The 71,538-nt window shown below is 41.4% G+C and overlaps 5 protein-coding genes and 1 long non-coding RNA gene across 7 annotated transcripts; 3 read left to right on the top strand and 3 right to left on the bottom strand.

Annotated features, from left to right (window-relative positions):
• The first annotated feature begins 29,384 nt into the window (after positions 1-29,384).
• Positions 29,385-29,967, top strand: LOC121404478. Its single transcript, XM_041594014.1, has 2 exons — positions 29,385-29,866; positions 29,949-29,967. The coding sequence occupies exons 1-2, from the start codon at positions 29,385-29,387 to the stop codon at positions 29,965-29,967; spliced, it is 501 nt and encodes a 166-aa protein (XP_041449948.1).
• An 89-nt stretch (positions 29,968-30,056) lies between these two features.
• LOC111078344 lies at positions 30,057-34,597 on the top strand. The gene is made up of 3 exons (XM_041594013.1): positions 30,057-30,172; positions 32,809-33,095; positions 33,471-34,597. The coding sequence occupies exons 1-3, from the start codon at positions 30,057-30,059 to the stop codon at positions 34,595-34,597; spliced, it is 1,530 nt and encodes a 509-aa protein (XP_041449947.1).
• Positions 34,598-41,068: 6,471 nt separating this feature from the next.
• On the top strand, positions 41,069-42,106 carry LOC111081986. Its single transcript, XM_022378157.2, has 3 exons — positions 41,069-41,356; positions 41,412-41,758; positions 41,822-42,106. The coding sequence occupies exons 1-3, from the start codon at positions 41,134-41,136 to the stop codon at positions 42,053-42,055; spliced, it is 804 nt and encodes a 267-aa protein (XP_022233849.2). The 5' UTR covers positions 41,069-41,133; the 3' UTR covers positions 42,056-42,106.
• Positions 42,107-46,003: 3,897 nt separating this feature from the next.
• On the bottom strand, positions 46,004-48,250 carry LOC121404474. Of its 2 annotated transcripts, none has more exons than XM_041594009.1 (3): positions 47,617-48,250; positions 46,944-47,442; positions 46,004-46,779 (listed from the first exon to the last, which is right to left on the bottom strand). In XM_041594009.1, exons 1-3 carry the CDS (start codon positions 47,671-47,673, stop codon positions 46,220-46,222), a joined length of 1,116 nt encoding a protein of 371 aa, XP_041449943.1. In that variant the 5' UTR covers positions 47,674-48,250; the 3' UTR covers positions 46,004-46,219. The 2 variants fall into 2 exon arrangements, with proteins under 2 accessions (XP_041449943.1, XP_041449944.1); XM_041594010.1 differs by lacking the exon at positions 47,617-48,250 and adding an exon at positions 47,500-47,581.
• Positions 48,251-48,295: 45 nt separating this feature from the next.
• Positions 48,296-50,258, bottom strand: LOC121404477. The gene is made up of 3 exons (XM_041594012.1): positions 50,157-50,258; positions 49,499-49,997; positions 48,296-49,323 (listed from the first exon to the last, which is right to left on the bottom strand). Exons 1-3 carry the CDS (start codon positions 50,211-50,213, stop codon positions 48,296-48,298), a joined length of 1,584 nt encoding a protein of 527 aa, XP_041449946.1. The 5' UTR covers positions 50,214-50,258.
• A 12,552-nt stretch (positions 50,259-62,810) lies between these two features.
• On the bottom strand, positions 62,811-70,389 carry LOC121404476. Its single transcript, XR_005968026.1, has 3 exons — positions 70,340-70,389; positions 64,059-64,557; positions 62,811-63,894 (listed from the first exon to the last, which is right to left on the bottom strand). It is a non-coding gene; the product is annotated as an uncharacterized LOC121404476 (long non-coding RNA).
• Positions 70,390-71,538: the final 1,149 nt, after the last annotated feature.

The following is a 71,538-nucleotide window of genomic DNA, read 5'->3' as shown; positions in this document are numbered from 1 at the left end:
ATGCAGGAAAGATAGGTGTTAGACTAAAATTCGAGGAAAATTAGAGCTAAACACAACTCAAAGAGCTAAACATGCAAAGATAGCTAAGAAAAATAACTAATTACGGGAAAGATATGTTAGTAATTGTGAGGATCCTATTTCAGGCTGAGGTAAGCATCAGTCTGTCCAGGGTCCGCTACAAGACAATTTGTAGTTTGTAGGTGACTTCAGGTGTCGGGCTGGCTCGTAAAAGGATGTAGTAGGCAGCGAGAAATGATGAAGCGACGGTTTTGTTGGATTGGAGAAATCGTGGTTGGTTGTTTTTGTTGGTGTTCTTTGCGTTGTTCTTTTATTATTTAATTCTTGTTTGTTTACAATGACTTAACTCGCGGATCTAGTTACTTGGCCTTGGAGCCGGTGGACTGCGTTGTGCAGTGTCTTGTGTTTGGGCTGAGGGACTGCCTAGTGCAGTGTCTTGGGTGTGTGACTGAGGGACTGCGTAGTACAGTGTCTTGGGTGTGTGACTGATGGACTGCCTTGTGCAGTGTCTTGTGTTTGGGCTGATGGACTGCCTGTGTCTTGTATTCGTGTTTGGGGCTAATGGACTGCCTACTCTTTCAGCCGATCTTGGACCTTTTATGCAGCTGGCGATCGCACCTGAGACCCGGAAATAATTAATTCTTGCTAACTTATGATTACGACAATAAATGTGGGGCTAGTAAGTGGGTCAAAGCTGGGTGCTTCGTTGACAATTGTTCGTGGGGCAGTGTGTTTTTGCTGAGGCTGCATCCCGGAAGGTGCAGTTGCAGTTGGGAATTGGGTATTTGGTTTCAAAAGAAATGAGCTTTTGCTAACTCTGCATCGCGGAAGTAAATCGAAATTGCCTTACTGTTCCCACATTTCAATGATTCCGAAGAAGATAGACGCTTCCGGAAGACAGAAGTACAGGTTAGTCGTGGACTATAGAGGTCTCAACGAGATAACCATAAAGGATTAGTTTCCAACTCCAAGAATGGATGAAATCCTAGACAAATTAGGAAAGTGCCAATATTTCACCACAATCGATTTGGCAAAAGGTTTCCATCAAATCCCAATGGAAACTAATTCGATCGCGAAAACAGCTTTCTCTACCAAACATGGTCATTACGAGTATACTCGAATGCCATTTGTGCTAACCAACGCCCCCGCCACATTCCAAAGATGCATGAACGATCTTTTGGAAGACTTAATTTTCACAGACTGTTTGGTGTACTTAGATGACATAATAATTTTCTCCACTTCATTGGACGAACACCTTCTGTCACTAAGAAAAGTCTCTGGCAAGCTGAGAGACGCAAACCTCAAGCTACAAATGGATAAGTGTGAGTTTCTGAAGAAAGAATCTGAGTTCCTAGGTCGAAACCACGAAACAAATCAAGTCATTCTTAGAACTATGCAGATTTTATAGGAAGTTCATTCCTAATTTCGCTAACATAGCCAAGCCTATGACGCTCAAACTAAAGAAACGAGCAATAATAGATCCTAAAGAAGAGAAATATGTCGAGGCATTCGAGAGACTAAAAGTACTCATCACCTCAGACCCAATTCTCGTGTATTCAGACTGTTGAGCTACTGAGCTTCTTCAGTAGCGTTGTATTGCGATATTATTAAAAAGGCGATGATTGTTCAGTTAATGTATTCACAGTTTATTGTACTTAAGTTAATATATATGTTTTATCCAAAACTAGCGAAAGGTGTGCGGATTTGATAACGAGAGTTAACGATGGGTCGATTGAAGACGCGGGGGCCGGTTCAAGACTGTTGAAGTTGTTAGATTTATGTAAGGTTTAGTTTAGAACTATGTGGCAGGCAGGTCACTGTGCCAAACAGCAAAACGTTTAACTACGGAGATGATCGAATCTGAAGTGTCTTCTGCTTTCTCTGACGAGCCTCCACCACAGCGGCTGTCGAACGCCGACAGAGAGCAAAGCACCAGACAGAGCATAAGCAAAGCAAACAAAACAGTAATAAAGAGAGACGTTACTTTTAAGAGATGTTACATATGGTCTCTTTGCTCATTGTGCTGCCATGGGCCGGCGCTTAGCCGAACATACTCCCCCCGTTGAAGAGCGCGGATCTTTAACGTCCTTATTTTGCAGCACTGTTGTTGTCTTCAGCACCGTCTTCAGTACCGCTACTCCGGACTTTATTTCTGACCCTATGCTGGGTCGAGCGAGGGGCCACTTCAGATGAGCTACCTGAAAATAGAGAAGCAAAAAGTGGAGCTGCCTTGAGAGACGGAGAAACCTCTCCTGCAACTATCCATCCCAGTTTGGTCTCCTGAAGACGTGGCAGTCCAGTTCCCAACTTGATATTGCCAGGGCATAGAAGCTCGAAGAACAGAGCCGCTCCAATCAGAATATCAACTGGCTGGGGCTGGTGAAACTTCTGATCCGCCAGAGGTATGTTGGAGGGCATGTTCCAGCGATTAATGTCGTGGATACCGTTGGGTTGGTTACCCGTAATGGTTGGAGCAATAAGTGCCGTAATGGTCGCGGCATAGTTGGACGCGTATGATTCCAGTTGGATATCGACGCAGCATCCTTCGGATATGGCACACGAATCGCCTAGACCAGAAACGGAAACTTCCGACTCTTTCTTCTGTAGCTGCAACTGTTGAGCCAGACGAGAAGTGACGAAATGCACCTGCGATCCAGAATCGAGCAGGGCACGGCAAGGAATCAACATCCCGGAGCGACTCCTTACGCTGATTATGGCAGTGGGCAAAATCACAGCGTCCCGTCGATGACTCTGGGCCAAGAGCGACGTGGCTGACGATGTTACGGCATGTTCAGCGACAGAGGGTATCGCGGGAATTCGTAGAGTCGATGTTGATTTGACGAGTTGAGGCAGAATGGCTTGAGAAGTGTAGGACGAAGACTCGGAATGAAGTAGTGTGTTATGCTTAGCACCACATACTCGGCAGGATCGTGACCGACATTCACCTTGCTGATGGCCTGATCGGAGGCAGTTGGTGCATAGGGATAGCTTATTAGCTTCCTGGAGCCGAAGTCGAGGAGAAAGGTTGCTGAATTGAGAACATCGATATATCGAATGTCCGGTGTCGCCGCAGAGCGCGCAGGCAATCGGCTTGAAGGTAGTTGCAACTAGGCAGTGTTTCCGATTGCTATTAGTGTACATTTCCTTAGCGTGCTCCTGAGTCTCCAACCTCTGGCATCTCTGCTCCAGAAAAGCGGTAAATTGCTGGCTTGTGGGTATGCTATCCATTGACGAGCATTCCTCCCACTTGGCTTGTGTGGCGCTGTCCACTTTCTGTAGCAGGATATGTATCAGAATGCAGTCAGCTATCTGGTCCTTTGTCCCCATACTCTGCAAGGCCCGCAGATTGGCATTTACAGTATCTGACAATGACCGGAGCTGGGACACAGACGAGGTCTCAATACGCTGCACACCCAAAATGTCGGTGACATGTGCCTGAAATATTAAACGCTTGTTATTGAATCGTTTATTAAGAAGGTCTAGGGCGATGGGATAGCTGGCGTGGCTGAATTCTAGCGAAGAGATTGTGTCTAGAGCAGGTCCTTTCAGGCAGGATCGTAGGTGCTGCAGCTTCTCCACATTCGTTAGGTCAGAATCCTTGTCAATTATGGAGGCAAACATGCCCCAAAACGCAGCATATTTCGCGTAGCCCCCGCTGAATTCGGGAAGCTTTAATTCCGGCAGGCGAGGCCGACTCTGCACTATGACTGTAGCTGGGGCCTCTCCAACATGATCCGTCCGCATTGTTGAGCATGGGAGCATTGTGGGCTGCCGCTTGTTCAACTCGCGCTTCATACGAATTTCCAGCATGACCACGCATTCGTCAAACTCCTCCCTCAAGGGACTGCCAATCTCATCGAGATCAATCCTCTCCAGGGCATTATGGTGCTCGTTGAACGAAGCGACCAGATCCGCTAGCAACTTTAGTCGCACATTTAACTCCTCCTCACTGAGTTCCCCAATCCTCTCCTTGCCGACGGCAGTTTCCATCCTCCGTGCTGCTCCTACCATGGATTGCACCTTGCGCTTGTTGAATGCAGCTTCCGAATCGACGAACAAAGGTGAGGGGGGAGAGATTGAAGGGGTGCTATTAGAAGCCATCGTGTATGCTCAGTAGAAAGCTGGGTTTAGAGTCACTGAGCGAGTGTAGAGGTTAACAGCCGGTGAATAACCTCGAGCAGTTTTACATGAACTGTACAATCGATCGCAGCGCTCAAAACACACGGTCTTGCAGTTTTACAGATCAGCAGCGTGAGCTAACAGTTTGAAACGCACTAAACTTGTGCATCCGACAACAACAAAGGCATGCACACTGAGAGCACGAAACCGAAACGAAACAGCAGCAAGCAAGCAGACCGCAAAGCAGATGACGCGAGAACCGTTTCTGTTGCTTGTGCACATACGACAAACCGAAAAAACCGTGGTTCAAAGCCAATTTATCCAACGAAAATGTTATGTTTTTTGTGATAAAATTTAACAAGTTTATGTTTCTATCACGTCGGGGTCACCAAATGTTGAGCTACTGAGCTTCTTCAGTAGCGTTGTATTGCGATATTATTAAAAAGGCGATGATTGTTCAGTTAATGTATTCACAGTTTATTGTACTTAAGTTAATATATATGTTTTATCCAAAACTAGCGAAAGGTGTGCGGATTTGATAACGAGAGTTAACGATGGGTCGATTGAAGACGCGGGGGCCGGTTCAAGACTGTTGAAGTTGTTAGATTTATGTAAGGTTTAGTTTAGAACTATGTGGCAGGCAGGTCACTGTGCCAAACAGCAAAACGTTTAACTACGGAGATGATCGAATCTGAAGTGTCTTCTGCTTTCTCTGACGAGCCTCCACCACAGCGGCTGTCGAACGCCGACAGAGAGCAAAGCACCAGACAGAGCATAAGCAAAGCAAACAAAACAGTAATAAAGAGAGACGTTACTTTTAAGAGATGTTACATATGGTCTCTTTGCTCATTGTGCTGCCATGGGCCGGCGCTTAGCCGAACACAGACTTTAACAAAATGGTTTCTGTTACTACCGACGCTAGTAACATGCCTATAGGTGCAGTCCTATCGCAAGACCATAAACCGATCTGCTACGCCAGCCGAACGCTGAACGAACATGAGATCAATTATTCCGCTATCGAGAAAGAATTGTTAGCAATTGTTTGGGCTACTAAGTATTTTTTTTTTTTATATGTCTGGACGTTGATATGCAATGACTGCACCATCAAGTGGCCCATGCGACACCAAGCCGAAGCCTGTTACGCGCGGAACCCAGGCAGAAACGCAGCCCTCCTCCCGCCCAACCGACCGAGGGGCGCTGCCGCATGACGCGTGTTACCGAACCGACCGCGAGCATGCAGGAAAGATAGGTGTTAGACTAAAATTCGAGGAAAATTAGAGCTAAACACAACTCAAAGAGCTAAACATGCAAAGATAGCTAAGAAATATAACTAATTACGGGAAAGATATGTTAGTAATTGTGAGGATCCTATTTCAGGCTGAGGTAAGCATCAGTCTGTCCAGGGTCCGCTACAAGACAATTTGTAGTTTGTAGGTGACTTCAGGTGTCGGGCTGGCTCGTAAAAGGATGTAGTAGGCAGCGAGAAATGATGAGGCGACGGTTTTGTTGGATTGGAGAAATCGTGGTTGGTTGTTTTTGTTGGTGTTCTTTGCGTTGTTCTTTTATTATTTAATTCTTGTTTGTTTACAATGACATAACTCGCGGATCTTGGCCTTGGAGCCGGTGGACTGCGTTGTGCAGTGTCTTGTGTTTGGGCTGAGGGACTGCCTAGTGCAGTGTCTTGGGTATGTGACTGAGGGACTGCGAAGTACAGTGTCTTGGGTGTGTGACTGAGGGACTGCCTTTTGCAGTGTCTTGGGTGTGTGACTGAGGGACTGCGTAGTACAGTGTCTTGGGTGTGTGACTGATGGACTGCCTTGTGCAGTGTCTTGTGTTTGGGCTGATGGACTGCCTGTGTCTTGTATTCGTGTTTGGGGCTGATGGACTGCCTACTCTTTCAGCCGATCTTGGCCCTTTTATGCAGCTGGCGATCGCACCTGAGACCCGGAAATAATTAATTCTTGCTAACTTATGATTACGACAATAAATGTGGGGCTAGTAAGTGGGTCGAAGCTGGGTGCTTCGTTGACAATTGTTCGTGGGGCAGTGTGTTTTTGCTGAGGCTGCATCCCGGAAGGTGCAGTTGCAGTTGGGAATTGGGTATTTGGTTTCAAAAGAAATGAGCTTTTGCTAACTCTGCATCGCGGAAGTTGAGTGGTAAGTCGATAATTTTATGCTGGCTTGACTTATTGTGAAATAAGTCGATTGCGAAATGTCCCAAGAGGTGGGGTGTTGTTGATCGAGAGTTCTTAATTAATTGTGTGCTTAAGACTATTTTATTTCCTGGGTGCTGACACACCGCTATTTGTGGAAAACCGTGGCTAGAGCCATGGTTCGCTAGCTCGGTGTATATCAGTTTGGTTATTGTCTTCCGCCAGCGTGGATGCGTTGACCCTTCGCCGTTTGTGACGAGCCATGGCTAGAACCATGGTTCGTTACACCCGCCCCCTTTCTACCGGGTGGGCGATGGAGAGATTAGTGGCGTCGCTTGGCGGGTGCTGAGGTTCGCCTTTTTCCTGTCCTTTGGCTTGTGCCGAGTCTCCGGATTCGTCGCTTTTAATCTCGTCACTTTAGCGTGGCGTCGGTAACGTTATATTTTCTACTGCTGCTGTGATCGTGGCCTTTCTGCTGTTCTGGGTGCTTTGTAGTTGGTGTCTGCTTGGTGGGTCGATTATCCCATATGACGATGGTTTTCTCGGCGGTTTTCTTCGGTCGTTCTTTGTCCAGGCGTTCTTGAATCGGCGGTGCTATGTCGGGTGGCCAAGGATCCGTCGGTAGTTCTGGGTCGTCTTCGGTGGGTTCGATGGCTCCGGGGTCAAACGTTTGATTCGGGTTTTCGGTAGGATGGGTCTGTCGAATGTAAATGCTTGGATCTGCGGGGCCAAGTCCGGCGGCCACGGCTCCGAGACTGGTTCGGGCTCATGTTCGGTCGGATCGGCGGTTTCGGAGTCGGGTGGCTGGCTGGGGTCTTCGGGTAAGAGGGTTGTATCGAAGGCGCTGGGCGGTTCGATCCTCCGTTGGTAGTCGCTTATGTGGGCGACGATGGGTGTGGTGTCGACCATGGGTATGATGTTTTGGTACGCCGGGTGTAGTACTCGTGTTATACTACAGCCAGACTGGTACGTGAACAGCTGCGTCGCGATGACCCCTCTGGTATCGCAGCAACGACTTGTGTGGGCGACGAAGATCTCGGACAAGGCTCTAGGCATGGCTCGCTGCATGGCGTTAGGAATCATGTCAGTACGCGGAAGGTACTCCATTGTGTTGGCGAGGATCGGTGTGGCGTCGGCCGTGGGTTGGACAGGACGGCTGTCTGGGCATCGTGGGGGCATCGTCCTGGTTTCCGGGCCATCGTTGAGGGGCTCTGTGGAGATCAGTTCGATTATGGGCCCCGTCCAGCGTGGGGTTAGCGTGGCTGTTTCCCGTGTGGCTGGGCTGTCGGATGGTGGTGGCCGTTGTCCTTTTTCGCTGCTGGCGGTCGATTTTGAGGGTGTCCGTGCGTTCCCTGCTTCCGATACGGTTTCTCTGCGTGCTTGCTCTGTTGCTTGTCTTGGACCTGGGCTTCCTGTGTCGAGCGCCGGGTTCAAGTGTGTTTGTCTCGTGTGTGAGATCCTCGTGGTTTGTTTGGGGTATGTGTCCCCTGTGGTTGGCCTAGGACGCGGTTGCTCCGTAGTGACCGTGGGACTCGTTTTCCTGATTGCTTGATTGCGGTTTGCTGGTGTTGACCTTGGATTCGTGTTCTCCGTAGTATGCCGTTGCTTCGTATTTGTTGCGATTGGTTTGGGTGTTAAGTGCTGCGTTGCGTTATTGGGTGCCGTGTGCGTTGTGGTAGATCGTGGGCGTAGGTTCGTTGCGATTCGTTGGGGTTTCCGTCATCGGGGTTCGGCGTCTTGTACGTGGATGGTAGTAAGCACGGGTTCAGTGGGCAGTGGTGTGACGGTCTCGTAGCTGTAGCAGCGTGGAACCGCATTGGATCGTCGTTTCGGTGGCACCTAGGAAGTCCATGCCAACAATAACTTGTCCCAACATGTTTGGCAGGACCAGGAGCGGGATTTGAACCTCTCGTTGATCCAGCTTGATGTGCGCCAGTAGAACTTGTGAGATCTCTCTGACCGAGCCATCGGCCAGGCGTATGCGGACGCATGCATCTTGCAGGTTGGTGTTGTTGTCTAGTTGTCGGGCGAGGTTTGCGCTGATGAAGCTTCTGGATGCCCCGGTGTCGATTGTGGCTTCCGTTGCGTTTCCTCCTATGGTCACCATCGCCACTATCCGGCCGTTGCTTACGTGTAGAGAGTTATTTAGTCGCGGGTTGGAGGAGGCGTCGTTCCCGGCTGATCCCGTGTCCGCATGTCGTTTCCCGACGTGTTTTGGCGGCAGCAATTTACGGTCCGTGTGCCGCGTTTGCCACATTCCCAGCAGAATAGGATGGAGGGATTATGGCAGTCGTATGCCGCATGCTCCGCTTCACCACACCGGCGACAGGCTGCGCGCGGGTTGATGATGGGGGTCGTGATCATGTGATGGGCTACTTCGGGATTCGCCGTACTGTTTGGATGAGCTGGTGGTCTCCCTGGTGTGTCTGTCGATTCCCAATGGGGACTCAGAAATGGCGTCTGGTGCGAGTCGCAATTCCTCTGCTCTGTGGCCGGCCTTGCGTATCTTGGCGTGTTACGCGGGGGTGCGAAAGTGGTCGGTATGGTCCGCTCTTGGATGCTCTCGAACTCGGTGGCCAACATTGTGAGCTGTGCTAAGCTCTGTAGTTCGTGTCGCCGCACGTACATCTGGTATGCTGGCAGGGCGTTATCGTAGATCCTGTTTAGTTCCTTGGCTGCGTCGTACCTGGCGTGGTGCATGAGTAGACGTATCTCGATGAGGTAATCCTTGAACAATTCTCCTACCGCTTGCTTGCGGGCTCGGACCTGGTCTTCCAATTGTTCAAAATACCGTGGCGGCAAGAAGAAAGTCAAGAATTCTTGGCGGAAATATGCCCATGAGCTGCCTTGTAGTTGGCTGGTGCGGTACCAGCGACTGGCCCGATCGGTGAGAAGTTTGGTCATGGCTCGAGGTAGCTGATTTGTGTCCACCCCATATGAGAGAGCACGTTCCTCGAGTAGTTCCAGAAACGCGAGTGGATCGTCCTGTCCGTCGAACCTGATCCCCCATTTCCGAATCTGTTCCGCGATGTGGGCGGTGGAAGAGTCCATGGCTGGCACGATCCTCTGGGTGGGCGAGCGGCTGGTCTCCGTAACTGGAGATCTGGGCAGATCGGCTGGCGTTACGATGCGTGGTGGGCAGGGTGTGCTGTATTCGGCCGCTGTGGGGACTTGTAACCCGGCTTTTGGGTCGGTTTTCCGCTGGTCAGACGGCCCAGGAGTGGTGGGCATGGGCGACTTGGAGCGTCCTGCTGGTCTTGCGTATTGCCGTTCGAGGTCGGCTAGTCGAACCCAGGCATCCTGCGAGAGTGTTCCGGCGACTAGTGCGGCGAATCTCTTTCTTCGTTCCTCGACTGTTCCGTCGTTTCCGAATCCGAATTCCTCGGCCAGGACTTCCAGCTCATCCCGCCGGAGTTTGTAGATCCAGCCGGTGGTGACTCCTGGATTGGTATGGTGTCCCTCCGGGCAAAATTCGTCGGGTTGACCGGCTCCGTGGGCTTCCATGGTGTGTTTCTGTGGTTAGTAGCACTGACTTACGTGTTGTTGGTGGTATTTCTGCTTGCGACCGGATTTTGCGTTTTGTGCTTGACGGTTATTGATCCTTGCTAGCCTAGTCTCTTTCAGTGGCCGTGGGTCTTTACTCCACAAAGCTTCGTATTAAGGTGTTAGTCTCCTTAAAGTCACCAAAAAGTCCCTGCTCGGGCGCCACTTGTGAGGATCCTATTTCAGGCTGAGGTAAGCATCAGTCTGTCCAGGGTCCGCTACAAGACAATTTGTAGTTTGTAGGTGACTTCAGGTGTCGGGCTGGCTCGTAAAAGGATGTAGTAGGCAGCGAGAAATGATGAGGCGACGGTTTTGTTGGATTGGAGAAATCGTGGTTGGTTGTTTTTGTTGGTGTTCTTTGCGTTGTTCTTTTATTATTTAATTCTTGTTTGTTTACAATGACTTAACTCGCGGATCTAGTTACTTGGCCTTGGAGCCGGTGGACTGCATTGTGCAGTGTCTTGTGTTTGGGCTGAGGGACTGCCTAGTGCAGTGTCTTGGGTGTGTGACTGAGGGACTGCCTTGTGCAGTGTCTTGGGTGTGTGACTGAGGGACTGCGTAGTACAGTGTCTTGGGTGTGTGACTGAGGGACTGCCTTGTGCAGTGTCTTGTGTTTGGGCTGATGGACTGCCTGTGTCTTGTATTCGTGTTTGGGGCTGATTGACTGCCTACTCTTTCAGCCGATCTTGGCCCTTTTATGCAGCTGGCGATCGCACCTGAGACCCGGAAATAATTAATTCTTGCTAACTTATGATTACGACAATAAATGTGGGGCTAGTAAGTGGGTCGAAGCTGGGTGCTTCGTTGACAATTGTTCGTGGGCAGTGTTTTTTTCTGAGGCTGCATCCCGGAAGGTGCAGTTGCAGTTGGGAATTGGGTATTTGGTTTCAAAAGAAATGAGCTTTTGCTAACTCTGCATCGCGGAAGTTGAGTGGTAAGTCGATAATTTTATGCTGGCTTGACTTATTGTGAAATAAGTCGATTGCGAAATGTCCCAAGAGGTGGGGTGTTGTTGATCGAGAGTTCTTAATTAATTGTGTGCTTAAGACTATTTTATTTCCTGGGTGCTGACACACCACTGTTTGTGGAGAACCGTGGCTAGAGCCATGGTTCGGTAGCTCGGTGTATATCAGTTTGGTTATTGTCTCCCGCCAGCGTGGATGCGTTGACCCTTCGCCGTTTGTGACGAGCCATGGCTAGAACCATGGTTCGTTACATAATGTTAATGTTAGTTTAAGAAGATTAAGGGAATTAGTAGTTGATATTATGTGGTAGAGGGAATTGAAGTCCGAGCAAAGTACCCTAAATGGTTCGTGCAAGGAATAATTCGATCTACAAAGCGGAAGGAACAAAGGAATGAAGTGCGTCCAAATAGCGATTCAAAGAGAGTATGGTATGGTTGTTGTATTTGTTATGTGGTGTTATATATGTATGTGCACTAATAAATTAAATGCATGCAAATCAAACTCTACTATATCATACGTCTGTGCCAAGAATTGAGAATTGAGCGAGGTGCTATTTTTCCAGCACAAAACAATTTAAATATGTATTTATGAATGTCTTCGGCTGTAGCTTTCAATTTTTGCACAAATACCTCAGGCTCTGCGTTTGGATCTTTAAGTCCAGCTGCCACTTTCCTCTTGCAGTCCGTGCAATCACAAGGGGCCATTCGTCTTCTAGGTTGCAGCAACGGGGTCTGTTCGGGAAGCAGCAGGTAACCAGTAACCAGCAACGGTGAAGCAGCAAGTATATCGGCAGGGTAGCAGCAACGATCAGCAACAGGCGGTGAGGGTATTGCTCGGCCGACACGATGGTTTTGGCAAGGCTTTTATATTTGGATACACAAACACGACACTTTTATTCTATAATAGAATAAACTAGTTATATTTATTATAACTTTCTTTATGCAAACTGTGTCACTGTCACTTTTATTTGTTGCCTTTTTTTTTAATTTATTCTTAAAGTCCACCCGGGGGCGCCATGAAAATTTAGAATAGTTTTTCCAAATGCGAAGACCAAAAGACTTGGGTGGCGTAAAGTTTATTAAAAAATGCGGGACTAACGAAATTCTCGTGCGCTCGATCGAATTCAATTTCAACGATTTTACGAAAGGCTTCATCATACTCGGTCGGTGAGACCGTTTTTTCAAACGTCATGCTTGGGTTCTTACATTTTCTTATAAAGCGGAACATATAACCAAACACTCTAAGCAGCTTGAGGTGTGACGAGAATCTCTCTATGACATCTACTAAATCCGAAACTTCCACGGCAGCGGTCAGCCCGACCGCGTTCTTCCTCTTCTCCAGTTCAACATCTTCTGAAGGCTCGAAATGAGGGTTTTTAGGCCAGTTTTAGGCCTTCATCCTTTAGAAATGCGGGTCCTTCAAACCAGATTGACTGGACGATTTCCTTGACGTCACAACCTCTTGACACAATATCTGCAGGGTTTGTTTTTTAGGGACATGCCGCCACGTAGCTTCATCTGACCACTCCTGAATCTCAGCCACCCTATTCGAAACGAACGTCGACAACGAAGATAGATGCGACCGAATCCAGTGAAGAGTTACTTCAGAGTCTGACCAATACACAGCTCGTTCGATAGGAACCTGTAATATGGGCTTGATTCTGTGACAGAGATCCGCGAGAAGGTGAGCGGCACATAACTCAAGCCGTGGGAGCGTTTTGGTCTTGAGCGGCGCTACTTTGGACTTTGAAGTCAACATTGATATTTTTAAATCTTCATTTATCTGGACCGGTGACATCGGATCGGAATACACAAACCGAGGTATGGAGATCTCTTCCAATTGAGACAGTGTATTTTTCAACATATTCCATGCTGTTTCCAAATGCATCGGAATCGACTCATCCCAATCTAGTTTGTTAAGCCAGAGTTCCTGCAATAGGATCTTGCCCTTTATAACGAGATGACTTAACAATCCAAGGGGGTCGAACAACTTCGATGTCACCGACAGTATGTTCCGTTTTGTCGCTCGGGGACCCATGTTTTCATTGTCAATTTTAAACTGAAAGGCATCTTCCTTAGGCAACCATGAGATTCCTAACGCCTTAGTCGAATCTGAATCCGAGATCGTTATGGGCTTTGCTGAGCTCTCAGATGCGGTGATCTCAGGTGAGTTCGAGAACCATTTCGCTAACTCAAACCCTGCGGTCTGAAGAATCTGAGATACTTCGGACTTAATTGCCCTTAGCTCCTCTACGCATGCAGCACCAGTCAACATGTCATCAACGTAAAAGTCGGACCCAATAACGTGAGCAGCTTTAGGGAATGATAGTTTCACAGTCTCACTCAACCTTTTTAAACATCGGATAGCCAAAAAGGGGTCTGGTCCAGTCCCATACGTCACGGTGTTAAGCTTGTATAATCTCAAGGACTCAGATGGGTCTCTTCTCCACACTATCATCTGAAACTGCCTATCCGCTTCATTCACCATCACTTGGCGATACATCTTTTTTACACCGGCAGTCAGGGCGAACCTGTGCAGACGGAAGCGGAGAAGCATTGAGTATAATTCCTCTTGAATGGTCGGTCCGACCATCAGAATCACATTCAAGGCCACCTGAGAGGACGTCTTCGACGACGCATCGAACACGACGCGAAGCTTGGTGGACGTACTTTGGCGCCGAAGGACACACTGATGTGGAATTACGTAGTGTGGAGTAGAAGGAACCGTATTGTCAGTCGGCGACATATGACCTAAGGAGAGGTACTCTTCCATGAATTCCAAGTACATTTTCTTCAACTCAGGGTCACGAGACAATCTTCTTTCGAGTGACAAAAACTGCCGTTTAGCAACCTCAAAGGAGTTGCCCAGACAATTTGGATCTGATTTAAACGGCAGTCTTATTTCAAACCGACCTGATGGCAATACTTGAGTATTCTTCTGAAAGTGCTTTTCACATAACGTGTGCTCAGACGAAATAATTTGCTTTGGAGATGGCATTTCTTCCAGTGACCAGAATTTTTGCAAGGTCCTATCAATGGAAACTAACAACTTTTCACTGCAACTAAAACTGCTTGCAGTTTGGGGGGTAGAACTTTTGGAAACATATTTTCCCGAAACAACCCAGCCAAGATGGGTCTTCTGAAGAGTTGGAATGTCAGGACCTTGCTTGATTTGACCAACAGCTAATAACTCAAAGAATGATTCAGCTCCAATCAGCATGTCTATTCTTTGTGGCTTGTAGAAATAGGGCTCTGCCAGTGGTAGGTTCTCTAGGATTTTCCAATCAGTTATGTACATTAACTGACTGGTCAGGGTGATAACCTGAAATTGATTTCAGGATCCAAAAATCAAAGGAGAACTCACTACCATCTATGCGCGACTTCACCACAGTGTGTATTTTATTCTTAACTTGAGAATTGGATTCACCAATACCAAGCAAGGTAATACACGACTCCTCTCCACGGATCTGTAAGCGGTGGGCGGGGTCTTCCGTGATGAAGTTTGTTTGGGATCCAGAGTCCAGGAGAGCTCTGGCCAAAATATGTTCACCGTTTTTTGTTCTGACGCTTACGATCGACGTAGCCAAAATCACCCTGTCCAACGAAGTCGCATGCAGAGCATGAGAGGTGGAAGGTCGATCCTGATTTAAAGGAGGAGACGAACTTTCTGGGGGTGGCGGCAACGAGAGACTATTATCAGTCACTGTGTCTCGATGCAACAATGTGTGATGTGAGCGGCCACAAACTCGACATTTGGCGACCTTGCATCTTACTACAGTGTGACCCTTTTGCAGACAATTAATACATAAAGACGCAGACGAAGACTTGGTGAACTTGAACCTTTGCATAACCGAGAGACGTGAAAATGGCGTGCAGTTGGCCACTACATGGTCTCCCGAATTGCAATAGCTGCATGTTCGCTGAGCTCTACTGTTGGGGGGAGTGGAAGGACAAGCAAATGAGCTGCGATTGTGCGACTTGCTTGGCATGACCTTTTCGTGCCTTGGCTTTGTCGACTCTTCCGCAGACAAATGCTGGTATCGACGATTTAAAACTTTTTCAAAGTCGGACCAAAGCGGCAACTTTTCGAAGTCAAGTCTCATTCATCTCGTTTTGAACAGAGTCGACCCAGTAACTAGAAATTAAATGATTACATTTTTCAATCACCGGTATACTATCATCATTATGAACAAGAGTCTCAAAACGGCTAATCAAATTTTTAAACTCCGAATATTTAACACTAAATTTTGGTAGGGACAATTTCGGAAATCGAGCACGAGTTGGGGCCGTAGAAGCTGATACCGAGGGCTGCGTATCGCTTGTTATCTTCAATGCATCGATAAGCGACATTATCTTTGCCTTGGTTACAATGGCCATTTCTTCCAGCTCGGCTCCAAATTCATCTTTGCTATCAATTTCTTCCATTTGCTCTTGCAATAGGTTGGCCTTGTTAATAGCAGTATTCAGAACATCGAGTCTGCATTGTTGCTCTGTCAATTGCAATGGAATTGACCCACCCTTTAATCGATCCTCTAAGCGGCGAATGCTTTTGACTCGGTTTTTAAGCTTACTTTTTAAGTCATCGAGAACAGACTTATTTTCTTGTGCCATTTTACTATGTATAATATACGCGACGACAACCAATATGTTTTAGTAGATAAATAAATAATAAATGTTCAACAAGAACGAAAATAATTGAATGTCGAGGTACGAGGTTTAAGTTGGTTGCAAGTGACAGCCAAAAACGATATACCCTACCACTGTAGGGTAGCGCGTCACTTTCCAAGTGAGAGCCGTCACTTGGCGCTCCGTTTTGATCAAGCGCGGCAACGAAAATTCTCCCACCAAATACACAGCAAGCAACGGCGGATAAGCGAAGCGAGAGACGAAAAGAATGTACCGGTGCAGCTGCTTGTATGTGTGAATATGTGTATGGAAGTAAGTGTTATACACCGCGTCTTGGGTTAACGAACCAACTTTTTGGCGAATTTCAAACAACGAAACTGGAAAGAGGGGGGGCGACAGTGATTGCGGTAAACGATATATAATTGTCGGTTCAAAAACGGTTCAAATAGAGTATGGTATGGTTGTTGTATGTGTTATGTGGTGTTATATATGTATGTGCACTAATAAATTAAATGCATGCAAATCAAACTCTACTATATCATACGTCTGTGCCAAGAATTGAAAGCGAGGTGCTATTTTTCCAGCACAAAACAATTTATATATGTATTTATGTAAGTCTTCGGCTGTAGCTTTCAATTTTTTGCACAAATACCTCAGGCTCTGCGTTTGGATCTTTAAGTCCAGCTGCCACTTTCCTCTTGCAGTCCGTGCAATCACAAGGGGCCATTCGTCTTCTAGGTTGCACGGGGTCTGTTCGGGAAGCAGCAGGTAACCAGTAACCAGCAACGGTGAAGCAGCAAGTATATCGGCAGGGTAGCAGCAACGATCAGCAACAGGCGGTGAGGGTATTGCTCGGCCGACACGATGGTTTTGGCAAGGCTTTTATATTTGGATACACAAACACGACACTTTTATTCTATAATAGAATAAACTAGTTATATTTATTATAACTTTCTTTATGCAAACTGTGTCACTGTCACTTTTATTTGTTGCCTTTTTATACCCGTATTTAAAAAAGAGTTAAGGGGTATATTAGATTTGTGGTAAAAGTGGATGTGTGTAACGCAGAGAAGGAAACGTTTCCGACCCCATAAAGTATATATATTCTTGATCAGCATCAATAGCCGAGTCGATAGAGCCATGTCTGTCTGTCCGTCTGACCAAAGACAATATAAGTATGTCGCATATTAACTTTTTAATTTAAATAAAGAAAATGATTTATAAATGTAACTTCCGCGTTCGGTGTGTCTTTAACCACGGTACTGTTTGTTTGTTCCTCTGCTACTTTCGTGGACTGGCAGTTCTTGTCTGACGTAGCCTGGCGTGGGCATGAAAGAGAGTACATCTGCAGTAAAGCAGATTAAGAAGGAGAGCAAAAAGAAGTACACTCAAGGCTTGAGTGTGTGTTGGCAAAATTCTTGCATGTGTGAGTGATGACTGGAAAAGAGAAGATCGCAATTAGAAAAGAACTGCGGAGGCAGTCAGTTTTTGGAGTGTGAAGCGAGAAGTCATGCCACGCGCCAGGAAACGTTTTGTCGACGAGGTGGCAGAAGGAGAGGATGAGGAAAACAATGAAGAGTATTATTGTAAAAATGACTCTACGACATCAGAAGTGGGATGGACTACTCCTCAGGCCGGTTCTGACGAAAACCTCCAAATGCTGTTGGAGTCGCAAAATCGCCATTTTAAAAGCTCATCAAAACCGTGCAGCGTACGCAATCAAACGACGCAATAGTCGTCGTACTACCGAAATTCAATCCTGATCGTGCAGGCGCGGACGCGCTCTCTTGGTGTTCAACTGTCGACTACATTCTCTCTGAAAACCCGTTGGAGGGCAGCGCTCTTGTAATGTCTCTTAGCCAGTCGCTAGAGGGAACCGCGTCACATTGGCTGTCGCAAACTTGCTTTGCGGGCATAACATGGACACAATTTCGAGAATTATTTTTGCAACATTTTACTGGTACGGAGACCTTGGCGGCAACCGTTATGAATGGGCGCCCAAATGTTGGAGAATGCCTTTCGTTGTATGGAAGCAGAATGGTCACTTCGCTCATGTCCAGATGGAAATCATTGACCGTGGAACAAATAGCCGTTTCTGTTGTTTTGGCGCATACCGCTGGAGTTGACAAGAGACTGCAGCGTTTAGTGTTTACAACGGACATTAAGACGCGCAACGAGCTGCATCAAGAATTGAAGGCGTTTTCATTTGACGTACGACAGGGTCAGTGTTCTACTGATAATTCATCTGCTCCGCCAGCAAAAAGGGTCAAGCTATTTCCATACATCAAGTGTCACAATTGTGGGAAACTTGGTCATAAGATGGCCGACTGTCGTTTTAAGAGAGAAGCAGCTCGGCACCAACCAAATCACAATCAGCACGTTTCCAGCACAGGAGATAAGAATGCCCAGAGCGTGGCACACCTTCCAACAACATTAACGTTAAGCACGTTAACGTGTGTACTGTCGTCGAGCCCATGGGAACGCTGATGCAATTTGGTGAGTCGTTTCCATTTTGTTTTGATTCCGGAGCCGAATGCTCGCAAGGAAGCTGCGTCACAGAGACTTTCCGGAACTAGAGTAAACAATGTAGTTGTACTAAGGGGTATTGGTAATAATACAGTATGTAGCACTTTACAAATACTTGCAAATGTTATGATAAGCGAATATTCTTTTGAGATTCTGTTTCACGTGGTTCTAAACAACTACATGAATTACGAAGTAATGATTGGTCGAGAGATTTTGAGCCAGGGAATCGGTGTAACAATTACCTCTAAATCGCTTGTTATATTTAAGGAAAAATCTATATATCCTGTGTTGGTTCCCGAAAGCACTCCTGACCTGGCAAGCGTTGATACCGATTTGGTAGGATCTGATAGAGATCAGTTGATAACAATTTTAAAAGACTATTCTAAATCATTTATAAATGGAGTTCCACAGAGCCGCGTGACTACTGGACAATTGGAAATACGTCTGATTGATCCTAACAAGACAGTACAGAGACGCCCCTTTAGGTTGAGTGTTGAAGAAAAAGAACAAGTAAGACGAATAGTGGATGAATTGTGAAAGGCAAATATTATACACCCTAGTTGTTCTCCGTTTGCGAGCCCGATGATACTTGTCCGAAAGAAAAATGGTTCGGACCCACTGTGTGTAGACTATAGAGAGTTGAACGCAAACACTGTGTCTGATAAATATCCTTTGCCACTGATTTCTGATCAGATTTCCCGATTGTGTGGAGCTAAATATTTTACCTGCATAGATATGGCAAGTGGGTTTCATCAAATTCCAATTCATCCCAACTCAATCGAGCGCACCGCTTTTGTGACACTAGAAGGACAATTCGAGTTTTTGGCTATGCCTATGGGGCTTAAGAATGCCCCATCGGTATTTCAAAGGGCCGTTAACAAGACATTAGGTGAACTTACTCATTCATATGTCGTTGTTTATATGGACGACATTATGATAGTCGCGGGCAATAAAAATGAAGCCCTGGATAGGTTACGAGTAGTTTTGCAAACGCTTACCAAAGCTGGCTTCTCTTTTAATGTTGCAAAATGTTCTTTTCTTAAGTCCAGCGTTGAATATTTGGGATTCGAAGTTAGAGAGGGTGAAATCCGACCAAATCCGCGAAAGATACGTGCCTTGGTGAATTTGATTCCTCCGCAGTCGGTGCACCAATTAAGGCAGTTTATTGGATTGGTTTCGTATTTCCGGCAGTTTGTGCCTAAATTTTCGCAGATGTTAAAACCACTTTATGCTTTGACTTCGAAAAATGTTTCTTTTCATTGGGACCTAGAGCACGAGCAAATACGGCAGAAAGTTATTTCTATTCTGACCAATGAACCTGTTCTCACTATCTTCGATCCGCAATTTCCCATAGAGCTGCACACTGATGCGAGTGCAGATGGCTATGGTGCAATTTTGTTGCACAAAATTGACAATAAGCCTAGGGTAATCGAGTACTACAGCAAACGAACATCACCTGCTGAATCTTGATACCATTCATATGAGTTAGAGACCCTCGCTGTTTACAATTGAATTAGACATTTTCGCCATTACATACATGGCCGCAAATTTGTAGTTTTCACAGATTGCAATTCGCTTAAGGCCTCCCGCACCAAGATCGAACTGACTCCCAGAGTACATCGTTGGTGGTCGTATATGCAGTCGTTCGAATTCGAAATAGAATATAGACCTGGTGAGCGAATGGCTCATGTAGATTTCCTTTCTCGAAACCCACTACCAGACAATCATGTAGTGTTACCTAGTACAGTCGAACATCACATCAATTTAACTGAGATCACAGATAATTGGCTGTTGGCTGAACAGCAGAGAGATAAGGAAACGTCGTCAATTGTTACCAAGTTGCGTGACAATGAGTTATCTGAGGATATGGCCAAGACGTATGAGTTGCGAGCTGGAACACTCTATAGGAAAATTCAGAGAAATGGAAAAACCCGTTGTCTGCCTGTTATCCCAAAGCCGTTTAGGTGGTCCGTAGTTAATAATGTTCACGAGGCAATTATGCATCTTGGTTGGGAGAAAACACTGGAGAAAATGTATGAATTTTATTGGTTTGAAAAAATGTCTAAATATGTCCGCAAATTTGTAGATAACTGCATTACCTACAGATTGTCCAAACCACCATCTGGAAAAATACAGGCCGAATTGCATCCCATCCAGAAGATTGATATTCCGTGGCAGACTGTCCATATCGACATTACTGGAAAGCTTAGTGGTAAAAACGACCAAAAGGAGTATGTTATTGTCCAAATAGACGGATTAACCAAGTTTGTCCACTTGTGCCATACAGTAAGGCTGGATAGTGAAAACTGTATTAAAGCTGTGAAGGCATCAATATCGTTGTTTGGTGTCCCTTCTCGCTTGATCGCAGATCAGGGTCGTAGTTTTTCTAGTTCAGTGTTTCGTGATTTCTGCTCTGCGCAAAAGATATATTTGCATTTAATTGCAACTGGGGCTAGTCGAGCCAGGTGGAGCGAGTAATGAGTACTTTAAAGTCAATGCTAACTGCTGTTGAAACGAGCCAGCGATCCTGGCAAGATGCTTTACAAGAGGTACAATTGGCTCTGAATTGCACGTCCAACAGAGTGACCAAAGTTAGTCCATTAGAATTACTTATTGGAAAAGAAGCAAGGCCATTTGGTCTAACGCCTGTTGCTGATAATGAAAATACTGTTGAAGTTCAAAAAGTTAGAGAAATGGCAAAGTATAATATGGAAAAGAATGCCAATTACGAAAAAAATAGATTTGATAAAAATAAGGCAGCAATTGTAAAACACAAGGTCGGAGACTATGTGCTGCTTAAGAATGAAGAAAGGTACCAAACCAAATTAGACCCTAAGTATAGAGGTCCGTTTTTAGTGACCGAAGTTTTGGATGGGGATCGGTATAAGCTTAAGTCGATCAATTCTAATCGAACGTATAAATACTCGCACGAATTTTTGCGAAGTATGCCCAAGGAGGGGATTACCACAGAGTTGGATATTGGAAGTGATGAGGAAAATGTCGAAGTTAAAGCCGGTGAGAGCTTGAATGTTACTGAGTATGATGATCAATATGATGAAAATGAGGCCTTTGAGGCCTGTGATGATGTTGACATGATGTAAAAGTAATGAGTTGTTAAGAAGATATGATGGCCAGTTTAATGTGATTTAAGCTGCGTGCTATTGTTGTATGATGGCCAGTTTAATGTGATTTAAGCTGCGTGCTATTGTTGTATGATGGCCAGTTTAATGTGATTTAAGCTGCGTGCTATTGTTGTATGATGGTCAGTAAAATTTGATTTGAGCTGTGAACTTTGACTGTTTGGCCGGTTTAATGTGGTGTAAACTGTGAGCTATGGTAACGAAGATAATGCTGTTTGGCCGGTTTATTGTGATATAAACTGAGAGCTATTGTACGTTCAATAAATTTTGGCTATATTAATTTGTGATAACCCGTATCTTGGGGCGGTAAAATTAAATCAATTTAAAAAGAAAGTAAGCTTTAAGGATAGCATTTCTATATAAAGGAGTAATTATTTGTTTATGATTTATATTTCGAAAACATGTGAAAGAAAAACAAAGATTAAAGGAAAGAAAAGAAATTTGTATTTGCAAACACACGAGGACGTGTGTAGGTCAGGAAGGCCGTGTCGCATATTAACTTTTTAATTTAAATAAAGAAAATGATTTATAAATGTAACTTCCGTGTTCGGTGTGTCTTTAACCACGGTACTGTTTGTTTGTTCCTCTGCTACTTTCGTGGACTGGCAGTTCTTGTCTGACGTAGCCTGGCGTGGGCATGAAAGAGAGTACATCTGCAGTAAAGCAGATTAAGAAGGAGAGCAAAAAGAAGGTACACTCAAGGCTTGAGTGTGTGTTGGCAAAATTCTTGCATGTGTGAGTGATGACTGGAAAAGAGAAGATCGCAATTAGAAAAGAACTGCGGAGGCAGTCAGTTTTTGGAGTGTGAAGCGAGAAGTCATGCCACGCGCCACGAAACGTTTTGTCGACGAGGTGGCAGAAGGAGAGGATGAGGAAAACAATGAAGAGTATTATTGTAAAAATGACTCTACGACAAGTATATTATATAAGTATACTTATATTGTCTTTGGTCTGACCGCCTGTCCGTCTGTCTGTCTTGTTGAGCGCCTAGATCGCAGAGACTATAAGAGCCATATCTACCAGACTGCTGAATCTGAATCAGAGCGGATCATAATTATAGCCAGAATGACGAAATTAATTTTCAGTTGCTTCCCCTGCCCCCTCCAGCCATCGACAACACAACTCATTTTCCATCTCGCTCGCACACGCTGCTGCGTTCAGTGCGCGAGCAACCCCTAGCGGAGAAGATGGTACATGTATAATCTACATGTTAGATGTAGAAAATACATAATATATGTAGATGTAGATAACAGATGTAGAAAAAAAATGTCAAATGTAAAATTTTTTTTTTTTAATGCTAAAATTCTAAAAAATCATATGTTCAAAAATGTATATTCTGACTGAGTACGGGTATAAGTAGAGTCGTGTCCCCAGAAGCGACTCACACGTTCCTTCTCGTTTTTAATTTATTCTTTAAGTCCACCCGGGGGCGCCATGAAAATTTAGAATAGTTTTTCCAAATGCGAAGACCAAAAGACTTGGGTGGCGTAAAGTTTATTAAAAAATGCGGAACTAACGAAGTTCTCGTGCGCTCGATCGAAGTCAATTTCAACGATTATATTCTAAAATTCATTACAATTCGTTCTATGCCTAGCTAACCTACGGTGGCAAAGCGGGGCGAATTCGCCTTGAGCGAAAGAGCGAGCTTTTATTGCGCTCCCGCCTTGCCCTAACCTACTTACACTAGACTTCAAGAATTCAAAAATAATCTTAAGGAATAATTCGTAAATTGAAATTGCCTTACTGTTCCCACATTTCAATGATTCCGAAGAAGATAGACGCTTCCGGAAAACAGAAGTACAGGTTAGTCGTAGACTATAGAGGTCATAACGAGATAACCATAAAGGATAAGTTTCCAACTCCAAGAATGGATGAAATCCTAGACAAATTAGGAAAGTGCCAATATTTCACCACAATCGATTTGGCAAAAGGTTTCCATCAAATCCCAATGGAAACTAATTCGATCGCGAAAACAGCTTTCTCTACCAAACATGGTCATTACGAGTATACTCGAATGCCATTTGGGCTAACCAACGCCCCCGCCACATTCCAAAGATGCATGAACGATCTTTTGGAAGACCTAATTTTCACAGACTGTTTGGTGTACTTAGATGACATAATAATTTTAGCCAAGCCTATGACGCTCAAACTAAAGAAACGAGCAATAATAGATCCTATAGAAGAGAAATATGTCGAGGCATTCGAGAGACTAAAAGTACTCATCACCTCAGACCCAATTCTCGTGTATCCAGACTTTAACAAAATGGTTTCTGTTACTACCGACGCTAGTAACATGCCTATAGGTGCAGTCCTATCGCAAGACCATAAACCGATCTGCTACGCCAGCCGAACGCTGAACGAACATGAGATCAATTATTCCGCTATCGAGAAAGAATTGTAAGCAATTGTTTGGGCTACTAGGTATTTTTTTTTTTTTTATATGTCTGGACGTTGATATGCAATGGCTGCACCATCAAGTGGCCCATGCGACACCAAGCCGAAGCCTGTTACGCGCGGAACCCAGGCAGAAACGCAGCCCTCCTCCCGCCCAACCGACCGAGGGGCGCTGCCGCATGACGCGTGTTACCGAACCGACCGCGAGCATGCAGGAAAGATAGGTGTTAGACTAAAATTCGAGGAAAATTAGAGCTAAACACAACTCAAAGAGCTAAACATGCAGAGATAGCTAAGAAATATAACTAATTACGGGAAAGATATGTTAGTAATGTTAATGTTAGTTTAAGAAGATTAAGGGAATTAGTAGTTGATATTATGTGGTAGAGGGAATTGAAGTCCGAGCAAAGTACCCTAAATGGTTCGTGCAAGGAATAATTCGATCTACAAAGCGGAAGGAACAAAGGAATGAAGTTTCTAGTAGATCTAATAGGAATCGTAAGGTTTATGCGGCTCAACAAGTCAGGGCTATCTACGTCACCCTTGATCAGGTTGTGCATAAAAATCACACCAAGCATTTTTCTACTACTAAAATCGGACGAACAAGCGAGATGTAGAGAGTCTTCGTTATATAGGGGTCGTCAAATTCCTTTGACCACCTCTTTATAAACCCAAGCACACCCATGGCCTTATTTAACTTAACTTTGGGTCTAATTTAACACCAAGATCATCAACCAAGGTAATTCTCTCAAGAGAACCACCGCAGAGGCTATATGGAGCCAAAAGGGGGCTGGAGCGATGAAATGTCATTACTTTGCATTTCGAGGCATTTAGGTGTAACATATTTGCACAACACCATGATTGAAAGTTATTGAGATCGGATTGCAAGCGAGAGTGAAATGAAATGTCCTTATACTGGACACAAAGTTTAACATCATCCGCATACATGAGTACTCGAGAGTTTGTTAATACTGAAGGCAGATCAATAAAGAATGTGAATAGTAGGGGGCCTAGATGGCTGCCCTGTGGTACTCCAGAAGTAACCTTAACAGGTGAAGAGAAGAGGACTCTTTGAGACCTAGAACGAAGGTAGCTAGAAATCCATCTCAAAAGATTAGGCGGAAACCCTAAAAGGTCAAGTTTTTGTGCTAAAAGGGAATAGTTTACAGAATCGAATGCTTTACTAAAATCATTGTAAATGACATCCGTCTGCAAGTTACCTTGAAAGCCTTTAATGATAAAAGAGGTAAACTCTAATAAATTTGTGGTTGTTGATCGTCGCCTTATAAATCCGTGCTGCAAGTGCGTTGCAAGTGCGGAGTTAAAATTTTTTCACATCTGCATCAGACTTGCTACCTTTCTTATGGAGCGGAATAATAAAAGATTCCTTCCAGATGGGGGGGGGGGAAGCATGAAGAGTTAATGGATAGGGTGAATAGTTTAAGCAAGGGTCCACACAGAGCGTCGGCACAGTACCTAAGTACACAGCCGGGAACTCCGTCGGAACCTGGTGAAAACACCGGCTTAACTAGTCGAAGATCATGAAGCAGTGAGCTTTCATTTAACAAGGGGCTGAAGATGCCATTCGAGAACATTCGAGAACATTCGAAATAATTAGCGACCATAAGCCGTTAGTATGGTTAAACAACCTCAAAGAACCAAATATGAAACTACAAAAGTGGAAGATCAAATTAAACGAATTCGACTTCAAATATTCGACGGACGCCCTTTCCCGAGTTAAAGTTAACGAAAACCTACTCGAAGAAGTCTCTGACAGTGCAGGCGCCACAATACACAGTGCGCAAGAAGACAATCTCAATCATATTCCCATTACAGAACGACCAATCAACTATTTCAATCGCAAGATTGAGTTGATCAAGGGAGATGAAGATAAAGTAACTACACAACACTATTTCCATAAATTGATTATCAAAATCACATACAAGGAAATGACCAAAACCTTGGCTAAAGAACTCATTAAGGAATATCTATGTACCAAAAAGAGTGCATTTTATTTCCATAACGAGACTGATTTCCCAACTTTCCAACAAGCGTATTTGGAAATTATCAGTCCAATCAATTTCACAAAAGTTATGAAATCAAGTTCAAAACTCATAGATATACCCAATTACGCGGAATTCAAAGAATTGATAATGAAAAACCATAAAGAATTACTTCACCCTGGAATAGAGAAAACCATTAATTGGTTTAAGGGAAAATACTACTACCCTGACCACCAAAAATTGATACAAAATATAATAAACGAATGCACAACGTGTAATATTGCCAAGACTGAGCATAGAAACACCAAGTTGTCATTTGAAGTAACACCGGAAGTCTTAAACATCCGAGAACGGTACGTAATGGACTTCTATCTGATAGGTGACCAACAGTTCCTATCATGTATCGATATATACTCAAAATTCGCTACACTAATAGAAGTGAACAGTCGTGACTGGTTAGAAACCAAAAGGGCGATACTAAAAGTCTTTAATGAAATGGGAAAACCCCAAGAAATTAAAGCCGACAAAGATTCAGCCTTTATGTGCGCAGCATTGCAAGCATGGCTTATCTTGGAAGATGTCAAGATCCTAATCACATCCAGTAAAAATGGAATATCAGACGTTGAAAGATTCCATAAAACGGTGAACGAAAAATTGAGGATCATATCTAGTGAGATTGACCTCGAAAACAAATACACTAAATTTGAACTAATAATATACACATAAAATCACACGACCCGACATAATACTACCAACAGAACAGCTGCAGATATATTCATATACGGAGGAAGTCCAGAGTACGACACTCAACTGAACAAGGTGAATCAGATCACCCAGTTGAACCAAAGTCGTAAAGACTTCGAAGTAGACACTAGGTTTAGAAAATCACCTCTAGTGAAGTCCAAAATAACTAACCCTTTCAAAAAGACGGGTGAAATAACCAAAATAGATGAAAAACACTACGAAGTAAAGAATAGGGGAAGAAAGATAACACATTACAAAACCAAATATAAAAAGAAAAAGAAAATTAATATTAGCAAATATTACTTCTGGAGTACCACAGGGCAGCCATCTAGGCCCCCTACTATTCACACTCTTTATTAATGATCTGCCTTCAGTATTAACAAACTCTCGAGTACTCATGTATGCGGATGATGTTAAACTTTGTGTCCAGTATAAGGACATTTCATTTCACTCTCGCTTGCAATCCGATCTCAATAACTTTCAATCATGGTGTTGTGCAAATATGTTACACCTAAATGCCTCGAAATGCAAAGTAATGACATTTCATCGCTCCAGCCCCCTTTTGGCTCCATATAGCCTCTGCGGTGGTTCTCTTGAGAGAATTACCTTGGTTGATGATCTTGGTGTTAAATTAGACCCAAAGTTGAAGTTTTCTGAACACATTTCTACCATGGTAAATAAGGCCATGGGTGTGCTTGGGTTTATAAAGAGGTGGTCAAAGGAATTTGACGACCCCTATATAACGAAGACTCTCTATATCTCGCTTGTTCGTCCGATTTTAGAATACGGCTCTTGTGTATGGTGCCCTCAGTACAAAGTACACCAGGACCGTATAGAATCAGTCCAGAAAAACTTTTTACTTTTTGCTCTGCGTGGCCTTAACTGGGATGCAGGTGTGAGACTGCCATCTTATCCTCGTAGATTGCTTTTAATAAACCTTCCAACCTTAGTTAGTCGTAGAAAAATGCTTGGTGTGATTTTTATGCACAACCTGATCAAGGGTGATGTAGATAGCCCTGACTTGTTGAGCCGCATAAACTTTACGATTCCTATTAGATCTACTAGAAACTTCATTCCTCTTTTCCTTCCGCTTTGTAGATCGAATTATTCCTTGCACGAACCATTTAGGGTACTTTGCTCGGACTTCAATTCCCTTTACCACATAATATCAACTACTAATTCCCTTCCTCTTCTTAAATCACTAATACTAACATACCTTTCCCGTAATTAGTTATATTTTTTAGCTATCTTTGCATGCTTAGCTCTTTGAGTTGTGTTTAGCTCTAATTTTCCTCGAATTTTAGTCTAACACCTATCTTTCCTGCATGCTCGCGATCGGTTCGGTAACACGCGTCGCGCGTCATGCGGCAGCGCCCCTCGGTCGGTTGGGCGGGAGGAGGGCTGCGTTTCTGCCTGGGTTCCGCGCGTAACAGGCTTCGGCTTGGTGTCGCATGGGCCACTTGATGGTGCAGTCATTGCATATCAACGTCCAGACAAAAAAAAAAAAAAATACGATAATTCCAGGCCGCCCATCGAATCGGAAGGTAACGATCAGCGGCAACATAATTAAAATCATCGTCCTCATGACATTAATGGTCCTTACAACAGAAGGACAAAATATTGAAATAAATCCGATTAAGTCCAGAAACGGATACCTCATATTTAAAACGGGATCAATCGACCTCCCGATTAACTATGAATACCATTACTTAACAGTTAATGTAACAAAAACCGAAGAAACCTATCAAAACCTTTTAGTAATGGCTAATAAATTTCAAAATGTAATCCAAGTAAAATACCTAGTAGATAAATTAAATAGGGAAATAAATGGCTTAAAAATTACTAAACGCAACAAGAGAGGCCTAATAAATATCGTAGGTACCGCCTATAAATACTTATTTGGCACATTAGATCAAGAAGATAGGAAATAATCAGAACAGAGAATAGAAAATCTCGCCTCACATAGCATCCAAACAAACGAACTAAATTTAGTTATAGAAGTAGTAAACCACGGAATTGAGATAATAAACCAATTAAACGAAGAAAACAACAAAAATCAACAATTAGAAATTAGAATACATAGAGGATATAGAAACGGGAATGCAACTAACTAGACTTGGTATTTTCAACCCAAAACTACTAGAACAAGATTACCTGAAACAAATAAATTCTGAGATATTATTAAATATTAAAACTTCTACATGGCTAAAAGTTGATACAAACGAAATCTATATAATCTCAAATATTCCGAGCGAAATTGCTAATATCCCAGTATTCAAAATTGTACCATATCCAGATAACCAAAATAATATTTTAACGGAATTAATATTCGATAAATATTATAGTTACGAAGACAAAATATATAGCATAGAAACTAAGCAAATAATAGAAGACAATTGTATAAAAGGGATTTTAAAACAAAAACCCACTAAATGTCCATACACAAGTCCATCCTTTATATAAAAAGTTCGAGAAGTAAAAAACAGTACAAGCAGTCAAAAGGCTCTTTTGGTTTTAAATGTTTATAAATTACAAAAGGGGCCGAAGTGGGGTGTAAACCAGCATCTCCTCAAAACATTGGTGACCCCGACGTGATCTTGCTTCTCGTCTTGCCGCATATCTTACTTTCGATATTCATTGCTCTCTTGCCGCTGCAGCAGAGACACTAAATACATGTACAGACATATGTACATACATATTTCGTACACGGGCTCGACTGAGCGCTACTCTCTATCGATCTTATCGCGTTATTTAGCAGATCGGCTAGAATAACCAAGCTGTTTGGTGCATATCAGTGCCAAGCACAACCGTTTGCTTAGAAAAGAAGCCGTCGAGCCGATACCTACATACTTACATACATATGTGAATGCAAGTGCCGCTACAATCGATCTCGCAATACATACACATACACAAGCCGCTGCACGCATAAAAACGGTAATCGCATTCTCGCACTGCCCACTCTGTGACATTCGCAGTGGTCAAGGGCAAAGCTCTCCTCCATAACTGGAGTTTGGTGACAGGCCGGAGTACATCGAGCACTCAACAAAACGTACCAACCTAACATAACCTCGCCAACAACAGAATGGAAAATTCGACAAGTGAAAAAGACTTTTGCAAAGCCAAACGCGCTTCTGTTCAACGTCAACTATTAGCAATGAACGAATTCTTCAGCGCCGGTGAGATGATCAGCTTTGACGAGGCGGACTTGATGGTGCGTATAGAATCTGTGGAGAGCATGAAGGTCGAGTTTGAAATCAGCCAGTCAAAGCTAGAAAAATTAGATTTGCTCGAGCTTTCAACGGACTCCCGCTCAGACTTCGAAAAGGTTTACTGGAAGATCAAAGCCACTCTCGCTCGTCAACTGGATGTACTCACTAAGGGACATATGACGGACGCCAACTCAACAACTATACCACGCTTTGCTGAAAGTACGCACACACTTGCTCACTCGTTCAACCGTAAGTCTCGCCTGCCGGAATTGCAGCTGCCCAGGTTCAGCGGATCCTACGAGGATTGGCCGGATTTTTACGCCATGTACAAGACTGTCATAGGCAGCAATGAGGACCTGAGTAAGATTGAGAAATTTCAGCATTTACGTGCGTGCTTAGATGGTGCTGCTCTCAACACAATCAAATCGTTAGAGCCTGTCGACGTAAATTACGACAAGGCGTTGGAGTTACTCATAAGGCGTTTTGATAATAAGTTGCTACACTTTCAGGGCCACGTGCGAGCTATAATCGGACTGTCAGGTGTTGAAAAGGGATCAGCAGAGGCGTTGCGTGAGTTGAGTGACAAAATTAACTCTCATCTTCGGGCGCTTAGCACCATGTCAACAACTGAGGAGCTGGCTGATGGATTACTTATACACACAATATCGCACAAGCTCGATCAGCACACCCAGGAAAAGTGGCAGGAGGCGCTTGCAACGGATAAGCTACCCAGGTGGACGGATATGTCGGCGTTCTTAGAAAAGAGATGCCGCATGATGGAAAACTTGAAAGGCGCTACGGTACCTACACCTAGCCACCAGGTGGGCAGAAATCTACAAAAGTCGAACCGTAACACATTCATTGCATCTTCATCTAACAATTACCAGCAAATTTGTAATTTTTGCGACTCAAAAGAGCATTTTCTTGCAAAATGCCCGTTGTTTTTCAATCTGTCCCCAAGTTTGCGCCACAAAGAGGCTAAGCGGTTGCATCTTTGCCTAAACTGCTTGCGCAAAGGCCATGGCTTGCAGCAATGTCGCTCAGGTCACTGCAGGCACTGTCAAAAAAAACATCATTCGTTGCTGCACATGAGCCCCACCACAACTCAATCATCTGCCCTGTGTACACCAAGCTTGCAGTCTGCAACCACGATCCAGCCTCACGCATCGTCTACAGGGAATCCATCATCTTCAACTCTCGTCAGCACTACGCTTGAATTCACACCTGAAGCCACGAATGCCCAGCCTGCAGACTACGTGGTGCTTCCAACCGCCATCATATATGCCAAGAGCCACTCAGGTGTATTCATACCCTGTCGTGCATTACTTGATTCTGGATCTCAGCTCAACTTTATCACTGCTCGTCTAGTTAAGCACCTCCAACTCAAAACTCATCATGTTGCCGTATCAATATCTGGTATAGGTGAATCAACCCTATCTTCTAACATGTCCACTGACATCTCAGCGCAGTCAAGTGATAGGAGCTTCAGCACATCATTTTCAGCAGTCGTTACTCGCACTATAACGGATTATCAACCCCATTTTGGATTAGACATCTCTGGGTGGAATATCCCCAAAAACAAATCGCTCGCGGATCCAACGTTTTTCAAATCTCAGAGAATAGATTTATTACTTGGTGCCGGACTATTTTTCGATCTCCTCTGCATCGGCCAAATTCGAATGGCGGATAACCTACCAACTCTCCAAAAGACCAAGCTCGGATGGATTGCGTTTGGCGGTCTCTCTCGCGTACACAAAAAACACACATCCCTATCAGCCCTTTGCAAGGAAACTAATCCATGGGAGGATTCACTGTCGGATATTGTAAAACGATTTTGGAAAGTCGACAATTGCTGCGGTACAACCCCTGTGCTCTCTGATGAAGACGCGCTATGTGAGCAGCTATTTCTCCAAGGTTACACGCGACCTAAGTCAGGGCAGTATTCAGTTAGGCTTCCAGCAAAGCTCAGCTTCGACACGCTAGGAGACTCATATCAACGTGCTCTACGACGTTTCAAGTCGCTGGAAAACAAATTGGCCAAAAATCACCAGTTGAAGGAGAGCTGTTCTGCATTCATGCGCGAATACATCGACTTGGGCCACATGTCTTTGGCGTCCAAGCAGCAGCTTGTCCCACAATTCTATTTACCCCACCACTGCGTAGAAAAGCCAGATAGCTCAACCACCAAATTACGCGTCGTTTTTGATGGATCAGCCAAATCCACATCAGGCGCATCTCTGAATGATCTCTTGCATACAGGCCCAGCAATTCAACCCAAATTATTTAACATTTTAATTAAGTTTCGATTCTTTAAGGTTGCCATGTGCGGTAACATCTGTAAGATGTACCGCTGCGTCCGAATAATGCATCCAGACAAATTCCTGCAATGCATCTTATGGCGTGATCATCAAAATGAAAGTATAAGGACGTACACCTTGGATACAGTAACGTATGGAACCAAACCCGCTGCGTTTCTAGCAATTCGAGCGATGCAGCAGCTGGCCCACGACGAAGCCTACCTTTCCACTAGCTGCAAAAATAGTTTGTCGCGACTTCTATGTAGACGATTTAATCTCTGGAGGGGACTCAATAGAAGAAGCCATTCAGATCAGACAGCAAGTAAAACTGCTACTGGCAAAAGGTCACTTTCCAATCAGAAAGTGGTGCTCAAACGAGCCTGATGCATTAAAAGGAGAAAGCGAATCTGATTGTGAGAAACTAATGGAGTTCAAGGATGGCACCAACATTGCAAAGGCGCTTGGTTTAGCTTGGAGCCCTAGCTCTGATTGCCTGCTTTTCAATATTGCTGAAATCGTACCTCAAGGATCAGTCACAAAGCGGAGCATATTATCAATGATAGCTAGATTTTACGATCCGCTCGGATTGATCGCTCCCATCGTTACCAGGTTAAAGCAGGTTTCTCCAAGCACTGTGGAAGGAAAAGGTCAATTGGGACGAATGCCTGTCGCAGTCGCTGCACTCCGAATGGATCAAACTCATATCGCAGCTCTCATTTGTCAGCAGCTTGAAATTTTCTCGTTTTGTATTGATGCCGCTGGCTACTTATGAGCTGCATGGATTTTGCGACGCCAGCACAGCCGCTTATGGTGCTTGCGTATTTGTCAGATCCGAAATGCAAGGGGTATTTTCATCACATTTGCTATGCTCTAAATCAAGGGTCGCCCCGTTAAAGACGCTGACAATCCCAAAGCTTGAGCTGGCAGCCGCACTTTTATTATCAGAGCTCATAGGAAACATCGCGAAGTGCATTCAGTTCGAATGCAAATATTATTGCTGGACCGATTCAACAGTAGCGCTTGCATGGATTCGTGAATCACCTTCAAAGTTTAACGTCTTTGTATCCAACAGGGTATCACAAACACAGGAGCGGACCGGGGGCATGACCTGGCGTCATGTACCCTCTCAGCTGAACCCTGCGGACATTTTATCACGTGGATGCACACCTCTGGAACTTATGGACTCACAGCTATGGCATAATGGACCCCCATTCATACAGGCCGCTAGCTCTACTTGGCCTCAAAACGTCGCCTATCCCTTTGAGCTTCCAGAGCGACGCCAGAAAGCGCTGGTACTATCAACGAAGACGGACCTATCGACATCTTGTAAATTCAACAACACATTTGCCAAGTTACAGCGTACGTTCGCATACGTGTATCGATTTATAGCACTAAAAAGATCTGATTCGACGAATTCAAAAGGCCCACTCACTCCAAATGAGATCAAGTGCGGAACGCATTTACTTATAAAAAACATTCAACTTACGCACTTCGCAGAGGAATACAAAGCACTCAGCTTAGAAAAGCCGCTTCCAACAAGAAGCAAACTTCGTTCTTTGTGCCCACTGTTGGACGCTGAGGGACTCTTGCGCATCGGCGGGCGCCTTCAGAACTCAGTCTTGGAATATGAAGCAAAGCATCCGTTATTGTTGCCTAAACGCCACCCGGTTACAGCAGCTATAATCACACATTATCATTTGGAATTTCTTCATGCTGGTCCGCAATTCCTTCTAGCAACACTCCGCCAGCGATACTGGCCCATCGGAGGTCTCAAGGCTGTCTCGAACATCATCAACAGGTGCGTTCGCTGCTTTCGAATGCGACCTAAACTTCTGGAGCAAGTCATGGCCCCGCTACCAGCTGAGCGTGTGCAGCCAAGTCCGACGTTTCACGTAACTGGCATCGACTTTTGCGGTCCTTTCTACGTAAAATCAGAGGTCAGCAATCGCTCACCAACGAAGTGCTACATCTCAATTTTTATATGCTTTGCAGCGAAAGCAACGCATTTAGAGTTGGTAGAGGACCTGTCCACGTTCATCAGCCTTCGAGGGAAACCGCATACAATATGGACAGACAACGCCACAAATTTCGTGGGTGCTCGCAATGAGCTGAAGGAACTGCGCGACCTGTTTATAAGCGATCCACAGCGCAATGAAATTGTTTGCAATTGCATAGCACTGGGAGTCAACTGGAAATTCATACCGCCCCGTTCGCCACATTTTGGAGGATTGTTGGAGGCTGCTGTTAAGTCAGCAAAATATCACTTTTACCGCGTCGTTGGAAATTCTCTTCTCTCATTCAACGAATTCCGAACTCTCATCTGTCAAATATCCGCAATGCTTAATTCAAGACCGCTTTGCTCTATTACAGAAAACCCGAATGATTTGGAGATACTCACGCCTGGACACTTCATCTGGTGCAAAGCCAATGCCACTATCAACGAGCCACACATAACGCACCTAAGCATAGGTCGCCTCAGCCGTTGGCAGCGAATATGTCACATGCAGCAATCATTTTGGAAGAAGTGGAGTACATCGTATTTGTCGTTGCTCCAAGAGCGCGGGAAATGGCGATCGTCCAAGCAAAATCTTCAGGCCGGCAGCATCGTGCTGCTCAAGGAGGACAATGCACCACCGCTCAGGTGGCCGCTTGGTCGAGTCGACAGCGTCATCACTGGTGACGACGGCATTGTGAGAATAGCAATTATTCGTACACAAAATGGCCTGGTCAAGAGAGCCATTGCCAAAATCGCCGTTCTGCCAATCGAGACCACATCGGTTGAAAGCTTGTATCTTCCAACGGGGGCAGCAGAACGCCATCAAGATATATTAGATCTCTACCTCTTAAAATCACGACATTGAAGTCACACACTATTATTTTTAAATATCATTGTAAATTTCATATAAGAAGATACCCCAACACCTGAATAAACAACGCATGATTCGTCCATACCGAGATCAACAGGAAGTCCCATGCAACCCAAAACTCGGGAATGCAATAGAACGTCGCTGACAAATACGTTATCAGCTCGTTCCCACACTCCACACTATGACTAGTTCAGAATCAGTCCCACACTCCAATAGAAGGGAGAACTCTTGTAAACAAGTGAGTTCTCAAGATGAAAGCTGACACCAATCACCAGCTGTGGCTGCCTGTTTCATCCAAGCCGACGCATCTCCCAAGCCTCCCACACATAGGGCAACGCATCGCTTATCAGCCGCTCTCACCAAAGCAGCGCCTCTCGCAAGTGAAGCTTCGTCTCTCTCAGGCGAAGCCATCATCATGTTTTTGTTTTTGAATAGAAATATTTTTGTTGAGACTCTTAATTCTAAAATAAATTCTTATCTTAAAATAAAACCTTTTTATATCTAAATTAATTTTAACATTTTCGGAAGCCATTATCAATTTTTCCTTAACGTTTTTTGTTATGTTAAAATGTTCTTTTATAATGTTTAAAAATATTATTTCCAGCTCTTTCAGTTCATTTTTGAACTGTGCAGAAGGTTTTATGAGTCCACCATGCGAGACCTCATCTACGTAGGTAAATGTCGAATTTTCGGCAAACTCATTGGAAAGTCGCAGTTTTTTGATAACATAGCCTGCTAGGTACTCAATGGCATCCTCCGTTAGCTCGTCTAGCTCAGTTTCTGGTGCTATGTTGTTATCAATGTCTACCACAAAATCTTCATATTCGTTCTCCTTGTTGTGTTGACTTAGGTCTGCTTGAGTAGTTATGTCTAGGTTCAACCAAGTGTCAGAATTGTCTTCGTCAACATTTTGATTGTTTGACAATAATTCAGTATTCTTGGCTGAATAAAAAAAAAGATTATTAAAAAATGATAATAATAAAAAATAAAACATGGTAAATCACAAAACAAAACACAAAATACAGAACACAGAACAAACCTACAAACAATCACAAACAATCACGATCAAAACTTTTCTGGCTGAAACATAGAGCTAAACATTTGACAATTAGTATTTTTAAATTCAATTATTAATTAATAGAGTGTTTCAATTTTGTCATACCTGTTATATATTTTCTTAGCCTATACTTAAATTGAAGTGGAGTCGGATGGTCAAACTGTCCACCTTTAGACCGCATGGCGCCAAAAAAATTCTCCACAATGTCTTGGTTAAGACGACTTGTTAAAATATAACGAATCTCGTACTTCTCCGATAAATATCCATGCAAACCAGGAAGGGATGCATTGTTAACTAAAATACCTTTTTGGAACGGAAGCTTATGAGCTTTGCCAACTATCTCCGTGCGCATAATCTCAGACATTTTAGCCAAAATGCTTCGTTGAACTTCGATTTGTTGGCCATAGGGCTGCGTCGCTTCAATGGAATTTGCTGTTAATAATTTCGAATTGAAAACGTCAAACCAATCATTGAATATTTTGAAGAGATCAGCGGTTTCGCATGCGTTCTCTACTTCATAGCACAACGCATAGCATCGTCTAATGGCGCTAGCGGTTGTATTGGAGAACAGTTGTGTTGCCAATTTGACCTTCTGTTTAGCCAACGAACCAATATTGATGTTATTATCGGTAATCTTGAACAATATTGACACATCTGATTTAGCACAGTGGCTGATTGTCTGCTGGACTGTCGTCTTAGTCAGTCTATTTCCGTTGATGACTAATCCGGAGTGGACATAGTGGTTACGGATCAACTTTACCAGATGGGTAGTATCCGAAAAAACAAATACTTTCAATTCTTCATCCGCTGGATGGCTAAACCAGGTCTTTGCTAAACAAAAAAAATGTTTGAAATATCTCTTTTGTATAATTTTGTATAAGAAACTTACTCTCCGATATGCCAAGCTCCCTCCATAATCTTTGATTTCCAGCGCCCAAATCAGAAACAATGGCAACAACAGGATAACCTCTTTTGTGAAGCTTATTTATAATTGATAGCAAAGTATCCGCGTCCATTCGAGCATTGAAATCAAAGTATACTGGCTGCTTCCAAGATTTTTTCAAGCCACGAGCTATGGCCAGTTGAACATAGTTGCTCGGCTCATACACAACATCCGCTGAGCTGTCATACTCGAAAGCAGCAGCAACCTTCATTTCATCGAAGGACAAAACGCAGAGCTTATCCACTTCGGACATTTCCTCATTTTCCATGAGGTCTATCACTACGTCTAGCGTACCGGCATTAATTTTCACATCTGCCAACCATCTATATAATGTTGCCCGACTCGGCAAAGGAAATTCTTTTCTATATAGATGGCAGATGGGCAGATGGCAGCAGAAATGTCTGTTGTATTAAATACAGCTCTCTTCCCTCCACTCTTCAAAATACTTATTTGCGTCTCGGTGAAAAAAATTTCCTAAAGATTTGTTTAATTCCTCGTACTCTCCAAGTTGCTGGCGTAAAGATAGCATCTCCTTCTCCATAAGGCGAAGTTGTTTTTTCAGGCTTTTGTTCTCCATAATTATGTTACGATTTATCAACTTTTCGCTACATTACAAGTAAATTATTGTTTTATTTATTTAAACACGGTTAGCTTACTCTGTTTGCGTGCTCGAATCGGCGTAGCCTAATTGTAAAATATTTGGTTCAGGCTCTGGGTCTCTTTCCGGAACAGCATCGTCATTTAGGCGCCTTCTTTTAAAGACTTGGCCTTTTTTTGGAGCTGACTTCCACTCCGAAGCTTTAAAATGCGTGTCGCAAATTTTGGAGTTCTCTCCCAGGCTGCAGCCTAGAGATTTCTCCCACAGTTCTCTTCTCACATTACATTTTGGTGCCTTTATCAATTTCACACCGAGCACGTGCTTGCGGCAAACGCGGCAATATGTCATTTTTTTTTAAACAAGGGTTAAGGTTTGGCAATAAATTTGTCCGTACCGAACCTTTCACTACAACAAGCGACCGCGCACTGAACGTTAAGGTCCTCAAACCCGAACGATTCGGCAGCCGACGAGACCACCTTATATAATTGCATCATGTATCAGCCGAAGCCGAAAGCTTAAGGAGATAAGCTTTAAGCTTCCCAACAGAGGTCTCGAGATTAATAACCCGAGAACAAGAAGACAGTTCCGTTTGAGACTTTCTAACATTGAGTTGGGGAATTCATTATCATATCCTATGTTCTATTATATAAGTTCGGTTAAATAAAATATCTTTTTAAAAACCTACTTTTAAACTCGGGAATTCTTATTATATATACTGTATGGTTAGTGGCGAAACCTAACAAATCGCTCTAACCAGGTTCCTAAACTTAGTGTTGAAAAAGTTATTATTTTTAGTTTAGTCTCACAATTGAGATTTTACTTTATATAATGAATAATGTTTAACCGATTGTTTATGGCGATAACTGAATATCGATGGGTGTATGATCTCTTGAGAAAAAAGAAGAAGACGAACACGCGGAATAGAAAGAAATATTTTTTAAGTCGTAAATTGTAAGAGAAATATGAAATAAACACAGAAATGCGCAACGGAATGAACACAATAAAAGAAAGAGTGATGGGTAGTCAATCCAGCGCCTTTCGAGCCGGATAATACAGTTAATATTCCACAGGTACAACAACACTTATAGAATAGGTTGAATCCTTGCCAAGCTCTGAAGGAACATATATTGAAGAATATCGCCAATTAGACAATTTGGAGGCAATAAGACCTACAGAGAAAAATAAAGTTGAATACTTCGTGCCTCATCATCCGGTTATTCGCACAGATAGTTTAACGACCAAATTACGGGTCGTATTTTGTGCCTCTTGTAAGTCTAGCAACGGCATGTCACTGAACGACACGACCTTAGTTGGTCTAACTTTGCAACCTGATCTGTTCGAGACATTGACCAGGTTTCGTTTCTATAGATACGCTCGTACGGCCAATATCAAGAAAATGTACCGACAAATATTGGTCAAGGAACCACACAGAAACTATCAGTGCATCTTATGGCGAGGCAACGTTTCGGAGCTAATCCAAGTGCTACGCTTAAATACGGTCACTTATGGGACAAATTCTGCACCGTTGCCGGCAGTACGTTGCCTGTATTACTTGGCAGATAGGTACGCTGAAAGATTTCCATTAGCTAGAGAGGCGGGGAAGCGAAGTTTCTATATGGATAATATGCTCTGTGGAGCGAATGCAGAAGAAGAATTGACAAGGTTAAAAGGCAAGTGACCGCATTATTGGGCCTAGGGAAGTTCGAGCTGCACAAATGGCGCAGCAATTATCAGGAATTGGACAACAATACTGACCTAGAGCCTTTAAGGCAAAAAACATAGGACGCAGCTAAAACTTTGGAAATATATTGGTCAAGTCTAGAGGACAAATTCCACTTCTCTTATAACATAAAAATCTCCTCGATCGCCACGAAACGATCAATGTTGTCCGAGTTGGCTCAGATATTTAATCCGTTAGGGTTCTTGAGTCCGTTGCTAATCTTGGGCAAAATCTTCATTCAGGAACTTTCTTCTAAAGCAGGATTGGGACGAGGAGCTATCAGCGAGCTACTCAACGCAATGGCGTCGATATATGGAAGAACTGAAACTAATTGATAAATGTTCAATCCCACGATCCTCCATTCCTCCTCCAGACCTATGCACGTTAGAGCTTTTTGGGTTTTCTGACGCATCCTACACAGCTTAAGGCGGCGTCATTTTAGCTCGTGTAAGGGATCAAAGTGGCGGAAGTTCAGTGCGACTAGTAGCGGCAAAGTCCAAGGTCGCCCGTGTTAGGGTAACATCATTGACACGGCTAGAGTTGCAAGGCGCACTGTTAGTGGCCAAGCTAATGACAAAGGATTGCTTCTGTCTGCATTTACAGGTAGAAGGGGTTATTTTACGGATTCCACAATTGTGTTGAATTGGCTATCGTCACATGCCGTCGTTGGACCACCTTCGATGTCAACAGTGTGGCTCAAATACAAGAGCTTACACGGGTGCAGGATTGGTTCAAGGTCGACACAAAGTCGAAGCCTGCAGATATTATATCTAGGGGATTATTGGTGACAGAATTAAGCAAGTCAACGATGTGGCGGAACGGTCCGGACTTTTTAATAGATTCAGGAGAGGAGGAAGATAAAATGTAAGTTTTCGCTGACAATTAGTAAGGTAGAGAGCATCCTTTGCGAGGATGCAAATTTGCAAATGATTTCCTCAAACTGCAACGAGTCTTTAGCTACATTTTTCGCTGGCGTAGAATATCGTTGAGATCGGACTCAAATGAAACAGGCAACCTTACTGCAGCTGAAATGGAGGGCGGATTACGCTATATTGTTTACAATGTGCATCAGTTGAGTTTTCACGAAGAATTCACTAAGCTAAAAGAGGTAAAGGTGATAAAATCAGCAAGAACTCAAAGTTTAAGTCCTTTCTTAAGAGAGGAGGAAGGAATAAGTATTATTCGAGTCGGGGGAAGGTTGATCAATGCCGAATTGTTATTTGACACAAGGCAATCCATCTTAATGCCTAGTAAACTCATAGCGGTGAATGCGCTCGTTGAATTCAAACATCGAAGGAATTTACATGCCGCAGCACAATCATTATGCGCCTTTTTGCGGCAGAGATATGGATAATCGATTGCAGGAAACTTGCCAGCAAGGTGCTCCGTGGATTGAGCTCAATTTTGCTACAACGCTACCAATTTTTGTAGGCGCTTCACTAGAGCTAAACAGAGTTTTCGCCCAGTCAGCAGCTCATTGACGACGAATGCAGTCAGCGAGGAGTCAAGTTTCACTTCATCCCCCCGCGCTCGCAGCACTTTGGAGGATTATAAGAGACCGCCGGGAAGGTGGCCAAACAGCTGCTGGTGAACCGGTGGTCATCGGAATATCTGACGTTGCTGCAGATGCGAACAAAGTGGAACACTCTAGCCAACAACATTCAAATTGGCACACTGGTCCTTATTGCTGAGGACAATGCGCCACCCGGACAATGGCTGCTGGGAAGAGTTGCAGAGTTACACACAGGAGAGGATGGGGCAGTTCGGGTTGTAAGACTCAAGACCAAAACTGGAATCATTAAGCGCAACATACACAAGCTCTGCCCACTGCCGACCGATGCAGATGATCTTAATGTTGGAAGGAGCTTCCAAGGTGGGGAGAATGTTGACGCCACTTAATATATTATATCAGCTTAATGAACTTTAGCAATGTTAACATGAATTTGTCAATTAATTTGAACTTGGCGCTAAAGCCTAGTACTCAGACGCGCTAAATTTTCCGTCGACCGAAATCAGGAATGATGTTCGTATGAAACCGATAAGAAATCATCCCTGTTTTTCGGTCGACCGAAAATTTCGTAGCAGGCATTTCGCAGACCGGTACTCAGTTCCGAAAAAATGGAATTCGATACATACTAGAAAAGCAACCGATGGTATTTTCCCATCTCGATCGGAAATTTGAAATATTTCATTTTCCGTCGTCTAATGACAAATGACAGGACACAAAAACGCACACAACACACAGACTTTAAATATGGAGGGAAAGGTATTAAAAAACAAGCGGCTTGCCGAGTTCTCACAGGAGTGCAAAATACTTGTAATAAAGTCGGTAGCGAAAAGGCCAGTGATATGGGACCTGGCCAATAAAAAACATTTCGACTCCATAGCAACCAAAAATGCTTGGGATTCTGTGGCTAGAGATATAAACAAGGACGGTAAATATAATTTAGGTCAGTTATTTATTTATTGATAGTAGCACTTGTGCTCCAGTGACTATTTGCAAATTGGCTTGGAAGTCTCTGAAGGATAGCTACCGCTACCATATAAAGTCGGCAAGCAAGAGCAAGAGTGGTAGTGCAGGAGGGATCCAAATGGAGAACCCAGTGGCGAATGACGGTGTGGAGTGGATGTTTGCTCCACACATGTCATTTTTGCCCGACATTTCTGCACAGAGGCGTACGTTTGCCTTCGACTTCTTGCCCAAGGATGAGAGCAGCTTAGCCGGGCTGGATGACGCTGCAGTATGCGGCACCTCGTATTTGGAGACACAGTGGGCCGCGGGCGAGAAGGATTTAGAGAAGGAGCTGGATGATCTCAGTAGCTCAACGTATTCTTATGTAAGTAGAATACCTCGACTTAGTTATAAACGTAATTTTTAATTCCCAAACTATTTTTCACAGGAAAGGAAAGCAAAGAAGCGATCTCCGCCAAAAAATTCCTCATGTGCATCCCATGTTTGTGAGATTTTCGGAAAATTCGGAAATTCTGGTGAATCCAGAAGTACCAATAAATCCAGATTTGGCATACTGGAATTCCATGCTCAACTCGTTGCCGTTGGAGGACAAGGCAGAAGTCGAGGAGGATATAACCCAGTATTTAATACAAAAGAAGAGGTCATTAAGAAAATCTTCTGAGCAAATGTAGTAGCTATAAGCTTTAGTAAAATGTATTCTTTAATATGAAATACAAAAATTAACATTCCTAATTTATAATGTTTTGAACGCCAGCAGCTTTATGTTGCCAAGAAACCGACCCAGCAGGGCTGTTGACATAATTTTTTAAATTATTTCTTATTGCCTTGCTGTAGTCCAGACGGCGACCGCGGCAACAGGGCCGGAGATCGGCCAATACAGTGTGCGCCTGAATTAATGAATCTTCATTAATGGCATATGTTTTGGGACCTGTGCGCATTAAGAAGTTGTGCAGCGAACAACAGGCAGCCACAATCTTTTAAGACTTTTCGGGTACTCTTTTCAGCCGCTCGTATTCCAACAAAAAGTCCAGCCTCGATCACGATCTCCGCTTCCTTCCCTATCGATATTATCTCTACGATCTATTCTAATATATTCTACTCGCAACTCCGCTGCATGTATCGAGTTGGTGAACGATACCTACGCGCGCTCCTTAATATTTAAATGGTGTCTCTCTAAGTATTTACAGTACTCTACTTATATTACTACACTACATTCCAGATTTTTTTCATAATGATAGAAAATAAAGTTTTTAACGTAAATTACCTTAAATGTCGGATTATATCCGTGTTCTTCGATAATTTCCGCCCCAAATGAAGTCATTTGGAAACAGACATTGTATTTTTGAGTGTTCGCTAGAAAATGTCGTGATTCTAAGGTTTCGCCATAAAGCAGGGAGCACAATGGCTCTGGTGGCGGGACCAATAATGGCAATTTCACTTTACCACTAAGGCAGCACAAACCAGGCGTTTCACCAGCATACTTCAATGCTCCACAATGCTGGCAAACAACGTCCATTGGACCAATGCAAACTAAACGATGCAAGCTGTAGTCGATGGTGCAATCATACAGAAACGCTGCTCGATTCAAATCAATACTTGAACCATTTCTTCTTGCACTTCGAAGATTATTCCTCTGTTCATCTGTACGACAAGCTCGACGATTTCTCGTTTCTAACCTAGCCGTTTCACGGGCCTCTCTTTGCTCTTGTGTTTGAGAAGCACGAAGCACGCTGTTCTCGTGCAATTTCTCGTTCTCCATCAGATAATTGACTCGCGATATTCCGTTGCCTAATTGCATTACGGCTTCGCTGGGAAAGATTAGATCTTCTAGGACGCGGCATTGTTATTAAAATGTGCACTCGCATAAAACCACCAAACTGATTTTTTATTCCCTAAATTCCGTTCCTTTCCGATGATTTTATGTTTTTACTGTAGAATAAATCTTAGGTATTATTTTCGGGAATTAAAAATTTAATAATTAATAAATAATTTTCGAAAATTAATGTCTAAAACAAACAAATATAACAGTAACTGAACTTTGTAGACATTTTACAAAAAATAAATTTCTGAACGCACACATGATGTCTTCAGAAAAAAATAAAGTTGTGGCTTAAAGGTCTCAGCAACCACGGCCATAAGCTCCAAAAAAAAAAAAATATGTGTTATACTATTTGACAGGATTGGACAACAAATGTTTGACATGTAATAAACAAATCAGCACCTATTAAAATGATTAAGTATTCATTACACATATCGAGTTTTCATTGTTTTTAACATGTATTCTGCTATTCGGGACGGAAACAAATCCAACATATCAAAAACCATGGCAATCGGTCCAGCCGTTCTCGAGTTATAAGTGTTGCATTACGGCTTCGCTGGGAAAGATTAGATCTTCTAGGATGAAGAAGACATTTTACATGTTCATGGCCTTGTCGCTCCCTTTCGTGACATATTTGCAAATGTATTTAATTGACTTGACCGAATTGCAATACTCAACATTACAATGTGCTTTGAATGTTTTGGAAAGAAGTGGCGAATATGGAACAATCCAACTGTTGTCAACTACGAAATCGTTTCCTTTCACTTTAGTTGTGATAGTTCTACCATTATCATCGGGTGATCGACGCCGATACAATGGATAACCATCGTTGCCTGTAATGGTCTCTGCCGTCAATTTTCGTGGATACCGTTTGGAACACTTGCCGTCGACCATGCACGGTGATTGTCGGTTGATAGTGCCACACGGTCCATGAATCATATTCGTGACTACAACATCATGTAGGTCTGGATCGGTTTCAGGAGCAGGAATCTCCGCACATATGATGTCATCTATTTGATCTGGCCGAATTCTTTCGACTAACCAAATCAGAATGTGAGCATGCGGTAGGCCTCGTTTTTGCCATTCGATTGAATACATCCAGCATTGAGTATTCCCAAAGACGTGTTGCTTAACAATGTAATTCATTAGTGACCGAATTTTTTGCCTGTGAACACGTGCGGTGATGTCGTGTTGATCACTTGATGTTTGTCCGGGAAGCAGCAATTGAATAATTTCTATCCATTTCGGATTACATGTAAATGTAATGAATAGATCTGGCCGACCATAATGACGAACATATGTCATTGCATCTTGCGCATATTCATGCAAATGACGCGGGCTACCTATGTATGTCGCCGGTAAAATAGTCAATCGACCAACAAAATGCAACGAATCGTCTAGCGCTGTCCGCGTCATGCGGGACTGGATAGTTTTTGATGACGTTATATTTTTTGTCATCAGGCAAGATTCCTTTATCTGTGCATTTATGACCGAGAAAGGTCACTTCATGCATAAAAAATGAACATTTTTGTAGATGTAACTTAAGGTTGTGTTTCCTACATACCTCAAAAATATCTTGTAAGTTTTCGAGCATATGTTTTTCAGAACAACCAATGACTATAAGATTGTCCATATATAGGAACGCTTGCGAAGATTCAAGTCCAGAGAATGCAATAGTCATCATTCTCTGAAATGAATTTGGCGCTATTTTTAAACCAAAAGGTAGTCGCGTGAAGCGATATGAGCCATTGCTTGTTGAAAAAGACGTTATATTACGTGAACTTTCTTCTAGTTCAATTTGATGAAAACCTGACATTAAATCAAGGCATGAGAAGTATTTTGCTCTACCTAGTTGATCCAAAATATCATCAATTCTAGGTAATGGAAATTTATCTGTAAATTAACGTAAATTACCTTAAATGTCGGATTATATCCGTGTTCTTCGATAATTTCCGCCCCAAATTAAGTCATTTGAAAACAGACATTGTATTTTTGAATGTTCGCCAGATAATTGTCGTGATTCTAGCGTTTCGCCATAAAGCAGGGAGCACAATGGCTCTGGTGGCGGGACCAATAATGGCAATTTCACTTTACCACTATGGCAGCACAAGCCAGGCGTTTCACCAGCAAACTTCATTGCTCCACAATGCTGGAAAACAACGTCCATTGGATGCGTCCAATGCAAACTAAACGATGCAAGCTGTAGTCGATAGTGCAATCATACAGAAACGCTGCTCGATTCAAATCAATACTTGAACCATTTCTTCTTGCACTTCGAAGATTATTCCTCTGTTCACCTGTACGATAAGCTCGATGATTTCTCGTTTCTAACCTAGCCGTTTCACGTGCTGCCTCTCTTTGCTCTTGTGTTTGAGAAGCACGAATTAAGGCCCTTCTTTGCTCCATACCAACGCGGCGCTGTTCTCGTGCAATTTCTCGTTCTCCATCAGATAATTGACTCGCGATATTCCGTTGCCTAATTGCATTACGGCTTCGCTGGGAAAGATTAGATCTTCTAGGACGCGGCATTGTTATTAAAATGTGCACTCGCATAAAACCACCAAACTGATTTTTTATTCCCTAAATTCCACTCCTTTCCGATGATTTTATGTTTTTACTGTAGAATAAAACTTAGGTATTATTTTCGGGAATTAAAAATTAAATAATTAATAAATAATTTTCGAAAACTAATGTCTAAAACAAACAAATATAACAGTACCTGAACTTTGTAGACATTTGTTAGATTGTTTTACTATTATTATCGTTAACCTACAATTGTATTTACATTTACTCTTGCATATTGTATAAAATATCGTAATAAGTTTCGATAGATCTAGTTCTGCGAATTAGAACTACGTGGAATTAGGTCAGAGAGGGAATATTACTAGTATTGTTAACCCACATAATATCGACTCTTGCACCTTGCCACTAACCATACAGGAGCAGGAATCTCCGCACATATGATGTCATCTATTTGATCTGGCCGAATTCTTTCGACTAACCAAATCAGAATGTGAGCATGCGGTAGGCCTCGTTTTTGCCATTCGATTGAATACATCCAAAGACGTGTTGCTTAACAATGTAATTCATTAGTGACCGAATTTTTTGCCTGAAAACACGTGCGGTGATGTCGTGTCGATCACTTGATGTTTGTCCGGGAAGCAGCAATTGAATAATTTCTATCCATTTCGGATTACATGTAAATGTTATGAATAGATCTGGCCGACCATAATGACGAACATATGTCATTGCATCTTGCGCATATTCATGAAAATGACGCGGGCTACCTATGTATGTCGCCGGTAAAATAGTCAATCGTCCAACATTTTCTGAATCTCCTTCTGTGCTAATTGCATCGCGTAAATGGATATACTCTTCCGAACGCAATTTAGCTTGATTCAACCGAATGAAAGTCAGGCGCTCCGTTTCGATTTTAACGTACATGTCAACGCAATATTGTTGAAGCAGTCGACGAAATCGCAACAAATAATTGTCAGAATTTTCACGAATCATCAAACGATATGCGTAATAATTCATCGAACTAACCTTCTTGGTAGTTTCCTCACCTGAAACAAATGCAGTAAAAATTGTATCTTAGAACCCGTAATAGGTTAACGACTCTTACAGCTACTCTCAACTAAATTAGAAATTACAACTTTGTTTGAGTACTAAAAGCAAACAGAATAAAATGTATATCAAGTTAAAATGAAAACAACAATATTGATCTTACTATTCAATGGATTAATCATTTTGATATTAAAGTGATATCCATCGTCTCCTTGCCAAAACATCAGCGGGTATTGTAACGCGTCATATGAACGGTGTGTTTCATATATTCTTTGTAGTTGCCCAGTATGGCGTCGTGTAAGTACAATATCACGTGTTTCCAAGTTTTCACCAACAATCAGGATTGCCACTTCATCGATTGTTGGAGCATTAAATGTGCGTTCATGTGTTCCAGCTGGTCTTTTATCTGCTCTGATCACAACTTTATAGTCATCACTTGGCATGCGCTCTAAAGCAGTCTTGAACAGCCTGACCAATGCATGATGTTCATGGAGCATTTGCTGCAGATCTTGGAGAATTGCTCTTTTCGTAGCTGTGTTGATCCCTTGACGCCGGTCAAGTTGTTCTTCCATATTGCCCATGAAGTATATTTGAAAGAATTTATGCTGTGCATCTTCTATAGGTTGCAATGATCCAATGCGATGGCAAATCTGGCCTTGAATCTGTGAAGTCAAAACCATAGTTATAGTTAGATTTACAAACACTTTTTTTACAAACACTTTTTTTTCAAATAATAACATGCCATTTTTATTTCAGAGACAAATACAGAAATCTAACAAACTACATTCCAGATTTTTTTTACAATGATAGAAACTAAAGTTTTTAACGTAAATTACCTTAAATGTCGGATTATATCCGTGTTCTTCGATCATTTCCGCCCCAAATGAAGTCATTTGAAAACAGACATTGTATTTTTGAGTGTTCGCCAGATAATTGTCGTGATTCTAGTGTTTCGCCATAAAGCAGGGAGCACAATGGCTCTGGTGGCGGGACCAATAATGGCAATTTCACTTTACCACTATGGCAGCACAAACCAGGCGTTTCACCAGCAAACTTCAATGCTCCACAATGCTGGCAAACAACGTCCATTGGAACAATGCAAACTAAACGATGCAAGCTGTAGTCGATGGTGCAATCTTACAGAAACGCTGCTCGATTCAAATCAATACTTGAACCATTTCTTCTTGCACTTCGAAGATTATTCCTCTGTTCATCTGTACGATAAGCTCGATGATTTCTCGTTTCTAACCTAGCCGTTTCAAGGGCTGCCTCTCTTTGCTCTTGTGTTTGAGAAGCACGAATTAAGGCCCTTCTTTGCGCTGTTCTCGTGCAATTTCTCGTTCTCCATCAGATAATTGACTCGCGATATTCCGTTGCCTAATTGCATTACGGCTTCGCTGGGAAAGATTAGATCTTCTAGGACGCGGCATTGTTATTAAAATGTGCACTCGCATAAAACCACCAAACTGATTTTTTACTGGGAAAGTTTAGATCTTCTAGGACGAAGAAGACATTTTACATGTTCATCGCCTTGTCGATCCCTTTCGTGACATATTTGCAAATGTATTTAATTGACTTGACCGAATTGCAATACTCAACATTACAATGTGCTTTGAATGTTTTGGAAAGAAGTGGCGAATATGGAACAATCCAACTGTGGTCAACTACGAAATCGTTTCCTTTCACTTTAGTTGTGATAGTTCTACCATTATCATCGGGTGATCGACGCAGATACAATGGATAACCATCGTTGCCTGTAATGGTCTCTGCCGTCAATTTTCGTGGATACCGTTTGGAACACTTGCCGTCGACCATGCACGGTGATTGTCGGTTGATAGTGCCACACGGTCCATGAATCATATTCGTGACTACAAGATCATGTAGGTCTGGATCGGTTTCAGGAGCAGGAATCTCCGCACATATGATGTCATCTATTTGATCTGGCCGAATTCTTTCGACTAACCAAATCAGAATGTGAGCATGCGGTAGGCCTCGTTTTTGCCATTCGATTGAATACATCCAGCATCGAGTATTCCCAAAGACGTGTTGCTTAACAATGTAATTCATTAGTGACCGAATTTTTTGCCTGTAAACACGTGCGGTGATGTCGTGTCGATCACTTGATGTTTGTCCGGGAAGCAGCAATTGAATAATTTCTATCCATTTCGGATTACATGTAAATGTAATGAATAGATCTGGCCGACCATAATGACGAACATATGTCATTGCATCTTGCGCATATTCATTCAAATGACGCGGGCTACCTATGTATGTCGCCGGTAAAATAGCCAATCGTCCAACATTTTCTGAATCTCCTTCTGTGCTAATTGCATCGCGTAAATGGATATACTCTTCCGAACGCAATTTAGCTTGATTCAACCGAATGAAAGTCAGGCGCTCCGTTTCGATTTTAACGTACATGTCAACGCAATATTGTTGAAGCAGTCGACGAAATCGCAACAAATAATTGTCAGAATTTTCACGAATCATCAAACGATATGCGTAATAATTCATCGAACTAACCTTCTTGGTAGTTTCCTCACCTGAAACAAATGCAGCAAAAATTGTATTTTAGAACCCGTAATAGGTTAACGACTCTTACAGCTACTCTCTACTAAATTAGAATTTACTTTTTACTTTTTACTTTTTTTGAGTACTAAAAGCAAACAGAAGAAAATGTATATCAAGTTAAAATTAAAACAACAATATTGATCTTACCATTCAATGGATTAATCATTTTGATATTAAAGTTATATCCATCGTCTCCTTGCCAAAACATCGGCGGGTATTGTAACGCGTCATATGAGCGGTGTGTTTCATATATTCTTTGTAGTTGCCCAGTATTGCGTCGTGTAAGGACAATATCATGTGTTTCCAAGTTTTCACCAACAATCAGGATTGCCACTTCATCGATTGTTGGAGCATTAAATGTGCGTTCATGTGTTCCAGCTGGTCTTTTATCTGCTCTGATCACAACTTTATAGTCATCACTTGGCATGCGCTCTAAAGCAGTCTTGAACAGCCTGACCAATGCATGATGTTCTTGAAGCATTTGCTGCAGATCTTGGAGAATTGCTCTTTTCGTAGCTGTGTTTATCCCTTGACGCCGGTCAAGTTGTTCTTCCATATTGCCCATGAAGTATATTTGCAAGAATTTATGCTGTGCATCTTCTATAGGTTGCAATGATCCAATGCGATGGCAAATCTGGCCTTGAATCTGTAAAGTCAAAACCATAGTTATAGTTAGATTTACAAACACTTTTTTTTCAAATAATAATATGCCATTTTTATTTTAGAGACAAATACAGAAATCTAACAAACTACATTCCAGATTTTTATTACAATGATAGAAAATAAAGTTTTTAAATTAAATTACCTTAAATGTCGGATTATATCCGTGTTCTTCGATAATTTCCGCCCCAAATGAAGTCATTTGGAAACAGACATTGTATTTTTGAGTGTTCGCTAGAAAATGTCGTGATTCTAAGGTTTCGCCATAAAGCAGGGAGCACAATGGCTCTGGTGGCGGGACCAATAATGGCAATTTCACTTTACCACTAAGGCAGCACAAACCAGGCGTTTCACCAGCATACTTCAATGCTCCACAATGCTGGCAAACAACGTCCATTGGACCAATGCAAACTAAACGATGCAAGCTGTAGTCGATGGTGCAATCATACAGAAACGCTGCTCGATTCAAATCAATACTTGAACCATTTCTTCTTGCACTTCGAAGATTATTCCTCTGTTCATCTGTACGACAAGCTCGACGATTTCTCGTTTCTAACCTAGCCGTTTCACGGGCCTCTCTTTGCTCTTGTGTTTGAGAAGCACGAAGCCGCGTTCTCGTGCAATTTCTCGTTCTCCATCAGATAATTGACTCGCGATATTCCGTTGCCCAATTGCATTACGGCTTCGCTGGGAAAGATTAGATCTTCTAGGACGCGGCATTGTTATTAAAATGTGCACTCGCATAAAACCACCAAACTGATTTTTTTATTCCCTAAATTCCGTTCCTTTCCGATGATTTTATGTTTTTACTGTAGAATAAATCTTAGGTATTATTTCGGGAATTAAAAATTAAATAATTAATAAATAATTTTCGAAAGTAATGTCTAAAACAAACAAATATAACAGTACCTGAACTTTGAAGACATTTTACAAAAAATAAATTTCTGAACGCACATGATGTCTTCCGAAAAATATAAAGTTGTGGCTTAAAGGTCTCAGCAACCAGGCCATAAGCTCCAAAAAAAAAAATAGTTGTTACACTATTTGACAGGATTGGACAACAAATGTTTGACATGTAATAAACAAATCAGCATCTATTGAAATGATTAAGTATTCATTACACATATCGAGTTTTCATTGTTTTTAAGATGTATTCTGCTATTCGGGACGGAAACAAATCCAACAAGTCAAAAACCATGGCAATCGGTCCAGCCGTTCTCGGTTAAGTGTTGCATTACGGCTTCGCTGGGAAAGATTAGATCTTCTAGCGAGAAGACATTTTACATGTTCATCGCCTTGTCGCTCCCTTTCGTGACATATTTGCAAATGTATTTAATTGACTTGACCGAATTGCAATACTCAACATTACAATGTGCTTTGAATGTTTTGGAAAGAAGTGGCAAATATGGAACAATCCAACTGTGGTCAACTACGAAATCGTTTCCTTTCACTTTAGTTGTGATAGTTCTACCATTATCATCGGGTGATCGACGCCGATACAATGGATAACCATCGTTGCCTGTAATGGTCTCTGCCGTCAATTTTCGTGGATACCGTTTGGAACACTTGTCGACCATGCACGGTGATTGTCGGTTGATAGTCCACGATCCACGGTCCATGAATCATATTCGTGACTACAACATCATGTAGGTCTGGATCGGTTTCAGGAGCAGGAATCTCCGCACATATGATGTCATCTATTTGATCTGGCCGAATTCTTTCGACTAACCAAATCAGAATGTGAGCATGCGGTAGGCCTCGTTTTTGCCATTCGATTGAATACATCCAGCATCGAGTGTTCCCGAAGACGCGTTGCTTAACAATGTAATTCATTAGTGACCGAATTTTTTGCCTGTAAACACGTGCGGTGATGTCGTGTCATCACTTGATGTTTGTCCGGGAAGCAGCAATTGAATAATTTCTATCCATTTCGATTACATGTAAATGTAATGAATAGATCTGGCCGACCATAATGACGAACATATGTCATTGCATCTTGCGCATATTCATGCAAATGACGCGGGCTACCTATGTATGTCGCCGGTAAAATAGTCAATCGACCAACAAAATGCCGAATCGTCTAGCGCTGTCCGCATCATGAGGGACTGGATAGTTTTTGATGACGTCATATTTTTTGTCATCAGGCAAGATTCCTTTATCTGTGCATTTATGACCGAGAAAGGTCACTTCATGCATAAAAAATGAATTTTTGTGGATGTAACTTAAGGTTGTGTTTCCTACATACCTCAAAAATATCTTGTAAGTTTTCGAGCATATGTTTTTCAGAACAACCAATAACTATAAGATTGTCCATATATAGGAACGCTTGCGAAGATTCAAGTCCAGAGAATGCAATAGTCATCTCTGAAATGAATTTGGCGCTATTTTTAAACCAAAAGGTAGTCGCGTGAAGCGATATGAGCCATTGCTTGTTGAAAAAGACGTTATATTACGTGAACTTTCTTCTAGTTCAATTTAATGAAAACCTGACATTAAATCAAGGCATGAGAAGTATTTTGCTCTACCTAGTTGATCCAAAATATCATCAATTCTAGGTAATGGAAATTTATCTGTAAATTAACGTAAATTACCTTAAATGTCGGATTATATCCGTGTTCTTCGATAATTTCCGCCCCAAATTAAGTCATTTGAAAACAGACATTGTATTTTTGAATGTTCGCCAGATAATTGTCGTGATTCTAGCGTTTCGCCATAAAGCAGGGAGCACAATGGCTCTGGTGGCGGGACCAATAATGGCAATTTCACTTTACCACTATGGCAGCACAAGCCAGGCGTTTCACCAGCAAACTTCATTGCTCCACAATGCTGGAAAACAACGTCCATTGGATGCGTCCAATGCAAACTAAACGATGTAAGCTGTAGTCGATAGTGCAATCATACAGAAACGCTGCTCGATTCAAATCAATACTTGAACCATTTCTTCTTGCACTTCGAAGATTATTCCTCTGTTCATGTTGCGAAAAGAAATATATAATTTTGAATTTAACCCTTCTTGTACCGTACAACGAATATCGGATATTTTGTAAGTGTGACCGAAGTCAACACATTATGTATATTTTTGATTTAAGATGAGTTGGCAGTCATTATCTAGATGTCGACTGAAAATTGTGGTGTATAAAGATTGACGAAGCTGTAAAAAATAAAAATTGAATAAAAAGAAGTTGTCGGTGCACTATAAATTCTTGTTGGTTTATAAGAAATAACCCAACGACGACCAAAAATAAACATAAAGCCTGTGCATACGTGGTGCAAGGTTTGGTTGACGGAAATTATAGAATTCGGTCATTTGAGCCGGATTAGTAACCCTCTGCCTCTTTGCTAGGTGAATATGAACACTAACATGGTCATTTGAGCCGGATTAGTAACCCTCTGCCTCTTTGCTAGGTGAATATGAACACTAACATGGTCCTTCGAAGCCCACGGAACGGCATATGGATTGCGTAAAACAGACGCGCAATTTCATCAGATGGTGAAATAGATCTGTATGTATTCCAAGCCTGATCCAAGACATACACATCCGCACATACACTTTGACGACGACTAGTGTATGTGTACCGTATGTAGACAGACGTGCAACAGAAAGAGACAACTACTGCGTGTTTTTTTTGGTGATGCTCCCGACAGGAGACAGAAATGGGAATACATACATACATAAAAACAAACACCGAAATACGTACAGAAAAAAACTGGCGGAAAAAAGAAAAATTGTGACGACAACTGAAATCGACAAATCTGTTCAAATCGACGAACAAAAGATCGTAGACAGCGATAATGGGACAAAAAAAGAAGATAAACCACACTCCTCATCCCGACAAGACACCGCAAGTGGAAATGGATGCTACTATCAAGCCGAGGACAAGGTCAAAGGTAGCGGCATCAACACCGATGGAATCCAACGTAATCAAAAAGGCTGCAGACAAGCAGTCCGAAGGAGGCCGATCACCACGTACAACCAAAAGTAGCCAAAACTCACGCACATCGTCTAAGGTGCAAAATTTGATGAAACAACTGGATTTGAATACAAAACAGCAGCAGCTTGCCCAGCAAATTGCGACACAGGAGCAGCAGCGCCAACAGCTGGCACTTCAACAAAAACATCTGGACCTGGAACAAGAGCTGCTTGAGATGCAGCTACAAGAAGAAGAAAAAGAAAATGACATCGACCACGGCGACGACAATGATGGCAAATACGCTGAGATCCGTACAAGTGAGTGGGTTAGCACAACACGTAAGCTTAAATTTGAAAATGAAAGTCTTAATAAGTCAGGAAATAATAAGGATGTGGAAACATTCATGGCAAGGCAGACAATAAAACAAGACCTACCGACATTTGCAGGGGATCCATTAGAATGGCCCATATTTTATTCCGAATTTGAAAATAGTACAAACGCATGTAAATTTAGCAACTATGAAAACATAAGTCGTCTAAGAAAAGCATTAGCAGGTCGTGCCAAAGAATGTGTACAATCTCTTTTGTTGTTACCAGATAATGTGTTGACGATAATAGAAATCTTAAAAGAGAGATTTGGCGACTCGAGTCATATTATAAGACAACTGATTGATAAAATTAAGAATTTTCCATATATAAAAGACGATAAATATGAACGACTAATCTCATTTTATGATATAATTACAAATCTAATTCATACATTGTTGTCCATCGAAGATTTAGATCATATTCGTAACCCGTTGTTACTTGACGAAATATTGGAAAAATTACCTTTGTCACAGCGAATTGCATTTATGAAACACTTTCAAAAATCTAGATCAGCTGAGCCAAAAATAATAGTTTTTCAAGCATGGCTAAGTGAAACCATTAGGGCTGCAACCATGATAGGCCTGGGGCAGCATAAGTCCAAAGATAGTACTTTAACAGTTACAAATCATCCAAATAATGCAACCAAAGAATATAGAAAAGGATTCTGTAATTATTGTAAATCGACTGATCATTATGTTACGACATGTGGAAAATTTAAAGACTTACATATTGACAAACGATGGGAGCATGTGTCTCAAAATAGCTTGTGTATATCTTGTCTGGGTAAAAACCACTTGATGAAAGATTGTAGACGCAAAAAGCAATGCAAAATAAATAATTGCAGTTATAATCATAACAATTTGTTACACAAAGATAAAGCTAACCGTCAAGAAAATCAACCAGATAAGCCAAACTATATTGATCAGTGGAACTCAAAAATAGAAAGCAATTGTAATATTTATGAAGGGCAGACCAAAGTTTTGTTAAAAGTAGTACCTATTTGTTTGATCGGACCCAAAAAGACAATTGACACGTATGCACTTCTTGACGAAGCATCGACTATATCCTTGTTAGACGAACAAGTAGCCAATGACTTAGGACTGGATGGCCCAATCAGACCATTAAAGATGCAATGGACCAATAGTGAAGTCTACGAACAGGAAGATTCAAAAATGGTCAGTGTACAGATCAAGGGTAAAAGTCAAGGTGCTAAAACTTTCACTATGAGAAAAATTAAAACAATCTCGAATCTAAACTTACCTTTACAAACTCTGAAAATAGACGAAATGACCGACAATTTAAAATTTTTGAAAAACTTCATTGACTGTTCATACGAAAAGGCACATCCAAAAATGTTGATAGGACAGGACAACTGGTCTCTTATAGTTTCACGCAAACTACATTACGAAGCATTTAATGGACCAGTCGCGAGCAAAACCTTGCTGGGCTGGGTTATTCATGGAGTAGTAGCACCAGACAGACAGAGAATTGAATCCAATTATTCTTTTCATATCAGCAACCAAGTTTTAAAAGACCAGGAATGTGATGATTTGGATGTTTTACATAACCTCGTCAAATCTTACTGGTCAATCGAGAGCGAATTAACTGTTCAGAACGACTATCCCTTGTCACTTGACGACAAAAGGTGCTTAGAAATTGTAGACAAATCTCTAAAGCGCGTAGAAGAAGGATTCGAATGCGGTTTGTTTTGGAAACAAGAAGATATACGACTTCCAGAGAGTTACAACAATGCGTATTCTAGACTAATGGCCTGTGAAAGGAAAATTGACAAAAACCCTATATATGGAAATAAATATGAAGAAACAATTAAATCACATATTTTAAAAGGATATATAAAAAAATTGGACTTGTCTGAACTAGATGTTCAGTCACCTGTGACTTATTATCTTCCCCATTTTGGCGTACAAAATGTAAATAAGCCAGATAAGTTGAGAATTGTGTTTGACGCTGCATCTAGGAGTCATGGGTATTGCCTCAATGATTTTTTGCTATCAGGACCTGACCTTTACAATCAATTGTCATCTGTTCTCATGAATTTCCGTGAACACAAAATTGTTTTTGTAGGTGACATAAAAGAAATGTTTCTACAAATAAAAGTTCAGCAGATAGATCGACCAGCCCAGAGAATTTTGTGGCGTGAAAATAGGCGACAAGGTATACCAGACGTCTATGAAATACAAGTTTTATTTTTTGGAGCTAAATGCAGTCCAAGTATTGCACAACAAGTTAGGAATCGTAATGCAAGTGACTTTAAGAAAGAATACCCTAAAGCCTGTCAAGACATAATAGAAAAACATTACATGGACGACTACTTGGGAGGAGCAGATGACATTATCAGTGCCATACAACTGATTAAAGATGTTACATATGTACATCAGCAAGGAGGGTTTGAAATGTGCAACTGGATTTCAAACTCTTCTGAGGTTTTAGACCATATAAGCCCGACAAAATGCCACAAAAAATCGATATCTCCCAAAAAGATTAAAAATTTAACAGAAGAGCGTGTTTTAGGCCTGATGTGGGATTATGAAAAAGACAGTCTTGCTTATAACTTAAACTTTACAAAATCTCTTAGTGAAATTTTGAAATTGGAAAGGCGACCGACGAAACGTGAAGTCCTTAAGATTACGATGTCAATTTTTGATCCTCTCGGATTTCTTTCCAATTTGCTCATATCGAATAAAATACTGTTACAGGCAATCTGGGATAGTGGCATCAACTGGGACGACCCTATCATAGATGAACATTTTGATTTGTGGAAAGAGCTAAGTAATTCGTTTGATAAAATTAGTAACTTCAGTGTACCAAGACTTATGACAAAACTTCCAATAAATGACTGTGAAGTACAATTGCATATATTTTGCGATGCTTCCAAATATGCTTATGCATCATGCGCATACGTACGATTCCAAATTGACGACAAAATTGAATGTAGTTTAATAGCTGCAAAGTCACGTGTAGCACCACTCAAACCAATGTCAATTCCGCGGTTGGAATTACAAGGAGCTTTATTGGGAGCAAGAATGAATAAAATGATTAAAGAAACTTTGAATTTAAAAATAGGCAGAACGCATTTATGGACAGACTCGGAAATTGTTATGTATTGGCTCAAGTCGAGCAGCAAACGCTTCAAAACCTTTGTTTCCCAACGCTTAGGAGAAATACAGGAGATATCAAATGTAGGAGATTGGAAGTATGTTCCATCGAAATTAAACCCAGCCGATGAGGCAACCAAAATCACTAAAATAGATTTTACAAACAACAATTTGTGGTTGACAGGTCCACAGTTTTTGCATAATAATAGTGATCACTGGCCAGTAGGAAAGATTTCAGTTGGGTCACAGGATATCGATCCAATTGACAAAGAGTATGTTAATGTCACTTCGCATCTGAGAAATGATATTGACTTACCAGACGTTCTTCGATTCTCGAACTGGTTGCAACCACAGCTTGGACACTACGATATGTAGACCATTTAAAGCTCAAGAGACAAAATTGTAAGGAACTGACAGCCAAGGAAATAGATAGGGCAGAAATTTTAATATTTAAAAAAATGCAACTTGATAATTATCAACGTGAAGTTGAAAAATTGACCAAAGGTGAATCTGTTGATAATTCAAGTAGTTTAAAATCACTACTATTCAAAATGTCAGATGACGGCTTAATTAGACTCAAAGGTAGACTGGACAATCTTAATGACAGCGACTATGACTTCAACTCGAAAAATCCCATTGTTCTAAGCAAAGATCACCCGATCACAAATCTTTTAGTATACCATTATCATCAAAAAAATTGTCATATTGGGGTAGAGACAGTTCTATCAAATCTTAGACATAAATTTTGGATCACAAAGTGTCGAAATACACTAAAAAAAATTATACGTAATTGCCAGTATTGCAAAAACAAAAGAGGACAGCCACACAAAGCTATAATAGGGCAACTTCCAAAATGTAGGATAGAACCAACGGAGAGAGCATTTTTAAAAGTGGGCGTAGATTATTTTGGTCCGATAGAAATAACAGTAAACAGGAGTCATGTCAAGCGATATGGTGTAATATTTACATGTATGGCCTCTCGCGCAGTACATCTTGAGGTAGCCGAAGACCTTTCATGCAACGCATTTATGCATTTATTTCGTCAGTTTGGTTGTCGACGTGGTTTTCCAATTGAAATGTATTCGGATAATGGAACAAATTTTAAAAGAGCAAGCAAAGAAATTCAAGAAGTTATAACTGACTGGCCCAAAGATGAATTGTTGCAGTTTCTGACCACCAAAAATTGTTCATGGTTTTTTAATCCACCCTTGAGTCCGCATATGGGAGGAGCCTGGGAAAGACTTGTACAAGCTGTAAAAAAGTATTTATGCTTTCTACTGAAAGAAAGATTTCCTAAAGAATACACATTGAAAACATTGTTTTGTGAAATTGAGCATATGATTAATAGCCGACCACTGTTGTATGTACCATCCGACTCCATGGACTCGGTACCATTGACTCCAAACGACATTTTAATTGGACCCGATTTTAGGGATTCATTTTATTCAACAGCCACTGAGGCAGATTTGAAAGTGTTAAATATGTGGAAGGCGTCTCAAAGACTGGCCGATATGTTTTAGTTAAAATGGAGAAAAGAATATAGACAATATCTTTTATACAGTCGTAAATGGACAAAAGGTGACGTTGTTTTGATAACAGATTCTGATTTACCTAGAAATATTTGGCCTAAGGGCATTATTGTAAAGACATATCAAGCTACGGATGGATGCGTTCGTATTGTAGATGTTAAGATAAAAGATACAATTTATAAACGACCTATAGGTCGTTAAGACGAATGTGTAACCCGACATTGTTAAGTATTGCTGCTATTCATAATTGAATAATTAGTTGCTGCAATACTTGGGAGGAGAATGTTGCGAAAAGAAATATATAATTTTGAATTTAACCCTTCTTGTACCGTACAACGAATATCGGATATTTTGTAAGTGTGACCGAAGTCAACACATTATGTATATTTTTGATTTAAGATGAGTTGGCAGTCATTATCTAGATGTCGACTGAAAATTGTGGTGTATAAAGATTGACGAAGCTGTAAAAAATAAAAATTGAATAAAAAGAAGTTGTCGGTGCACTATAAATTCTTGTTGGTTTATAAGAAATAACCCAACGACGACCAAAAATAAACATAAAGCCTGTGCATACGTGGTGCAAGGTTTGGTTGACGGAAATTATAGAATTCGGTCATTTGAGCCGGATTAGTAACCCTCTGCCTCTTTGCTAGGTGAATATGAACACTAACAGTTCACCTGTACGATAAGCTCGATGATTTCTCGTTTCTAACCTAGCCGTTTCACGTGCTGCCTCTCTTTGCTCTTGTGTTTGAGAAGCACGAATTAAGGCCCTTCTTTGCTCCATACCAACGCGGCGCTGTTCTCGTGCAATTTCTCGTTCTCCATCAGATAATTGACTCGCGATATTCCGTTGCCTAATTGCATTACGGCTTCGCTGGGAAAGATTAGATCTTCTAGGACGCGGCATTGTTATTAAAATGTGCACTCGCATAAAACCACCAAACTGATTTTTTTATTCCCTAAATTCCGTTCCTTTCCGATGATTTTATGTTTTTACTGTAGAATAAATCTTAGGTATTATTTTCGGGAATTTAAAATTAAATAATTAATAAATAATTTTCGAAAATGAATGTCTAAAACAAACAAATATAACAGTACCTGAACTTTGAAGACATTTTACAAAAAATAAATTTCTGAACGCACACATGATGTCTTCCGAAAAAAATAAAGTTGTGGCTTAAAGGTCTCAGCAACCAGGCCATAAGCTCCAAAAAAAAAAAATAGTTGTTACACTATTTGACAGGATTGGACAACAAATGTTTGACATGTAATAAACAAATCAGCATCTATTGAAATGATTAAGTATTCATTACACATATCGAGTTTTCATTGTTTTTAAGATGTATTCTGCTATTCGGGACGGAAACAAATCCAACAAGTCAAAAACCATGGAAATCGGTCCAGCCGTTCTCGAGTTATAAGTGTTGCATTACGGCTTCGCTGGGAAAGATTAGATCTTCTAGGACGAAGAAGACATTTTACATGTTCATGGCCTTGTCGCTCCCTTTCGTGACATATTTGCAAATGTATTTAATTGACTTGAATTGCAATTGCAATACTCAACATTACAATGTGCTTTGAATGTTTTGGAAAGAAGTGGCGAATATGGAACAATCCAACTGTTGTCAACTACGAAATCGTTTCCTTTCACTTTAGTTGTGATAGTTCTACCATTATCATCGTTGCCTGTAATGGTCTCTGCCGTCAATTTTCGTGGATACCGTTTGGAACACTTGCCGTCGACCATGCACGGTGATTGTCGGTTGATAGTGCCACACGGTCCATGAATCATATTCGTGACTACAACATCATGTAGGTCTGGATCGGTTTCACGAGCAGGAATCTCCGCACATATGATGTCATCTATTTGATCTGGCCGAATTCTTTCGACTAACCAAATCAGAATGTGAGCATGCGGTAGGCCTCGTTTTTGCCATTCGATTGAATACATCCAGCATCGAGTATTCCCAAAGACGTGTTGCTTAACAATGTAATTCATTAGTGACCGAATTTTTTGCCTGTAAACACGTGCGGTGATGTCGTGTCGATCACTTGATGTTTGTCCGGGAAGCAGCAATTGAATAATTTCTATCCATTTCGGATTACATGTAAATGTAATGAATAGATCTGGCCGACCATAATGACGAACATATGTCATTGCATCTTGCGCATATTCATGCAAATGACGCGGGCTACCTATGTATGTCGCCGGTAAAATAGTCAATCGACCAACAAAATGCAACGAATCGTCTAGCGCTGTCCGCGTCATGCGGGACTGGATAGTTTTTGATGACGTTATATTTTTTGTCATCAGGCAAGATTCCTTTATCTGTGCATTTATGACCGAGAAAGGTCACTTCATGCATAAAAAATGAACATTTTTGTAGATGTAACTTAAGGTTGTGTTTCCTACATACCTCAAAAATATCTTGTAAGTTTTCGAGCATATGTTTTTCAGAACAACCAATGACTATAAGATTGTCCATATATAGGAACGCTTGCGAAGATTCAAGTCCAGAGAATGCAATAGTCATCATTCTCTGAAATGAATTTGGCGCTATTTTTAAACCAAAAGGTAGTCGCGTGAAGCGATATGAGCCATTGCTTGTTGAAAAAGACGTTATATTACGTGAACTTTCTTCTAGTTCAATTTGATGAAAACCTGACATTAAATCAAGGCAAGAGAAGTATTTTTCTCTACCTAGTTGATCCAAAATATCATCAATTCTAGGTAATGGAAATTTATCTGTAAATTAACGTAAATTACCTTAAATGTCGGATTATATCCGTGTTCTTCGATAATTTCCGCCCCAAATTAAGTCATTTGAAAACAGACATTGTATTTTTGAATGTTCGCCAGATAATTGTCGTGATTCTAGCGTTTCGCCATAAAGCAGGGAGCACAATGGCTCTGGTGGCGGGACCAATAATGGCAATTTCACTTTACCACTATGGCAGCACAAACCAGGCGTTTCACCAGCAAACTTCATTGCTCCACAATGCTGGAAAACAACGTCCATTGGATGCGTCCAATGCAAACTAAACGATGCAAGCTGTAGTCGATGGTGCAATCATACAGAAACGCTGCTCGATTCAAATCAATACTTGAACCATTTCTTCTTGCACTTCGAAGATTATTCCTCTGTTCACCTGTACGATAAGCTCGATGATTTCTCGTTTCTAACCTAGCCGTTTCACGTTCTGCCTCTCTTTGCTCTTGTGTTTGAGAAGCACGAAAGAAGGGCCTTATTCTTTGCTCCATACCAACGCGGCGCTGTTCTCGTGCAATTTCTCGTTCTCCATCAGATAATTGACTCGCGATATTCCGTTGCATAATTGCATTACGGCTTCGCTGGGAAAGATTAGATCTTCTAGGACGCGGCATTGTTATTAAAATGTGCACTCGCATAAAACCACCAAACTGATTTTTTTATTCCCTAAATTCCGTTCCTTTCCGATGATTTTATGTTTTTACTGTAGAATAAATCTTAGGTATTATTTTCGGGAATTAAAAATTAAATAATTAATAAATAATTTTCGAAAATGAATGTCTAAAACAAACAAATATAACAGTACCTGAACTTTGAAGACATTTTACAAAAAATAAATTTCTGAACGCACACATGATGTCTTCCGAAAAATATAAAGTTGTGGCTTAAAGGTCTCAGCAACCAGGCCATAAGCTCCAAAAAAAAAAAATAGTTGTTACACTATTTGACAGGATTGGACAACAAATATTTGACATGTAATAAACAAATCAGCATCTATTGAAATGATTAAGTATTCATTACACATATCGAGTTTTCATTGTTTTTAAGATGTATTCTGCTATTCGGGACGGAAACAAATCCAACAAGTCAAAAACCATGGCAATCGGTCCAGCCGTTCTCGAGTTATAAGTGTTGCATTACGGCTTCGCTGGGAAAGATTAGATCTTCTAGGACGAAGAAGACATTTTACATGTTCATCGCCTTGTCGCTCCCTTTCGTGACATATTTGCAAATGTATTTAATTGACTTGACCGAATTGCAATACTCAACATTACAATGTGCTTTGAATGTTTTGGAAAGAAGTGGCAAATATGGAACAATCCAACTGTGGTCAACTACGAAATCGTTTCCTTTCACTTTAGTTGTGATAGTTCTACCATTATCATCGGGTGATCGACGCCGATACAATGGATAACCATCGTTGCCTGTAATGGTCTCTGCCGTCAATTTTCGTGGATACCGTTTGGAACACTTGCCGTCGACCATGCACGGTGATTGTCGGTTGATAGTCCACGATCCACGGTCCATGAATCATATTCGTGACTACAACATCATGTAGGTCTGGATCGGTTTCAGGAGCAGGAATCTCCGCACATATGATGTCATCTATTTGATCTGGCCGAATTCTTTCGACTAACCAAATCAGAATATGAGCATGCGGTAGGCCTCGTTTTTGCCATTCGATTGAATACATCCAGCATCGAGTATTCCCAAAGACGCGTTGCTTAACAATGTAATTCATTAGTGACCGAATTTTTTGCCTGTAAACACGTGCGGTGATGTCGTGTCGATCACTTGATGTTTGTCCGGGAAGCAGCAATTGAATAATTTCTATCCATTTCGGATTACATGTAAATGTAATGAATAGATCTGGCCGACCATAATGACGAACATATGTCATTGCATCTTGCGCATATTCATGCAAATGACGCGGGCTACCTATGTATGTCGCCGGTAAAATAGTCAATCGTCCAACATTTTCTGAATCTCCTTCTGTGCTAATTGCATCGCGTAAATGGATATACTCTTCCGAACGCAATTTAGCTTGATTCAACCGAATGAAAGTCAGACGCTCCGTTTCGATTTTAACGTACATGTCAACGCAATATTGTTGAAGCAGTCGACGAAATCGCAACAAATAATTGACAGAATTTTCACGAACTAACCTTCTTGGTAGTTTCCTCACCTGAAACAAATGCAGTAAAAATTGTATTTTAGAACCCGTAATAGGTTAACGACTCTTACAGCTACTCTCTACTAAATTAGAAATTACAACTTTTTTTGAGTACTAAAAGCAAACAGAATAAAATGTATATCAAGTTAAAATGAAAACAACAATATTGATCTTACCATTCAATGGATTAATCATTTTGATATTAAAGTTATATCCATCGTCTCCTTGCCAAAACATCGGCGGGTATTGTAACGCGTCATATGAGCGGTGTGTTTCATATATTCTTTGTAGTTGCCCAGTATTGCGTCATGTAAGTACAATATCACGTGTTTCCAAGTTTTCACCAACAATCAGGATTGCCACTTCATCGATTGTTGGAGCATTAAATGTGCGTTCATGTGTTCCAGCTGGTCTTTTATCTGCTCTGATCACAACTTTATAGTCATCACTTGGCATGCGCTCTAAAGCAGTCTTGAACAGCCTGACCAATGCATGATGTTCTTGAAGCATTTGCTGTAGATCTTGGAGAATTGCTCTTTTCGTAGCTGTGTTGATCCCTTGACGCCGGTCAAGTTGTTCTTCCATATTGCCCATGAAGTATATTTGAAAGAATTTATGCTGTGCATCTTCTATAGGTTGCAATGATCCAATGCGATGGCAAATCTGGCCTTGAATCTGTAAAGTCAAAACCATAGTTATAGTTAGATTTACAAACACTTTTTTTTTTTTTCACTTCCTTTTCAGCAGCGAGTGAGACCGGTCGTGTTTTTTGTTCTGTGCTGCCATTTTCATAGTGATTTGCGAAAGGCATAAAAAAAGTGATTCAAACAAATTTTTTCAGGGTCAAACGCGTGTTTTGCCTGTGGCAAAATCAAAGATATATCAATTCATCAAAAGAAAACTTGAATTCTTTCCCTGTGGTGGGTGAGTTTTTGGCAAGCTGGTTAAACCAGCGAAAATGGCGGACGCCGGTAACACGGCGTCAGTAAAAATGAAACCTCCGGACCAGACACTTAACAGCAATAAAAGACATTCCAAAACTGACTATGATAGAAAAATAAACGTTTTAAGCCCATCCTTGAAAGAAGACTTTTTGGACAGTCTAAAGAAAGACGCATCCTAGGTTAAAAAAAAAGCGAACAAACGAGTACACTAATACATATGAAGAGGCTGAAAAAGACATAAGTGACACACATACAGATGCAGAAGACATGACAGACAGTTTTGAGAGTGTGACCTTTAACTCAAACATCACAAATACTGAAAACACTGAAATGAGTATTATGGCTGCTGGACAAAAAACCAAAAATGTATCGGAAGTTTTTGCATCGACAAATAGCTTTGAAAAAGAAATAGTTTTGTATGGAGATAGTCATAAGGGTGATGCAGCAGTGCTGATATCAACAAAGAATTGTGTTAAGTTCGAAAATAAAAATACCAAAAATGGATTATTTCTCTTTGAGAAAATTAGACATCTGAAAATTAAAGGTATTAAAGAAATTGTTTCGCTGGCTCCGACCTTATACAAAATATATTTCTCAAATTTTACTGACGCAAACACTCTGGTTAAAAATAGCGATTTGAAAAAGATGAATATAGTAGCATTTATACCACGGAATTATGTGGAATCCTTTGGTATAATCAAAGCTGTTCCACTAGGTTTTTCGAATGAGGAAATCAGGGAGAATATAATGTCTAGTATCGCGATAAAATCCCTAGAAAGATTTGCAAGGAGGGAAAAAATGTTGATGGATGATACCAACTCAGAATTTAAGTTCATACCAACCGAGACGGTAAAAATCGGGTTTGAGGGTGCCGACATTCCAGAAAAGATCTCACTTTTCGGGATATGCAGCATGAAGGTATATCAATATATTCCAAAAATACGTCAGTGCTTTAACTGTGGCAGAATTGGGCACACTTCGGCCAGATGCAAATCGGCGAGAAGGTGCACCAAATGTGGAGTGGGAGATTGCATCGGAACATGCACGGTTCTAAAGTGCATTTTATGCAATGAGAAGAATCATTCAGCCAGTGACAGATTTGTTTGCCCAGTATGGGAAAAAGAAAATGACATAAAATAAGATTATGACAATAAAGAAAATAGCAAGAAAGGAAGTGCTAAATACGTATTCAGTCCATCAGAATTATTCACAGATGGAAAATTATGAGGTTAATTTTCCCAAATTAGACAGAACCGAGGAAAATATTCAAAATAAAAATATCAAAGCCAATGAAATACTCAAAAAGCATAGTTATGCTAGCAGAGTAATTCAAAGACCAACCATTCCCATACAAAAACCACATTTTCAGCTAGAAGCTTATACAAACGATACTAGTGACCATATACCGGTCGCTGGTTATCAGAATTTAGAAGAAAACAAATTTACTATCCAGCAGGTTATAAGTATGTTGTCGCAGTTCAGTTCAGTAAGTGGCATAAGAAATATGTCCAAAAATTACAACAATACCAACGAAAATACAACGAAAATACCACAAAGGAAATATAGGACACCAACAGAAGAAAATGAGAAAAGTTTAAAGTCTCGACGTGAATATGAAGTGCTTACAGCATAATATTCAATCGATAAAAGCAAACAAAAATGATCTCGAATTTTTTTTAAATAATGGAGACTTCAGTATTGCCATTCTGGCTGAAGTTTTTTCTCACGATCTCAGCTTCAGGAAATTAGCAAATTTCAAATTAATTGAAAAATACAGAGATGATGGCTATGGAGGCGTAGCGATCGCTTATAGAAACGATCTTAAAATGAAAAAGATAACCTATGAATCTGATCAGGACATTGTTATTGCAAGTACTACCCATAATAAACTAAATCTTTTTATCGCTTCCATATATTTTGAACCAACAACATCGATTGAAACCTTTAAGCAAGCTATAAATAACCTTCTGGAAAAATTAGACCCCTTTGAAAATGCAATTGTGGCAGGGGATTTTAACGCTAGACACATAGGTTTTGGTGACACAATAAATAGTAGAAAAGGGGCTTTTTTAAAGCAAGCGATGAACAATGCAGTATATGCTCTGGTAAATTATCGATGTCCTACATGTAGGAGAAATATAGATTCAATTGCAGGGTCCGTCTTGGATCTCACTTTTGTAAAGGGTATTAAAGTTCAGAATTGGAATTGTGAGAAACTGTTTCTGGGAGGCAGTCACCACCACCCTATAAGTTTTGAATTGATTGGAAGAGGAAAAAAGCTAAGTAAGTTTCTAGCTAAAAACAAACTAATTAAAAAACTGGGAAAAATAGATATAAAAAAAAACATAGGAGACTTAGCCAAATGTATGCAACATGAAATCAATGCTGCTACCTTTGAAGTTGACAACAAATGGCCAAAGTTATGGTGGGATGAGAGGTTAGCCAAACTATTTAACGAATTCTCTGAGGCCCAAAAAAAGGCATGCTCGGAGCCAGCTTTTCAGAATTATTGCAAGACAGTAGATCTAAAAATCAAATGGAAGAAGGCAGTCAAAATTGCAAAGAAAACTAGCTACGCCAGGAAACTAACAGAGCTCAATGTGAAGGCAAATACTAGGGAAGCCTGGAAGTTTCTAGCTAACCTTAAAAATTGCAACATAGAAACTCAAGAACAATTTGATTTAGAAAAAGCTGGGTCGTACTTAGAATGGCTAAAAGAACAAGTACCTGCTGAAGCCAGAAGCATTGATGCCACTATGCATGCATCAAAAGAAAACGAGAATCCAAAATTTGCTCTTGAAGATCTAGAAATGGTCCTAGGTCGAAACAAAAAAACATCAGGAGGCTTTGACAAGATCACTTATGAGATGCTCAACGCATTAAACAGGGACACTAAGGCAGAATTAGTCAAATTCTACAACAACAAAATTGCTAACTGTGAAGTACCAGCTGAGTGGCGCACGATTAAAATCACGCCAATCCCAAAAAAAAAACAAAGATCTATCAGACATAAAAAATTTTCGACCAATATCCTTAATATCGGTCCTGGCTAAAACAGTTAACAGTATTATCAAAATCAAGCTTGAAAAATATATACAGGACAACGAAATTCTACCCTATAGGTCTTATGCGTATCAGAAGGATAAGTCAGCTGCAATGTGCATTAATGATGTGATCAATGAGGTAGCTACAAGGAAAAAAAGCAAGGAGCATGTGATAGTAGCGGCTGTTGACCTAAACAACGCTTACAACTGTGTAAATTTGAATTTTTTAAAGATGTTAATGGAAAATGAAAGTTTTCCGAAAATGTATGTGGACTGGATTATAAGTTTCATGTCCATTAGGTTGCTAAGACTGGGAGATGCAGTAGAAGTGGTGCAAGGAGGATTACCCCAGGGATCATGTCTTTCACCACTACTTTTTAATATCTACACCAAAAGACTACATCAGGTAGGGGACTGCAACACACAAATTATGCAATTTGCCGACGATTTTATATTGGTGTCACACGGGTATAACTATGCGGCTGTAGTTGCAAATCTGAAAAACAAATTAAACGATTTTAGCCTATTATGTGGGGATCTGGGTTTTAGTTTCAATCCTAGCAAATCTGTGATTATGAACATGGGAAGGGAAGGTGGAAGGTCTCTGAACATAGAAGTTAATAATATTCTAATACCAGTGAAAAAAAGCTTTTTATTTCTAGGCAGGCTTATAAGTTCTAACATGTCCAATACCAGTCATATAAAAATGGTAAAAGAAGTAACTAGGAAAAGCAGTAGGCTTATACAATTAGCGACAACTATTAAGTCGGGACTGAAACCTAAGACTAGCGTTAATATCTTCAAATCGTTTATAAGAAGCAAGCAAGAATATGCAATTACCAGCTTTTCTGACATGGGAGTTGGGTCCAACAAAGACATGGAAATTGCACAGGCAGGAGTGCTGAGAAGATGTGTAGGTGTGCCTCCTGATACAAGCAAGCACGAAATCTTTGTGTTGGCGGGAATAATGCCTCCAAGTTTCAGGGCTAAGTGGCTTACAGCCAAAGAACTTTTCAAGGTCAAGAAGCTGAATCCCAGGATGTTCGATAGCATAAGACTATCAAAAGCAAAGACGAGTTACACTTGTACCTTAGAAGAATTTAAAACTTTCTTCGACAATTCACAAAGCTGTGATAATTATAAACACTGTAAAAAGATTAATGTAAGAGAAAAAGAAATGACAAAGAACAAAGAAGAGTACTCGAGGGAGGAAATCAGAGCCAGATTCTCTGAAATCTTGGAAAAATATTCAAAAGAAGGCTGGAATATTCTGTCCACAGATGCATCGGTCACGCAGGACAGGTGTGGTATAGGAATTGTAGAGTTACCCAGTGGAAATATATATAAATATAGAACAGTAAATAGGCTTTCATCTGTAGGGGCCGAACTGATAGGTATTAAAAAAGCGAGTGAGATATGTGCCAATAATGGATACAAGAAAGCTGTTATTTGTTGTGATGGTCTAGGAGCGATAAAACTAGTAAACAATAAACAAACAGACTCATACATAGTAAGAGACATTCACAATATTATCGACACATCAGGCATGCAAAAACTGGATATTCTATGGATTCCAGGGCACAAAGGGGTAACGATAAACGAAAAGGCTGATATGGCAGCAAAAGACGCCATACGAGAAGGGGAAACCATTTACATTCAATTTAGTGTGAAAGAAGCCTTAAGAGAAATTAAAAACTCCTTAGAACACAAGTGGAACGAGGAGTATAAACAAAAATGTAGTAACAAGTGCACCAGTTTAATTGAAATCTTTCCAAACATACCCAAAAAACCATGGCACTATAATTTAAAATGGAATGCAAAAAGCATAAAGACAATAAACAGACTGATGACAGGACACACGTACGATAAAGCCTTTCTATACAAAATTAAAGCGATTGATTCGGATATCTGTGAGTCATGTAATGTCACAGAATCCGCTGAACATCTGCTTTTTAAATGCCAAAGATTCGTCCGTCTTAGGGGTAAGTATCGAATTTTTAAATATTATAAGGATCTAAATGAACTCTTGATCAAAAAAGAGCCACTCCACATCAGAGAACTGGCACAGTTTATAAAAAGCGCTAATATGGACTTTTAAGCATTTTGTGATAAATCATTTTAGATTAATAAAGTATAGGGAAATGACTTTTAACGCCTGTCAAGCTCGCTGACAGGGAAGTCTGTGCAGGCCAACGGGGAGGCCTGTTATAAAAAAAAAAAAATATATATATATATATATTAAAAAAATTACAAAAAAGATATAATTTTCACAAACAATTTTTTTAAACAATACATTCAAGATCTCACTAAACACATATTCTGGAGACACACCTTGGGCCCATCAAGCGTCCGAACCTGAATAATCGGACAATAAGTCACACACCAGTACCTGATCAATGTGGCAACATAGCTGCGATCAAACCCCTGTCATCCATGCGATGATTTAATCAAAAAAAAAAAAAAAAACACTTTTTTTTCAAATAATAACATGCCATTTTTATTTCAGAGACAAATACAGAAATATAACAAACTACTGTAGGGGGGTACACGAATTACAAAACTCCGCACAAATCAGTTCGTTTTATCTTTTTTTTATTCCGCTTCGTGAGTTTTCAGCCGCTCGTATTCCAACAAAAAGTCCAGCCTCGATCACGATCTCCGCTTCCTTCCCTATCGATATTATCTCTACGATCTATTCTAATATATTCTACTCGCAACTCCGCTGCATGTATCGAGTTGGTGAACGATACCTACGCGCGCTCCTTAATATTTAAATGGTGTCTCTCTAAGTATTTACAGTACTCTACTTATATTACTACAATTCGGCCATCCTGACCAGTGCTCCTGAACTCCTTACAGTTGCCTTGGCTTCTTGTTGGCCTTATTTTTAACAGGTGGTTTCATTCTTATTTTACTATCCTTAATCTATATATTACAATCATTTTGTCTGTCATTTTTCCTGTGACATTTGCCTCGTTTCCTTTTCCCAGCCATGGCTTCATATTCGCTACCGCCCACACTCCTTTGTACGGGATCCTAGACTGCTGAAAACCTTCTACATCTTCCAATACGTATCTATCGTTTCTTAACACTTTAGCTATCCTATACGGCCCTTTGAACTTCGGAATAAGTTTTTTAGATACCCCTATATGGGTATCGAAGTTTTTCACCATGACTAGTTCGTTGTCTTTGTATACATGTGGCTTTTTCCGTCTTGCGTCTGCTGCCTGTTTGTTGTAGTCCTGTACCTTTTCCTGATGAGTGTTTGCTTCTGATCTAATTTTTTCTAAATCCCTGGTCACTCGTTGCTCGGTTAGCTCTTTTAAACAATCACCTAGTAGATCTGACACTTCGCCTCTCTGCCTGACCCCGAATAACATACGACTCGGGTGTTCATTAACTGTCCTTTGAATTGTGTTGTTCATTGCGTGTTCAACTGTTCGTACCACTGTATCCCAGTGTAAACCTTTCTCCGGGTCGACGAGCTTTGCGATCATTGGTCCTAAGCTTCTGTTAACTCTCTCTACCTGGCCGTTGGCTTGTGGCGATCCTGTAGCTATCTTTATGTGCTTAACGTCGTTCTGCTCTAAAAAATCCCCGAACTCTTTTGATGTGAAACAGCTTCCTCTGTCTGATACGATGCATCTCGGTCTGCTGTAAGCCCGAAA

Source organism: Drosophila obscura, unplaced genomic scaffold (assembly GCF_018151105.1).
Source record: "Drosophila obscura isolate BZ-5 IFL unplaced genomic scaffold, ASM1815110v1 contig_206, whole genome shotgun sequence".
In the NCBI taxonomy this organism is placed as follows: Eukaryota; Metazoa; Arthropoda; class Insecta; order Diptera; family Drosophilidae; genus Drosophila; species Drosophila obscura.
The sequence above is the reverse complement of the archived record's forward strand: the minus strand, read 5'-3'. Positions and strand labels throughout refer to the sequence as shown.

Bases quoted from the DNA above. Each gene is read 5' to 3' on its own strand.
- LOC121404478 (XM_041594014.1), top strand. From the start codon at position 29,385: ATGAACGAATTCTTCAGCGCCGGTGAGATGATCAGCTTTGACGAGGCG.
- LOC111078344 (XM_041594013.1), top strand. From the start codon at position 30,057: ATGTCAACAACTGAGGAGCTGGCTGATGGATTACTTATACACACAATA. The intron at 30,173-32,808 runs GTGGACGGATAT...TGTATCCAACAG, and splicing joins GCAACGGATAAGCTACCCAG to GGTATCACAAACACAGGAGC. The intron at 33,096-33,470 runs GTACGTTCGCAT...AATTCCTTCTAG, and splicing joins CACATTTGCCAAGTTACAGC to CAACACTCCGCCAGCGATAC.
- LOC111081986 (XM_022378157.2), top strand. From the start codon at position 41,134: ATGACAGGACACAAAAACGCACACAACACACAGACTTTAAATATGGAG. The intron at 41,357-41,411 runs GTAAATATAATT...CTTGTGCTCCAG, and splicing joins TAGAGATATAAACAAGGACG to TGACTATTTGCAAATTGGCT. The intron at 41,759-41,821 runs GTAAGTAGAATA...TATTTTTCACAG, and splicing joins GTAGCTCAACGTATTCTTAT to GAAAGGAAAGCAAAGAAGCG.
- LOC121404474 (XM_041594009.1), bottom strand. From the start codon at position 47,673: ATGACTTCATTTGGGGCGGAAATGATCGAAGAACACGGATATAATCCG. The intron at 47,443-47,616 runs GTAATTTACGTT...TTGACTTCACAG, and splicing joins GATATAATCCGACATTTAAG to ATTCAAGGCCAGATTTGCCA. The intron at 46,780-46,943 runs GTAAGATCAATA...CATTTGTTTCAG, and splicing joins AATGATTAATCCATTGAATA to GTGAGGAAACTACCAAGAAG.
- LOC121404477 (XM_041594012.1), bottom strand. From the start codon at position 50,213: ATGACTTCATTTGGGGCGGAAATTATCGAAGAACACGGATATAATCCG. The intron at 49,998-50,156 runs GTAATTTAATTT...TTGACTTTACAG, and splicing joins GATATAATCCGACATTTAAG to ATTCAAGGCCAGATTTGCCA. The intron at 49,324-49,498 runs GTAAGATCAATA...CATTTGTTTCAG, and splicing joins AATGATTAATCCATTGAATG to GTGAGGAAACTACCAAGAAG.